Here is a 52,720-nt window from a genome sequence, read left to right on the forward strand (position 1 = left end):
GTAGGTGAAAAATAAAATAAAATTAAAACTAAATTAAATCACGACGTTTCGGACGCCACGCAAGTGTCTGTCAACGGGCGGGAAAGCGTGGCCTGCTGCTGATGCAGACCAAAGAGTGAGGGGCTCGGGGTTCTTCGTGTTGCTGGCGATGAAGATCCGCATCGGGTTGAAGAAGCCTCTAGTCACGCGGTCAACACCCAAGTGTAGCTTGTGTTGTGTCGCTGAAGAGTGTTGCTCCCAAGACAACGTCTGCGACCGAGTTGGACTCGACACACTTGGACCCGCCGCCGGGTTCATAGAGCAGCGTAGCGCTAACCGCTACACCACCGCTACCCATCGCGCTGTGGGGGTCACCTTGGTCTCGATGTTGCGTCCTCTCAGTGCCGAGCGGACGAAGCGCAGCACGCAGTCCACCAGCCCCTCGCCCTTCCACGTGCTCAGTCCGTCCGGATCTGCCGAGCTCAACTCCCTGCAATGTCACCGCCGTGACGTGAACCCCCGACGTTCCCCGTCGCGTCCACCGCGTGACGTCGCGTCAACCGCGGCGTTCCCCGTCGCGTCCACCACGAAATCACCGCCCCTTACCGTAGGCACGTCAAGGCGTTGCAGAACGCCGCGGAAGGCGAGGCGGACGAGCCGGGTGGGGAGGTTGAGGCGGGCGAGTCTCCAAAGTTGCTCCTCCAGCCGCTCTCTGGCACCAGCACGTGCTCCACCAGCGCCGGGAGGCAAAGCTCCACCAGCGCAGCCCTCAGAGACTCGTGGCACGACAGGTTCCACAGCGTGCCTGGGGTAGGGGTGGCGAGGGTGGGTGGTGAGCGTGGGTGGTGAGTGTGGGTGGTGAGTGTGGGTGGTGAGTGTGGGTGGTGAGTGTGGGTGGTGAGTGTGGATGGTGAGCGTGGGTGGTGAGCGTGGGTGGTGAGTGTGGGTGGTGAGTGTGGGTGGCGAGGGTGGGTGGTGAACGTGGATGGTGAGCGTGGGTGGTGAGCGTGGGTGGTGAGCGTGGGTGGTGAGCGGGGGTGGTGAGTGTGGGTGGTGGTGCAGTGTGGGTGGTGAGTGTGGGTGGTGAGTGTGTGTTAGCGAGGGTGGGTGGTGAGCGTGTGGTGGTGAGTGGTGGGTGGCGAGGGTGGGTGGCGAGTGTGGGTGGTGGCGTGGTTGGTGAGCGTGGGGTGGTGAGCGTGGGTGGTGAGTGTGGGTGGCGAGGGGTGGGTGGTGAGCGTGGGTGGTGAGCGTGGATGGTGAGCGTGGGTGGTGAGCGTGGGTGGTGAGCGGGGGTGGTGAGCGTGGGATGGTGAGTGTGGTGGTGAGTGTGGGATGGTGAGCGTGGGTGGGTGAGCGTGGGTGGTGAGCGTGGGTGGTGAGCGGGGTGGTGAGCGTGGGTGGTGAGCGTGGGTGGTGAGCGTGGGTGGTGAGCGTGGGTGGTGAGCGTGGGGTGGTGAGCGTGGGTGGTGAGCGTGGGTGGTGAGCGTGGTGGTGAGCGTGGGTGGTGAGCGTGGGTGGTGAGCGTGGGTGGGTGGGGAGTGTGGGTGGTGGAGTGGTGGGGGTGAGTGGGTGGTGAGTGGGGTGGTTGAGTGTGGGTGGTGAGTGTGTGTGGGTGTTGAGTGTGGGTGTGAGTGTGGGTGGTGGTGATGTGGTGGTGAGTGATGGGTGTGGTGATGGGTGGTGAGTGTGGATGGTGATGGTGGGTGGTGGTGAGTGTGAGATGGTGGTGAGTGTGGGTGGTGAGTGTGGGTTGGTGGTGAGTGTGGGTGGTGAGTGTGGGTGGGTTGCTACTGGTGATCTTCTCCAGGGCTTGAGGGTTGTGAGTGGCGTCCCAGCAGGCTGGCTAAGGCCGCGAGGCTTCCATTGTTGCTAAATGCCAATGCACCAGCATGGCTGGGCTGAGGACTTGCAACATCTCGCATGCAGACCGCAAGCACCTGTAGGGGCACGGGAGGTGAGGAGATGCACAAACACCGCCATTCGCCAGACCATGTGCACCTTGATGGCCACGTGAAGTGTCAAACGCCCACTGGCAGGAGGTCAAGGGGCAAACCCAGGTGCCACGGGTCAACTGAGATGACCGAGATGACTGGCTGATGCACCACCTGTGCCCCCTACTGTGCCAACTTGCTGTGCTTAGCCACCCGGCGCTCCGCTCGTTGTTGTGAGCGTCGCTCCTCCGCCCTCCGTTGTTGTTGGAGGGCGACTGCCTCACAGACAAAAATCCCCCGTGTAGCCTTAACAGACTGTAGGAGCAAGTGCTGTGAGCGAGTAGCACCTGTAAAGGCCGGCACGGCACACGAGGGGGTCGGTGGCCAACATCACGCCCTTTGTCGCCCTAGCAGCGATGTTTACACATTTGAGGCTGAGTCGACCTACACACACACAGACACATATCCTTGTCCCCCCGTGCGCCCCACTCGTGGTCTCACATGGTCGTCCTCCTCACACTCAACGAGCAGCGTGAATATTGAGCGCAGCTTCCCAGCCGCCCACACCACCGCCACCGCCAACTTGTCAGGTTGCTGGCAATCACCGCCACCAACGGCAACACCACAACCACCAACACCACCGCCAACACCACAACCACACCGCCAACACCAGCACCGCCACTGCCGCCACCACCGCCACCACCGCCAACAACACCACCACCGCCAACAACACCACCACCACCACCGCCACCACCCGCCACGCCAACACCACAACCACCACCGCCAACACCACCGCCGCCACCGCCACCATCACCACCACCACACCGCCACCTCCCCCACCCTCCCCCACCGAGAAGCCTCCTCTCTCTCGCTGCCGCCCCCCTCCGGCGGTGTTGGCAGTGGCGGCGGTGCTGGTAAAGAAGCAGCCTCTGAGAGCGCCAATGAAGCCGGACCACCAGCGGCGCGGCAGGGAGCCAAGCGGTGGTGCGGCGGCAGCAGGGGCAGCAGGGGCAGCAGAGACAGCAGCAGGGGCAGCAGCAGCAGGGGCAGCAGCAGCAGGGGCAGCAGCAGCAGGGGCAGCAGCAGCAGGAGCAGGGGCAGGGCGTGGAGCGTCAGACAGGAGGGCCGTGGTGGCCATGGTGGTGACAAAGTCCTTCGGCCTGGGAGGGGGAGAGTGGGGGAGAGGTGAGCGTGTGTGTGTAGACATTACACACAGACACACACACATTACAACAACAGCAACCGCCATTCGCCACTAAGTGGCGGTGATGTCAAACACGACACTTGTGCCAGGCCACGTGCACCTTGAGGCCACGTGAAGTGTCGAACGCCCGCTGGCAGGAGGTCACGGAGCAGACCCAGGTGCCACGGGTCGACTGACAGAGATGACTGGCTGATGCACCACCTGTGCCCCCAACTGTGCCAACTTGTTGTGCTTTAGCCACCCGGCGCTCCGCTCGTTGTTGTGAGCGTCGCTCCTCCGCCCTCCGTTGTTGTTGGAGGGCGACTGCCTCCAACTGCCCAGTAGCGTCCTTCACGAGCCTCCTCCACTGAGGCCGATCTTGACACCGCTGGTACCAGTCATCGGCAAGTCCACTCAGCTCCACGTCCTCCTGTACCACATCACTCCATCTCTTCTCCAGCCCGTGCCACGCCCGTTTAGCCCCCTCGATCCGGCCGAACAAAAGCTGTTTAGGCATGCGGTGGCTGGGCATGCGGGCTACATGACCCAGCCAACGCAGCCTTGCCTGCCGGAGGAGCTCACTGATGGGACTTTGCCCAGATCTTTCAAGGATTTGTGAGCTCCTCACACAATCCAGCCTGCCGGTTAAACCCAACAACCACCACAACAACCACCACACAAACAACAACCACAACCACCACCACACAAACAACCATCACTACAACAACCACCACCACACAAACAACAACCACCACAACAACAACAACCACCACCACACAAACAACCATCACCACAACAACAACCACCACACAAACAACAACCACCACCACACAAACAACAACCACCACAACCACCACCACACAAACAACAACCACCACAACAACCACCACACAAACAACCACCACAACAACCACCACCACAACCACCACCACAACCACCACAACAACCACAATAACCACCACCACAACAACCACCACAACCACAACAACCACCACCACAACCACCACCACAACCACCACAACAACCACCACAACCACCACTACAACCACAACCACCACCACCACAACCACCACAACAACCACCACAACAACCTCCAACCTGGGTGCCGCCATCTTGAACTTGGCGATGGTCTCCGGGTTATGACGTCACCGGGAATCGTTTGTTCGATTCTCATCGATTCTAATCGTTGGTTCGATTCTCATCGATTCTAATCGTTGGTTTGCGCGTCTCTCTCTGCTAATCGATTCCCATCGATTATAATAATCGTTTTGTGTGTCTCCCTCTCTCTGATGATCGATTATCATCGATTAAATTATCCGTTACGTTGGCTCCGTGTGGCTATGAGATGTTGACCACCTCCCCTGGTCTACAGGAGGTCGTGGGATCGATTTGAGGCTGAGTCGACCTAGGGGAGGCCCAGAGCCAGTTCAGATAATCGTCACCGGTGTTGGCCGTGAGCGGGAATCGAACCCGGGTCGCTAGGGTCGTAGTGCAGCGTAGCGCTAACCACTACACCACCGCTCCCCACAATAAAGACACACACACACACAGACACGCGCGCACACACACAGACACACACACACGCACACACACACGCGCACACACAGACACACACACACAGAGACACACAGACACACACAGACACACACAGACACGCGCGCACAGACACACACACACGCACACACGCGCACACACAGACACACACACACAGAGACACACAGACACACACACACACAGAGACACACACAGACACACACACGTACACACACACGCGCACACACGTACACAGACACACGCGCACACACAGACACACACACACAGACACACGCGCACACACACACAGACACACAGAGACACACACAGACACACACGTACACACACGCGCACACACACACACAGACACACACACAGACACACACACAGACACACGCGCACACACAGACACACACACACACAGACACACACACACACACAGACACACACACGTACACACATGCACACACACACACATGCACGCACACACACACAGACACACACACACGTACACACACGCACACACATGCACGCACACACAGATACACACCTACACACACACACGCACACAACAACAACTGCCATTCGTCGACTGAGAAGAACACGCACGGACACGCACGGACACGCACGCACACGCACGCACGGACACGCACGCACACGCGTGGACACGCACGCACACGCACGCACACGCGTGGACACGCATAGGATTCGGGGGGGGGGGGTGCGTCAGGCGAACGTATGCATGTTGGGGGGGGGGGTGTAAAAAGTCCACGTGCGTACAGGGACAGGGGAGGGGTCAAGTTTTGACAGATTTGTGCGTACCTCGTACTTGTTGGGGTCGCTGGCCCCCGAGATCCCTCCCTCTGTACCGCTAACGGCCGGGTTAACCTCATTACTCGCCCCCTCGCTGCTAGGCGAACCGCTGCTGGGTTCTCCACCCATGGGGTGAGAGCCGTCGCTCGAGGATTCCCCTCCCCCGCGGATCCGCGTAATAGGCATGGTTAATTACGTACGCGCACACCCACACACAGTTCTGCGTGGCACTCACTCAACACTGACCACTCACGTTATGATCGCGCACCTGTATTATACACGTAGTGAACGTGCGCGCACACACGCATACAGCTCCACACGCGATACCCACTCTTGCGCCGCTCTGCACAGCGCTCGCCGCCCGCTGGCCGCTCACGTTATGATCGCGCACCTGGGGTACGCCGATTACGCACGCCACGAGCTTACGCATACACAGTACCATACGCGTTCACACTTATAACACGAGATCACACGAGGCCACGATCAGCTATTAATGATTTATTGTCTGCTACCTGGGACTGGTTGTTGAGTCAGTATGAATCGACGAGGCTGCCTACTCTACCATCCCAGGACCTATTCCCTATTTATCGTTCACGAAATACTTTTACCTCCTTACTCACGGTTTGAGGCACTCGACGTTCCGTGGATTTTCCTCGCTGCTTGCCTCGACACGTCGCACGGACGTCCGGAGGGCAGAGCTGGGGGCCGTCTTGGACGCTGGCTTCTCGGAGTAAGAGAGAGCTCTACCTCGCTACGCTCCCTTTTATCCTAATTCCCGGACTCAGGCCCCTACCCCCTTCCCACGTACCGTGCGCCTTCGATATGCTAATCGGATGTTCCGCGAGTTAATTCCTTTCTCACGCATGCCTTTGTTATTGCAGATTATGCGGCGGCGTCCATTACAAAGGTGCGCCGTGGGAATTTGTGCACGGCTGCCCGTGTGACCCCGCTCTCCAGGTTATTTATACTAACAGCCTTATCCTTTAACTCCCCTAACAATGGTGCCTGCGTACCCGAGCGTAATTATGCCGTCCCTCCGCTGCCTGTGCGGGGGTGCCTGATTATGCAGTTCAGATGCGCTGCGTGTTTTCTAATGATGCTCCTCCATCACAATGCTTATTCCCTCTGCCTGCCCCGTCGATACTCGCGTGTGTGGGGGGAAATGCGCCTCAACCGCGGTGGCCGAATGCCCCACGCCGCGACCACACCATATTAAGGCCGATCGCAGCGCCGCGGCGCAACGTAGCACAAGGGAGGTCATCCAATTCCCTGATCGCCGGAAACCGTGAGAGTTAATCCCGATAAGGGTTTCTCGGATAAAAACCGGTCAGCCAGGTGACCTCCCCTCGGAGCTCTATGGGGGGGGGGGGGAAATGCGTGCGGGTGTGTTCGTGTGAGGTGAGGTGAGGGGGACGCGGGGTTGGCTCTGTTGCTTGGTGGTGGCGAGGTCGGGGATTTGGGCGCCTGCCGAACGGCTTCGTGGCGGCGGCATCACACAGCCAGCTATGGCTGCAGGGTTTTGGTAGTACATGTTGCTTATGTCGTTTATTGTGAAAATTCCGTCACAGCTCCTATGATTGCTTTTTCATTGCTTTCACGGCTTTATTTTGGTGATTTCGAAATGTTTTCCTTTCTAGGCTCTAAGGAAAGCTGTCTCGGGTGTGGACCAATCAACTTCAAGGACAGTGCACATTATCAGAGTTATGTCTTTTGTTTGCATTATGACTGCAGGTATTGTGGTCTATGCAAACATGACTCCTTGTTAAAAGGTGTCAGTTTTGTTGCCAGATAGAAGGGTAAAAAACAATTATCGTTGTTATTGTTGTTGTGTGATCACAACCGAGGAGTGATGTTCTTCAGCACCACCGGGGGATGTTTGGCTAATGCCGATTACAATCGGTGCCCCCGGTTTGGCTTTTTTTTTTTACGAAAGAGCTCTCTGTTACTGGACGCAGTTTTTTTTATTTGTTTTCAACTGACGTGTGCCGCTGGACGGGAGGTGACTGGGCGGAGCTCGATTCTCATCGTCGTTGGCATCGGGGAGAATGTGAATTGTCCCCCGCGTGCCTGGGGGTGCTACTGTTTTGGTTTGACGCTGTTGGTTTTTTCGGCGAACCGATGTCACCCGGGTTGTCAACAAATAGACGCACAAATGTGGCCGTCGCCTGGCGAAGCTGGTGGCTGTGATGACTGGAGGAATGTCGCGGACTGCAAATGGCGAATGTTGTGGCTTGACCCATAGACTCACACAGAGATTCATAGACTCACGTATAGACCCATAGACTCACACAGAGACCCATAGACTCACGTATAGACTCATAGACTCACGTATAGACCCATAGACTCACATAGAGACTCAGACTCACATAGAGACCCATAGACTCACATAGAGACCCATAGACTCACGTATAGACCCATAGACTCACATAGAGACCCATAGACTCACATAGAGACTCAGACTCACATAGAGACCCATAGACTCACATAGAGACCCATAGACTCACGTAGAGACCCATAGACTCACATAGAGACTCAGACTCACGTAGAGACTCAGACTCACATAGAGACCCATAGACTCACACAGAGACCCATAGACTCACGTAGAGACCCATAGACTCACGTAGAGACCCATAGACTCACATAGAGACTCAGACTCACGTAGAGACTCAGACTCACATAGAGACCCATAGACTCACATAGAGACTCAGACTCACGTAGAGACCCATAGACTCACGTAGAGACCCATAGACTCACGTAGAGACCCATAGACTCACATAGAGACCCATATACTCACGTAGAGACCCATAGACTCACATAGAGACTCAGACTCACATAGAGAACCATAGACTCACATAGAGACCCATAGACTCACATAGAGACTCACAGACTCACGTAGAGACCCATAGACTTACACAGACACCCATAGACTCACATAGAGACTCATAGACTGAGGTGGTGGTGTGAGGTGGTGGTGGTGGTGAGGGTGGTGAAGATGGTGGTGGTGAGGGTGGTGAGGGTGGTGGTGAGGGTGGTGAGGGTGGTGGTGAGGGTGGTGGTGAGGGTGGTGGTGAGGGTGGTGGTGGTGAGGGTGTTGAGGGTGGTGGTGGTGAGGGTGGTGGTGGTGGTGAGGGTGGTGGTGGTGGTGAGGGTGGTGGTGGTGGTGAGGGTGGTGGTGAGGGTGGTGGTGGTGGTGGTGGTGAGGGTGGTGGTGGTGAGGGTGGTGAGGGTGGTGGTCAGGGTGGTGGTGGTGGTGAGGGTGGTGGTGAGGGTGGTGGTGAGTGATGGTGGTGAGGGTGGTGGTGAGTGATGGTGGTGAGTGATGGTGGTGGTGGTGAGGGTGGTGAGGGTGGCGGTGAGGGTGGTGGTGGTGGTGAGGGTGGTGAGGGTGGTGGTGGTGAGAGTGGTGAAGGTGGTGGTGGTGGTGAGGGTGGTGGTGGTGGTGAGGGTGGTGGTGGTGGTGAGGGTGGTGGTGAGTGATGGTGGTGGTGGTGAGGGTGGTGGTGGTGGTGAGAGTGGTGAAGGTGGTGGTGGTGGTGATTGATGGTGGTGAGGCCACCTCCATCATTACCATCACCACCACCTCCACTATTACCACCACCACTATAACTTTCACCATCGCCACCACCACCACCTCCAACATCACCACCACCACCATCACCTCCACCATCACCACCACCCCCACCACCCCCATCATCACCACCACCGCTTAAACCTCATTTCACAGGCCACCAGGTTTGCCGCGACTGAAGGAAAAAAAATATCAAACAAACATCAACATCATCAACAAATAAATAAATAAACACGTCTCGGAGGCCAACAGGCAACGGACGACAAGAAATGAACAATATTCATGTTTAATAACCATCCTATCGCTTCATCGGCAACGATAGCGCGCCACCAAAGACGCAGATCCACACCCACCCGTGTAGCCTCTAGCAGGCTGTGGGGGCAAGTGCTGTTAGTAGCAGCAGCAGCTATGAACACACAGAGACAAAGATCCCCCGTGTAGCCTCTCACAGGCTGTAGGGGCAAGTGCTGTGAGTAGGGGGTTGTTGTGGTTGTTGTGGTGGTTGTGGTTCTGGTGGTGGTTGTGGTGGTTTTTGTGGTGGTGGTTGTGGTGGTGGTTGTAGTGGTGGTTGTTGTGGTGGTTGTTGTGGTTGTGGTGGTTGTAGTGGTGGTTGTTGTGGTAGTTGTTGTGGTGGTTGTTGTGGTGGTTGTTGTGGTGGTTGTTGTGGTGGTTGTAGTGGTAGTTGTAGTGGTTGTGGTGGTTATGGCGGTTGTTGTGGTGGTTGTGGTTGTTGTGGTGGTTGTTGTGGTCAGGGTCGGGATCGAACCCACGACCTCCTGTAGACCAGGCGAGGTGGTCAACATCTCATAGCCACCGTGATGATGATGAGAGAGAGATCGAACCCACGACCTCCTGTAGACCAGGCGAGGTAGTCAACATCTCATAGCCACCGTGATGATGATGAGAGAGAGATCGAACCCACGACCTCCTGTAGACCAGGCGAGGTAGTCAACATCTCATAGCCACCGTGATGATGATGAGAGAGATCGAACCCACGACCTCCTGTAGACTAGGCGAGGTAGTCAACATCTCATAGCCACCGTGATGATGATGAGAGAGAGATCGAACCCACGACCTCCTGTAGACCAGGCGAGGTGGTCAACATCTCATAGCCACCGTGATGATGATGATGAGAGAGATCGAACCCACGACCTCCTGTAGAATAGGCGAGGTAGTCAACATCTCATAGCCACCGTGATGATGATGAGAGAGATCGAACCCACGACCTCCTGTAGACCAGGCGAGGTAGTCAACATCTCATAGCCACCGTGATTATGAGAGAGAGATCGAACCCACGACCTCCTGTAGACCAGGCGAGGTGGTCAACATCTCATAGCCACCGTGGTGATGATGAGAGAGAGATCGAACCCACGACCTCCTGTATACCAGGCGAGGTGGTCAACATCTCATAGCCACCGTGATGATGAGAGAGAGATCGAACCCACGGCCTCCTGTAGACCAGGCGAGGTAGTCAACATCTCATAGCCACCGTGATGATGATGAGAGAGAGATCGAACCCACGACCTCCTGTAGACCAGGCGAGGTAGTCAACATCTCATAGCCACCGTGATGATGATGAGAGAGAGATCGAACCCACGACCTCCTGTAGACCAGGCGAGGTGGTCAACATCTCATAGCCACCGTGATGATGATGAGAGAGAGATCGAACCCACGACCTCCTGTAGACCAGGCGAGGTGGTCAACATCTCATAGCCACCGTGATGATGATGAGAAAGAGATCGAACCCACGACCTCCTGTATACCAGGCGAGGTAGTCAACGTCTCATAGCCACCGTGATGATGATGAGAGAGATCGAACCCACGACGTCCTGTAGACCAGGCGAGGTGGTCAACATCTCATAGCCACCGTGATGATGAGAGAGATCGAACCCACGACCTCCTGTAGACCAGGCGAGGTAGTCAACATCTCATAGCCACCGTGATGATGATGAGAGAGATCGAACCCACGACCTCCTGTAGACCAGGCGAGGTAGTCAACGTCTCATAGCCACCGTGATGATGATGAGAGAGAGATCGAACCCACGACCTCCTGTAGACCAGGCGAGGGAGTCAACATCTCATAGCCACCGTGATGATGATGAGAGAGATCGAACCCACGACGTCCTGTAGACCAGGCGAGGTGGTCAACGTCTCATAGCCACCGTGATGATGATGAGAGAGAGATCGAACCCACGACGTCCTGTAGATCAGGCGAGGTAGTCAACATCTCATAGCCACTGTGATGATGAGAGAGAGATCGAACCCACGACCTCCTGTAGACCAGGCGAGGTGGTCAACATCTCATAGCCACCGTGATGATGATGAGAGAGAGATCGAACCCACGACCTCCTGTAGACCAGGCGAGGTAGTCAACATCTCATAGCCACCGTGATGATGGGAGAGAGATCGAACCCACGACCTCCTGTAGACCAGGCGAGGTGGTCAACGTCTCATAGCCACCGTGATGATGATGAGAGAGAGATCGAACCCACGACCTCCTGTAGACCAGGCGAGGTGGTCAACATCTCATAGCCACCGTGATGATGAGAGAGAGAGATCGAACCCACGGCCTCCTGTAGACCAGGCGAGGTGGTCAACATCTCATAGACACCGTGATGATGAGAGAGAGATCGAACCCACGGCCTCCTGTAGACCAGGCGAGGTAGTCAACATCTCATAGCCACCGTGGTGATGATGAGAGAGAGATCGAACCCACGACCTCCTGTAGACCAGGCGAGGTGGTCAACATCTCATAGCCACCGTGATGATGATGATGAGAGATCGAACCCACGACCTCCTGTAGACCAGGCGAGGTGGTCAACATCTCATAGCCACCGTGATGATGATGAGAGAGATCGAACCCACAACCTCCTGTAGACCAGGCGAGGTAGTCAACATCTCATAGCCACCGTGATGATGATGAGAGAGAGATCGAACCCACGACCTCCTGTAGACCAGGCGAGGTGGTCAACATCTCATAGCCACCGTGATGATGATGATGAGAGATCGAACCCATGACCTCCTGTAGACCAGGCGAGGTGGTCAACATCTCATAGCCACCGTGATGATGATGAGAGAGATCGAACCCACGACCTCCTGTAGACCAGGCGAGGTAGTCAACATCTCATAGCCACCGTGATGATGAGAGATCGAACCCACGACCTCCTGTAGACCAGGCGAGGTGGTCAACATCTCATAGCCACCGTGATGATGATGAGAGAGATCTAACCCACGACCTCCTGTAGACCAGGCGAGGTAGTCAACATCTCATAGCCACCGTGATGATGATGAGAGAGAGATCGAACCCATGATCTCCTGTAGACCAGGCGAGGTGGTCAACATCTCATAGCCACTGTGATGATGATGAGAGAGAGATCGAACCCACGACCTCCTGTAGACCAGGCGAGGTAGTCAACATCTCATAGCCACTGTGATGATGATGAGAGAGAGAGATCGAACCCACGACCCCCTGTAGACCAGGCGAGGTGGTCAACATCTCATAGCCACCGTGATGATGATGAGAGAGAGATCGAACCCACGACCTCCTGTAGACCAGGCGAGGTAGTCAACATCTCATAGCAACTTGTCACGTTGGGTTAATTACACTGAGATGGAATTACATGACATCATGAGATATCTACAACGACACAAACTCTTTAGAATGTTACCAGGTTAACTTTCAAACACTGCGCAAAATTCATGCAGAACTGCTGTGATCCGCTGTGACACGGGGGAACACCAATAGAGCTGCTGATCTTATTATCTGTGGGGCCATCTGCGAATCTTTACCTTCCAGCTAAAAGGAGCAAAATGACAGATAACCTCGCCAACAAGAGGATGAGAATACCGCGTGACTCTTCTTATCCGCGAGATATCTAAACATGATTTCCCAATTTCATTTTATACTTTTCAGAAAAACAATATATACAACACCGCGTCACCTGATGTTCAGATTTGGCCACAGCTGTTCACAAACCGCATAGCCAAAATCTTAAATGCCGTTTGTTTTGTCAATATAAATGGGAGCCGGCTGTTATGGTATAATAACGACGTGCGCCCGCTAAACTCAGGCCCTCCGATCCACCGATGGAGTGAGGAAATTTAACGAAAAAATGAAAACAGAAACTCACGCAAATTAAGAAGTTAGCTAAAGAAACATAAAAATGTGGGTTTCTTTAAATCAAAATCTCCCCCGATTCGTGCATTTATACGTTGGCTCAATGCGAAAGCCACGATGCCACAAAAAACGCGTTTTAAGGAGATTGGACTCTCAATCAGAGGTCGCAACCGGGTACCCGATACCCGTACCCTACCCGATACCCGGCTACCCGTACCCGGCCGGGCACGGGTAGCCGTTTGCGACCCTGGTGCGGCCGGGTACGGATACGGTTAAGCCGTGAGTCACTGGTGAGTCACCGTTTGTCACTCATTTTCCAACGTCCTGTCTCTTCTCACAATTCAAGTTCCTAGAATCAACCCACCCGCGCCTGCAACATGGCTTCATCTCAGAGGTCGCAATCGGGTACCCGTACCCTACCCGATACCCGGCCGGGTACGGGTATCGGGTAAGGAATCAAACCCCGTTTGCGACCTCTGCTCTCAGTACTCTGGGGGTTACAAACCCAGCAGAGCCGAATGCCCCGAGCTACGAGGCTGGGTGCCGACGTGCCCCCCACACCGTCGCGTGCGCCGCGTGAGCGGGGTGCCCGCGCTCCGCCGCTCGGATCTTCACAAAGAGCACAGACGGTCGCCGCGACGGTGACACTCGCTCGCGCTAAACCCAAGCCGTGCGGCCGGTGCCGCCGCCGGCGCTCTGCCCGGGGGGCTCCTGGCGGGGCCTCGGCGTCGCCCGCAGCTCCGTCTCAAGTCCCCGCAACTCGTCACGGAGCTGACGCAATTCCCGCGGCGACATCGTCGCTGCTGCTGGAACTGCCGTGGGGGGGTCCGGCTCGCCGGGATCTGCCACCCTGGAAACGAGTCGAATTTCAAGAGGAGTGTTTTCATTAACAACAATAAATATACACTCTCCATGGTAGAGGATGTGTATGGGTTATATTGCGTGTATAATGTATAGTGCAGTGTATAGTGTAGTGTGTAGTGTATAGTGTGTAGTGTATAGTGTGTAGTGTATAGTGTGTAGTGTATAGTGTATAGTGTGTAGTGTATAGTGTGTAGTGTATAGTGTAGTGTATAGTGTGTAGTGTAGTGTATAGTGTAGTGTATAGTGTGTAGTGTATAGTGTGTAGTGTAGTGTATAGTGTGTAGTGTATAGTGTATAGTGTGTAGTGTATAGTGTGTAGTGTAGTGTATAGTGTGTAGTGTATAGTGTAGTGTATAGTGTGTAGTGTAGTGTATAGTGGATAGTGTAGTGTATAGTGTGTAGTGTATAGTGTGTAGTGTATAGTGTGTAGTGTATAGTGTGTAGTGTATAGTGTGTAGTGTAGTGTATAGTGTAGTGTATAGTGTGTAGTGTATAGTGTGTAGTGTATAGTGTCGTGTATAGTGTCGTGTATAGTGTGTAGTGTATAGTGTGTAGTGTATAGTGTAGTGTATAGTGTGTAGTGTATAGTGTGTAGTGTATAGTGTGTAGTGTATAGTGTCGTGTAGTGTATAGTGTCGTGTAGTGTATAGTGTGTAGTGTATAGTGTGTAGTGTATAGTGTGTAGTGTATAGTGTGTAGTGTATAGTGTAGTGTATAGTGTGTAGTGTATAGTGTGTAGTGTATAGTGTGTAGTGTATAGTGTAGTGTGTAGTGTATAGTGTGTAGTGTATAGTGTGTAGTGTATAGTGTAGTGTATAGTGTCGTGTAGTGTATAGTGTGTAGTGTATAGTGTGTAGTGTATAGTGTGTAGTGTATAGTGTGTAGTGTATAGTGTAGTGTATAGTGTGTAGTGTATAGTGTGTAGTGTATAGTGTCTAGTGTATAGTGTGTAGTGTATAGTGTGTAGTGTATAGTGTAGTGTATAGTGTAGTGTATAGTAGTGTATAGTAGTGTAGTGTATAGTGTAGTGTATAGTGTAGTGTATAGTGTAGTGTATAGTGTATAGTGGATAGTGTAGTGTATAGTGTGTAGTGTATAGTGTGTAGTGTATAGTGTGTAGTATAGTGTAGTGTATAGTGTAGTGTATAGTGTAGTGTATAGTGTGTAGTGTAGAGTGTAGTGTATAGTGTGTAGTGTATAGTGTGTAGTGTATAGTGTGTAGTGTATAGTGTGTAGTGTATAGTGTGTAGTGTATAGTGTGTAGTGTATAGTGTAGTGTATAGTGTGTAGTGTATAGTGTGTAGTGTATAGTGGATAATGCGATCTAAACCCAAAAACCTTGATTATGAATAATAATAATAGTCAACGCCGTAATGTGTGAGGAGCGGTGTGAGCGTTCCTCGCGAAACTCACCCGGTGCCGTTCCCGTCAGAGGAGGCCCCCAGCACCGAGTGGTAACCCGGGGGCGCCAGCGACGCTCGACGACTGCCCCGGGCCACCGCCACCTTCACCCTGGAAGCCTCCAGCGTCGTGTGGGCCGCCTGTTTGCCCTCCGCGGACCTACATCACACACACACATCTATATAGATAGCTGTGAACACACACACACACACATCTATATACACAGCTGTGAACACATACACTATACACTACACTATACACACATCTATATACACAGCTGTGAACACATACACTATACACTACACTATACACACATCTATATACACAGCTGTGAACACACACACTATACACTACACTATACACACATCTATATACACAGCTGTGAACACATACACTATACACTACACTATACACACATCTATATACACAGCTGTGAACACACACACACACATATCTATATACACAGCTGTGAACACACACACACACATATCTATATACACAGCTGTGAACACACACACACACACATCTATATACACAGCTGTGAACACACACACTATACACTACACTATACACACACATCTATATAGATAGCTGTGAACACACACACACACATCTATATACATTGCTGTGAACACACACACACACATCTATATACATTGCTGTGAACACATCACACTACACTATACACTACACTATAAACTATACACACACATCTATATACATTGCTGTGAACACATCACACTACACTATAAACTATACACAACATCTATATACATAGCTGTGAACACATCACACTACACTATACACCACACTATAAACTATACACAACATCTATATACATAGCGGTTGGGAAGCTGACGGAACCACTCTCATAGCTGTAAACAAATACACTACACTATACACTACACACTACACTATACACTACACTACCACATACCTGGCAACACTATACACTACACTGCTACACACCTGGCAACACTATACAACAACAACCGCCATTCGCCACTAAGTGGCGGTGACATCACCACGATGCTTGTGCCAGGCCATGTGCACCTTGAGATCACGTGAAGTGTCGAACGCCTGCTGGCAGGAGGTCACGGGGCAGACCCAGCAGGTGCCACGGGTCGACTGACTGAGATGACTGGCTGATGCACCACCTGTGCCCCCTACTGTGCCAACTTGCTGTGCTTTAGCCACCCGGCGCTCCGCTCGTTGTTGTGAGCGTCGCTCCTCCGCCCTCCGTTGTTGTTGGAGGGCGACTGCCTCCAACTGCCCAGTAGCGTCCTTCACGAGCCTCCTCCGCAGAGGCCGATCTTGACACCGCTGGTACCGGTCATCGGCAAGTCCACTCAGCTCCACGTCCTCCTGTACCACATCACTCCATCTCTTCTCTAGCCCATGTCGCGCCCATTTAGTCCCCTCGATCCGGCTGAACAAAAGCTGTTTCGGCATGCGGTGGCTGGGCATGCGGGCTACATGACCAGTGGATGGATCCTAAGCAGGCCAGCCTAAATGTTTCTAACTGGCAAAGATGCTCCATTAGGGGGGTCCACGTTTCGCAAGCGTAGAGAAGGGACGGAATGACCGTGGCCGAGAAGAACTGAAGCTTCGTGCGGAGCGACAGACCAGGTAGCTTCCACACAGCGTTACGAAACTGATGAAAAGATATTGCCACTCGACTGATTCGGAGTGAGACCTCTGCTGTTAAACTGGAGCCGGTCATAAGCACACTGCCCAGGTATGGGTAACTCTCCACTTTCTCCACAACTGCCCCATCACCGATTGGGAGTTGTGTGGGTGGAGTGTCTGATGGTACAAAATACCCAGGCAGGTGCTTAGTTTTGGTGGGGCTGATGGTAAGGACCCACCTCTTAGATGCACACTCCAGTCTCAGCAGCAGCATCTCCAACTCCTCCTCTGAATGAGCAGCTATTACAAAATCATCGGCATACATAACGTGGTTGACCAATAGGGAGCCATCCCTTGATCGCACCCGGGCATCAATCAGCCTCCCATTATATCTGTACCAGATGGAAATTCCCCCGGTACAGCTGCTGAAGGCTTCACGAACCACGTGGTCAAAATATATGTTAAATAATGTGGGAGCCAGAGGACATCCATGTGGCACCCCAAGGTGTACAGGGAATGGCTCTGACTCCCGGCCATGTAGTTTTACCTGGGCCCGCTCACCATCATGAAGGTCCTTAATGATCGTGAGCAGAGGGTCAGGGACTCCGAAAGCACGAAGAAGAACCCAGAGCACAGGCCAACTGATGGTATCATAGGCCTTGACCAGTTCAATAAAGCAGAGATGTAGGTCTTGTTAGAATTCCCTACTCCTCTGCTGTAGCAGACGGACAGAAAATATGGCATCTGTGCAGGACCGCCCTTTCCTGAAACCGCATTGGGGCTCCGCAAGCCTCTCCTCAGCGTGCCTGGCAAGGCGATGTTGAATAATCCTTGCCAGGACCTTTCCAGGCACACTGAGGAGTGAGATGCCCCTGTAGTTGTTACAATCTGTGCGGTCCCCCTTCTTAAAGAGGGGGACCACCAGGGCATCCTTCCGATCCTGCGGAACCCGTCCAGTGGTCCAGACTGTTGTTGTTATGATGTCATATAAGGCAGTCTGTGCACAAACGCCACCCTCCCTCAGCATTTCGGTTGGGAGATCATCTCTGCCCGGTGCCTTTTCTGGTCTCAGACTCCAGATCGCCTTCAGTACTTCCTCAACAGATGGCACCTCAGCCAGTCACTCACAGAGGGTGACTTCTTCCAATATTTGAGGCACCGCAGCATCAGCAGGGTCATCCCCACTTTGTGCCATGATGTTTTCCTGGCTGAGGGATTTCCCCTCCCCCAGGACCTTACATAAATGCTCAGCAAATCTGCAAACCTGTTCCTGGGGGTCGGAGATTGGATCACCGTTTTTTCCCCTAATTATGGTAATCGGTGTGGCGCTGCAGGTTAATTTTTTGATGGAGTTAAATAGTGATTTGTAATCGCGGGCCACTGAGGCAGACTCCATCTCCTCAGCAACCCGCGACCACCACCCATCCTTGCAGCGCCTTATAGCTCTCCGAACCTCCGAGCGAAGGCTGCGGTAAACCTCCTCATTCTCTGACGTGGGATGCTGTAGCCGATGAGAGTGGGCCTGTCGATTTTTCTCAACTATCCTGAACACCTCCTCTGTCAGCCAGGGTCTCTGGGGAGGTCTTGACCGCCTACCCAAAGCAGCCATTGCAGCTGCATGAGTCACAGTCCTAAACCTCGCCCATTTACCCTCGACATCAGAAAGAGTGGGGGACGATGCCAACTTTCATCAGCTAACTGAGACCAGGCCACTTTAGGTTGGAATGGGGTCCTGGGTGTGCACCCAACCACCGGAGTGGAAGAATGGCAGGCGCATCTTACAGATGACTAGTCAGAGGACAGATCAGCTCCACAGTAGGTCCTGGTGTCAAGGACATGGGCTCGCATCCGCTGGTCCGTCACTATGTAGTCCAGCAGATGTTCTTGCTTGGACCCGGCATGCATCCATGATGTTGTGTGGATGCGCCAATGCCGGAAGAGCGTGTTGGTAATTACAAGCCCATGGGCTGCACAAAAATCTAGCAGCCTCCTACCAGTGTTATTGAGCTGATCTGACCCATGCCCTCCAATCACTCCAGACCAGGTGCCAGTATCCTGACCAACTCGGGCATTCAAGTCACCCAACAAGATGACTCTGTCCCGAGTGGCCACTTTAGCCAGCACCTGTGACAGGAGGTCATAGAAGGCATCTGGCTCATCGGCTTTGCCTGCATCCCTCCACGGATGTTCGTCTTCGGTGGGGGCATAAGTAACCACGACCACCACGGTTGATGGGAAAGCGAGCCCAATGTAGCCTAGGGCTTACAGCTTCCCACTCTTCACCGTCCCGCTCCCACGCCCCTTTCATTCTTTTGTTCAGAAGAAGAGCCACACCTTGTTGTTTGGCAGTCTCCTGCCCCGAGTAGAGGACTGTCCACCCCTCATGGTGGCAGGAGCCAGAACCAGTCCCCCAGACCTCCTGAATGCCACAGAGATCCAGGCGGTACCGGTCCAGCTCCCGACAGAGGAGTGGCAGCCTCTCCTCCGCAGTGAGCGTTCGAACATTCCACGTGGCCACACGAAGTGGTTTTTCGTTGTTTCTGGAGGAGCTCCAAGGGTGAAGATTCAATCTCCTGGCTCCGCCAGTTTGGGTTTGGCCAGGAGACGTCATAGACGCCTGTCCCCCCGGGGCCTCCGGCACAAGCTTATTAGTTACATATTTAATTTGTGGTGCGCCCCCCCTCCATCCGCGTAGCCGACCGTGGCCAACCGCTTAGCTGGCGAGGCCCCCCACCTGCTCTGCAGCCAGCACCTCCCGCTCAGCGAGTCGTGGAGGGCGCCCAACCCCAAGTAGCAAATCTCGGACAGTTCCAGCAGGAGGCTGAGACCGGCGACCGTGTACATGACCAAAAGGAAGATGGTCTTCTCCGTGGGGCGCGACACGAAGCAGTCGACACGATTCGGGCAGGGGTCGCGGACGCACTGAAAGCGTGGGGCCACCTCAAAGCCGTAGAGCAGGTATTGCCCCAGCAGGAAGCCAATCTCGGCCAGCGTGCGGGCGAGCAGCTGGAGGGTGTAGGCTACCATCAGGCCGTCAGTCTTAATCCTCCACCGCTCGTTGCCTTGCCGTCGCTTCTCCTTGCCGTCTTCTTCACCCTCCTCCACCTCCCATTCCACCTCCTCTTCCACCTCCTCCTCTTTCTCCGTGCATTCAACCATGCGGTCGGAGCCGCCGGTTCGCTTGGTTCGTTCGTCTCGCTCGTACTCGATCCTACCACGACAGAGAGCGGCGTCAAGGGGACCAAATCGACGGTGCAACCAAATACTAAACATTTTTAAAACAATTTCAAACTGTGAGAAGCCATTCAAATTTCCACCGTAGCCCCCCCCCCCCCCCCCCCCCCCCACTGTGAAAACTCCCTCCGGGGACCTGCGGACCTGGTGATGCGATGTACAGCGAATCCGAGGTACAGGATGGTGGGCGTGGCAACGACGATGATCTGGAACACCCAAAAGCGGACATGGGAGAGCGGTGCGAAGCTGTCATAACAGACGTTCTCGCAGCCGGGCTGCGCCGTGTTGCACGTGAACTGGCCCTGCTCATCGTAGTAGATCGATTCTCCGGCGACCGTCGTGAGAACGATGCGGAAGATGAGGAAGATGGTGATCCACAGCTTGCTCAAGAATGTGGAGTGTCGGTGAACCTCATCCAGCAGCTGCGTCAGGTAGCCCCAGCTCATCGTGATCGCCGGTCAGAAGCAGCGACGCCGCTGCGGGGAAACATTCACCCGAGTTTGTACGGGCACTACTGTACTTATACACATTCAACTTCAGGACTTTTAGAGATAATTAAAAGACCTGTCCCATTTGTCCAGTTGCCCGTTTGGAACGAGTCGTAAGTTCAACCTCCACGCACAATAGATGACAGTGGTGGCATCTACATCTATAGAACGTGAAGAACCAGTGGCATCTACATCTACAGAACGTGAAGAACCAGTGGCATCTACATCTACAGAACGTGAAGAACCAGTGGCATCTACATCTATAGAACGTGAAGAACCAGTGGCATCTACATCTATAGAACGTGAAGAACCAGTGGCATCTACATCTATAGAACGTGAAGAACCAGTGGCATCTACATCTACAGAACGTGAAGAACCAGTGGCATCTACATCTATAGAACGTGAAGAACCAGTGGCATCTACATCTATAGAACGTGAAGAACCAGTGGCATCTACATGTGCAGAACGTGAAGAACCAGTGGCATCTACATCTACAGAACGTGAAGAACCAGTGGCATATACATCTGCAGAACGTGAAGAACCAATGGCATCTACATCTGCAAAACGTGAAGAACCAGTGGCATCTACATCTACAGAACGTGAAGAACCAATGACATCTACATCTACAGAACGTGAAGAACCAGTGGCATCTACATCTACAGAACGTGAAGAACCAGTTGCATCTACATCTACAGAACGTGAAGAACCAGTGGCATCTACATCTACAGAACGTGAAGAACCAATGACATCTACATCTACAGAACGTGAAGAACCAGTGGCATCTACATCTACAGAACGTGAAGAACCAGTTGCATCTACATCTACAGAACGTGAAGAACCAGTGGCATCTACATCTGCAGAACGTGAAGAACCAATGGAATCTACGTCTACATGAGATTATACGACTTTTAAGGCTATTCTCTGTGTGTGGTGTACATGCCGTAGACCACGTTTGGATCGACAGGAGTCAAGTTGGACTTACACACAGAACCTCTGGAACCTAACTCGTTCGTAAGTCGAAGAGTCCCTGTACCAGAGTGAGCTCGCTTTCTCCCTCGCTATAAATGTTCCGCATAAGCCACGACTTGGTGTGTGGCTCTACCAGGGGTGGTGGCAAGCAGGTCGCTTCTGCAAAGAGCTACACAGCAGCCCAGTGAGGGGTTGACACCTTGGTAACGTAAGTTGAGTTCGCTCAGCGTTGTGTCCACACGCTCACAACAACAACAGCCATTCGGCAGTCAACCCAAGGCACCTACCATGGGTTGGCTGACAGATGGCTGGCCGATGCAACAACTGTGCCCCCTACTGTGAATACTCGCTGCACTTTAAACGCCCGGCGCTCCGCTCGTTGTTGTGAGCGTCGCTCCTCTGCCCTCCTTTGTTGCTGGAGGGCGACTGCCTCCAACTGATTCTAGATTTGAAGCTTTCGTGACTGCAAGGATTCATACTCTTAGGTTATTTCGGTAAAGTCACGTAGGTAAAAATATTAATCAAATATTTAAAAAATTGAAATAAAATAATAAATCACGACTTTTAGGAGGCAACACAATATTCCGTCATCAGATGGGACCGTCACAGCTAAATTTACTGTATCAAGTGAGGAAAAATCCAAGAAACAAGCTCTTAAATAAAAGTTAAGAGGGAGGGGGGGGGGCTTATCTGAATGTGGTAGCCAGGGAATGGAACGGTGGGGGGGGGGGGGGGGCTACAATAGAACAATTGGTGCACGTCGACTCGGGGTTGCGGCCGGTGTTGGCTGACAATCCAAATACAAAAAAATTAACCCGTAAAAACAAAGTTTTTCACTATAAATCCTTTATATGCGTGGCATCGGAGCGGCTAGAGTCCTCTCGTCCTCTGGCTTGAGATGGCTGCCACCTATGGGTCAGATGATTGTCTGGCAGCATTAAACAATTTGTAATTAAATATTTTTTAAAAATTCCCTAAACAGTGTAAAATTTTGGATATTTTTTTTCACGAAAATGCATTGTCACGCACAACGAGTCTGTGTGCAAAATGTCAGCTCGGTTGGATCATGGGAAGTGGGTTAAAAACGACCGAAAGATTTGCACGGTCCTAAGCAAGCAAGCGAACTTAATATAAAGGATTTAAAAATTAACCCTTAAAAACAAAGTTTTTCAATATAAATCCTTTATATGTAAGATCACCTCTTGACATGCCCCGTATATTCCCGAGGGCACTAGCGTTGACCCGTTTTACCACTTTCAAGAACCTGGCGGCTTCAATGTAACTGCTCTATAAATAGTCTCCAGTGTACAGCGTGGGGGCAGGGATTTCATGCCATGTGGTTAGTCAACATTTGCGTCATCATGAAACGGGCGGCTAGAGTCCTCTCGTCCTCTGGCTTGAGATGGCTGCCACCTATGGGTCAGATGATTGTCTGCCACCATTAAGCAATTGGTAATTAAATATTAAATTTTTCCCCTAAACAGTGTAAAATTTTGGAAAAAAAATTTCACGAAAATTCATTGTCACGCACAACGAGTCTGTGTGCAAAATGTCAGCTCGATTGGATCACGGGAAGTGGGTTAAAAAACGACCGAAAGATTTGCATGGTCATAAGCAAGCAAGCAAGCACGCAAGCACGCAAGCAAGCAAGCAAGTGAACTTTATATTAAGGATTTAAAAAGGCAGTACTGTTAAACGCGGGGGATGTCTACACTCGGAAAGTAGAATAGTACCTGTCAAATAAGATGGTACAAATATGTGTAGTTAAATATTTTACCGTGATGATGAGTACAAACTGAGTAATCATTGGAAAGATGTTAACCATGTAAAAAACAGTCACTCACCCACCCACTCACTGTCACTCACCAACCAACTCAGCCACTCATCCCCTCACTCACTCACTCACCCACCCACCCACTCACCCACCAACTCACCCACTCACCCACCAACTCACCCACTCATCCACTCAGTCACTCACCCACCCACTCACCCACCAACTCACCCACTCATCCACCAACTCACCCACTCATTCACTCACTCACTCACCCACCCACTCACACACCCACCCACCCACTCACCCACCCACTCACCCACCAACTCACCCACTCATCCACTCACTCACCCACCCACTCACCCACCAACTCACCCACTCATCCACCAACTCACCCACTCATTCACTCACTCACTCACCCACCCACTCACCCACCCACCCACCCACTCACCCACCCTCTCACCCACTCACCCACCAACTCACCCACCCACTCACCCCCATCATCATGCCTTGGCTTCGCGAACGAAGATCTAGGAAGGACATCCACGTCTTCTGCAGGCACGCTGGTGGCTGAAGAGGCCTATGCGGGACAAGCAGGTCCTGCCACAACAGCTGCAAGTATAGGTCTCATCTGGGATGGGTGCTGAGGGATCATGGTTCTTCCTCCTCCTTTTGTCCTCCATACGGGCCCTGCGGGTATCTTCGAAGAAGGAGGTGGCCTGGTGGACTGTGTGCCGCCAGGAGTTGCGATCAGCTGCTTGTGTTGCCCACTGACGGTGATCGATGCAGCAAGCAGTGAGGGACTTCTTCAGGGAGTCTTTGTATCGCTTTCGAGTAATCATTGGAAAGATGTTAACCATGTAAAAAACAGTCACTCACCACCCACTCACTGTCACTCACCAACCAACTCAGCCACTCATCCCCTCACTCACTCACTCACCCACCCACCCACTCACCCACCAACTCACCCACTCACCCACCAACTCACCCACTCATCCACTCAGTCACTCACCCACCCACTCACCCACCAACTCACCCACTCATCCACCAACTCACCCACTCATTCACTCACTCACTCACTCACCCACCCACTCACACACCCACCCACCCACTCACCCACTCACCCACCAACTCACCCACTCATCCACTCACTCACCCACCCACTCACCCACCAACTCACCCACTCATTCACCAACTCACCCACTCATTCACTCACTCACTCACCCACCCACTCACACACCCACCCACCCACCCACTCACCCACCCTCTCACCCACCCACTCACCCACCAACTCACCCACTCATCCACTCACCCACCCACCCACTCACCCACTCACCCACCAACTCACCCACTCATCCACTCACTCACCCACCCACTCACCCACCAACTCACCCACTCATTCACCAACTCACCCACTCATTCACTCACTCACTCACCCACCCACTCACACACCCACCCACCCACCCACTCACCCACCCTCTCACCCACCCACTCACCCACCAACTCACCCACTCATCCACTCACCCACCCACCCACTCACACACCCACCCCACTCACCCACCCTCTCACCCACCCACTCACCCACCAACTCACCCACTCATCCACTCACTCACCCACCCAATCACTCAGTCACTCTCCCATCCACTCAGTCACTCACCCACCCAGTCACTCACCCACCAGTCACTCACCCACGAACTCACCCACCCACATCCCACTCACCCACCCACCCACTCACTCGGCCACTCACCCACCCACTCATTCACCCTACATTGTAGACTGTATCTGTGTGTACAGTCTACATTAAAGACTGTATCTCTATGTAAACAGTTAACATTATAGGCTGTATCTATGTGTACAGTCTACATTATAGACTGTATATGTGTACACAATCTACATTATAAACTGTAGATATGTGAACACAGTCTACATTATAGACTGTTCTGTGCGTACAGTCTACATTATAGGCTGTATCTGTGTGTACAGTCTACATTATATACTGTATCTGTGTACACAGTCTACCTCACAGAAATGCTCAGCAAATCTGCAAACCGTTTTTCCCCCTAATGACGGTGATAGATGGAATTAACAAGATTTGTGATCGCGGGCCACTGAGGCAGACTCCATCTCCTCAGCAACCCGCGACCACCACCCATCCTTGCAGCGCCTCACGGCTCTCCGAACCTCCGAGCAAGGGCTGCGGTAAACCTCCTCATTCTCTGACGTGGGATGCTGTAGGCGATGAGAGTGGGCCTGTCGCTTTTTCTCAACTAACCTGAACACCTCCTCTGTCAGCCAGGGTCTCTGGGGAGGTCTGGACCGCGTACCCAAAGCAGCCATTGCAGCTGCATGAGTCACAGTCCTAAATCTCGCCCATTTACCCTCGACATCAGGACAAAGACGGCAGCGGCAGCGTGGGAGACAGAGCGCAGAGAGAGAGAGGAGGGGGAGGAGGAGGGGGAGGAGGGTGGTGGGGTCAGACCTCTGTAGGAGCGCACGAGGACGTCCCTGACGATCCGTTGTGAGAGGCCGCAGCGAGTGCAGAGACTTGAGCAGCAGCAGCAGCAGCACCTGGCAAAGACGCCGCCTGTGCGCCCCTCCCCCCCTCACCCCTCGCCTCGTCTCCATTCACCTTCAGCCCCCCCCCTGCACCCCCCCCGCCCTCCCCCCTCACTTCCGGCTCATCATCCCCCCCCCTCACTTCCGGCTCATCATCCCCCCCCCCTCACTTCCGGCTCATCATCCCCCCCCTCACTTCCGGCTCATCATCCCCCCCCCCTCACTATCCCGCTCATCATCCCCCCCCCCTCACTTCCGGCTCATCATCCCCCCCCCTCACTTCCGGCTCATCATCCCCCCCCCTCACTTCCGGCTCATCATCCCCCCCCTCACTTCCGGCTCATCATCCCCCCCCCCTCACTTCCGGCTCATCATCCCCCCCCTCACTTCCGGCTCATCATCCCCCCCCCTCACTTCCGGCTCTATCAGCCCCCCCCTCACTTCCGGCTCATCATCCCCCCCCCCCTCACTTCCGGCTCATCATCCCCCCCCTCACTTCCGGGCTCATCATCCCCCCCCCCTCACTTCCCGGCTCATCATCCCCCCCCTCACTTCCGGCTCATCATCCCCCCCCCTCACTTCCGGCTCATCATCCCCCCCCCCCTCACTTCCGGCTCATCATCCCCCCCCCTCACTTCCGGATCATCATCCCCCCCCTCACTTCCGGCTCATCATCCCCCCCCCCCCTCACTTCCGGCTCATCATCCCCCCCCTCACTTCCGGCTCATCACCCCCCCCTCACTTCCGGATCATCATCCCCCCCCCCCTCACTTCCGGCTCATCATCCCCCCCCCCCTCACTTCCGGATCATCATCCACCCCCCCCCTCACTTCCGGCTCATCATCCCCCCCCTCACTTCCGGCTCATCACCCCCCCCCTCCTGTTGGGGGCGGGGGGCTTCCCCCTCGGTCCACAAAGTCAGTCTGTCAATGAACTCCTCCACTTACGAACACCCCGACTTACAACGCGCTTAAATGTAAATTCATGTTATTTATATTGACAACAAGTATAACCCGTAAAAACTAAGTTCTTCACTATAAATCCTTTATATGCGTGGCGGCTAGAGTCCTCTCGTCCTCTGGCTTGAGATGGCTGCCACCTATGGGTCAGATGATTGTCTGCAGTATTAAGCAATTGGTAATTAAATATTGAATTTGTTTTCCCTAAACAGTGTAAAAAACGAACATTAATTGTCTCGCACAACGAGTCTGTGTGCAAAATGTCAGCTCGATTGGATCACGGGAAGTGGGTTAAAAAACGACCGAAAGATTTGCACGGTCCTAAGCAAGCAAGCAAGTGCATTCTTTGGTTCTTTCGGTTAAGTCACGTCTAAAGATAAAATAATAAATTAAAATAAAAGCATATTACGACGTTTCGATTGCAACACAAGCAATCATCATCAGGCAAAAAAAGAAATAGCAACAAAAATCTAACTAGAAAACTGTAGACAGACACACGAGCAGTTTTCTAGTTAGATTTTTGTTGCTATTTCTTTTTTTGCCTGATGATGATTGCTTGTGTTGCAATCGAAACGTCGTAATATGCTTTTATTTTAATTTATTATTTTATCTTTAGACGTGACTTTACCGAAAGAACCAAAGAATAATTCCTGCAGTCACGAAAGCTCCATAATTAAGATTCAAGCAAGTGAACTTAATATAAAGGATTTAAAAACACTCAAACTATTGTCCGTTTATTACACGCTTTTATTATTTAACAAACTCCGTCTGTTGTTGAATCCTCAGAGCAGCCGCGCCGAGGGGCGGGGGGGGGCAGGAGGGGGAGGGGCGATGGGGGAAGGGGGGGGCACGGGGGGGGGAGGGGGGGGCACGGGGAGGGGCGGGGGGGGGCAGGAGGGGGAGGGGCGATGGGGGAAGGGGGGGGGCACGGGGGGGGAGGGGGGGGGCACGGGGAGGGCGGGGGAAGGCAGGAGGGGGAGGGGCGATGGGGGAAGGGGGGGGCACGGGGGGGGGGAGGGGGGGGGGCACGGGGAGGGGCGGGGGGGGCAGGAGGGGGAGGGGCGATGGGGGAAGGGGGGGGGGCACGGGGGGGGAGGGGGGGGGGGCACGGGGGGGGAGGGGGGAAGGCAGGAGGGGGAGGGGCGATGGGGGAAGGGGGGGGGCACGGGGGGGGGCATCTGGGACAGTAACATTTAATTAAAGCGTGGGGGGGGGGGTTTGATTTAAAGTTTTCGTGACTGCAGGGATTCATCTTCTTGGTTCTTTCGGTAAAGTCATCACGTAGAAGGGAAATAATAAAAGAATAAAAATAAAACTTTACATTATAGTAATAAAATAAAAATAGAATAAATAATTAAATAATAATAAAATACTTTTTTATTGTTGTCTTTTTATAATTTTTTTATTTCTCTTCTACGCGACTTCACCGAAAGAGCCAAGAAGATGAAAGCGTGGGGGGGGGGGTTAATATTTCTAAAAAAAAAATTGTTTCACCCGGAAGCTGCACGCCAAGTGAACTTTGCCCCGGGAGGATCAGCAGGAGGAGCACGTGGACACGAGTTCACACCCAGCGCGACCACACACACGCACACCGCCACCTCGACCACGATGTCCACCCCTAGGAGGCTCACGTCCACCTTCTTGTGCCTCTGCCTGGCCACCCTGGTCGGCTTGGCCTCGGTACACGGCCAAGGAACCCCACCGTCACTTGCACCCTTAGAGCAGTCCCAGGGGACAGACGCCCAGACCATCCCCGCGACCAGTCCAGCGATGGCCTCGTCCTCTCCTCCTCCTCCGTCTTCCTCCTTCTCCTCCTTCTCGGCGTCCCCACCGGGACCCAGAGCTGGCGGGAGGCCGCCCCCGTGCCTGGCGCAGAGCGGCGTGGGCCACGTCTTCAAGCGCGTCAACGCGGCCGTGGCGAGCGTCGTCTTCCTCGTGGGGAGCGTCGGCAACGCGGCGCTGCTGCTCGTCGTCTACGGGGACAAGTCGATGATGCGCGACGAGGCCAGCGTCCTCATCGCCAGCCTTGCTCTCGGAGACCTCTTCTACATCGTCGTAGACATGCCCGTCAACGTGTACAAGGTGAGGAGGGGGAGGGGGGAGGACGCGCGCACGTGGTGCGGTATCAATAACAACTCGAGTTCTTAGTCACGTGCTGCTACCACGTGATGATTATGCAATTCGTGACAATATTGTCGGGTGTGAGAGGGGGGGTGACGGCAATAATAATGGCATTGAAGCCACCACGGGTTGCCTTACCCCAAACAAACAAGAATGTGGATCATTGTTTTTAATGAACATTGACACAACTCTCATTGACAGTCCTCTGTCAACCCACTTTGAGAAGGGTGTTGCCTGGATGAGGGCCCTCCCCATGCCGCGTCAGCCACGCGGCCTGCTTGACCACGCCTCGCCGTGCTGGCCAGGGACAGGTTGGGGCAGGACCAGTTCAGATGTCACTTGTCACTGATGTTGACCATCGCTGGGAATTGAACTCAACTCGCCGGTTCAATATTACTGTGCGGTAACCACTGCCGCCACTACTACCACTCCACCACGCACCTCGTGTGTGACTTGATAAGTAGCAAGCTTTAAAGCGTTGAATTATATAGACTGCTTCAACATTTCGTTTGCTTCCATATGGGTGATAAACAGATGGACAGAAAATCAGCAACAATTCCCTCTGATGTATCCAGAAAGCCCCAAGGAGTTTCAAGACTCTGTAGAACGAGCATCCTGCTTGAGGATGTTTGGCCAATCTGTGTAGCTTCTGCACGTGATGGATTCCAGAGACCACTTTGTGGACTGCCCATCTCCAGGGCGCCTCGCAGCCCCAGTGGGTTGGGAGTTTGACGAATCTCTGCGTGATCCACCAATCCCGGCCTCCAGAGCACTGCCTCACAGGCGAACACCAGCGTGTCACCCCCCCCCCCCCCCCCCCAGCTACAGCATGCGACGGATGTACAACCATCGTAGAGGTCGCGTGTTTTATATTTGCGCGATCTAATCCCAAAAACAATCCCCTTATGGATAATATTGGTCGCCAAAGTCTACGTGTGTGTGTGTACCTGTGTGTGTGTGTACCTGTGTACCTGTGTGTGTACCTGTGTGTGTGTGTACCTGTGTATGTGTACCTGTGCGTGTGTGTGTACCTGTGTGTGTAACCTGTGTGTGCCTGTGTGTGTGTGTACCTGTGTGTACCTGTGTGTGTGTGTGTACCTGTGTGTGTACCTGTGTGTGTGTGTGTACCTGTGTGTGTGTGTACCTGTGTGTGTGTGTACCTGTGTGTGTGTGTGTACCTGTGTGTGTGTGTACCTGTGTGTGTGTGTGTACCTGTGTGTGTGTGTGTGTGTACCTGTGTGTGTGTGTGTACCTGTGTGTGTGTGTGTGTACCTGTGTGTGTGTGTACCTGTGTGTGTGTGTGTACCTGTGTGTGTGTGTACCTGTGTGTGTGTGTACCTGTGTGTGTGTACCTGTGTGTGTGTGTGTACCTGTGTGTGTGTACCTGTGTGTGTACCTGTGTGTGTGTGTACCTGTGTGTGTGTACCTGTGTGTGTACCTGTGTGTGTGTACATGTGTGTGTGTACCTGTGTGTGTGTACCTGTGTGTGTGTGTACCTGTGTGTGTGTGTACCTGTGTGTGTGTACCTGTGTGTGTGTACCTGTGTGTGTGTGTGTACCTCTGTGTGTGTGTGTGTGTGTACCTGTGTGTGTGTGTACCTGTGTGTGTGTGTACAACACGCTCGCGTGTCTGCAGCCGATTAGCACGCTCGGCTATGTGTGGCGTGAAAGCGGTTTAACATACGTACGTACACTTGGATACTATATACACGTAACTATATATAGACTGTCATGGTTTTTTTTTCACTTTGTTGTTCTAACGTTCTGACCCCGTGCCCCTACTGGACATCTGTGAAAAAGAGCTTCATAGCTCATCGGATTCCTCCTCCAGTGTCAATACATATTCAGACTTTGTTATACAAAGAGAATATTCGCAAAAAGTTAATTGGCTAATATCCAGTTGTTATTCACTAACTTAGGAATATTCTGGCCAAAGTAAAGTGTAAAAAACTGTTGTTATATAACAAATAGAAATGCATAGATGAAACGACGATGCCTCAATTACAAAAAAGAAATGTTTTACCCAGTGGCGGCTCCTGCAAAATCTCTCAGGGGGGCAAATGTCTGGATGATTGATAAGGATAAGGTCCACCCATGCAATGGATAAATTAACAGCTTAAGCATGTAACGGCAACTTCACTTCTTTAATATTAATGAAAAATAAAGTGACTCTTACAATACATCTTGTTTGTTTCTATACTCACTATTAAAACAAACCACTCAAGTTTATTTATTAAAGATTCCACTAGGTGGCCACAAATTATATTGTTGGATGAAACGTGCTTGCGTATGATGACGTAAGCACGTATGATGACGTTAGCACGTATGATGACGTAAGCACGTATGATGACGTAAGCACGTTAGTGCGAGCCCTCCCGGAAGCCATAGAGAATGCATTGCAGCGCCCGCCGTTCGAAAAAAACATCTTTGAATGTAAGTCTATGGGGCCACTCGGGGCGATTCTCAGCCGGAGTGAAATCGCCCAAAAAGAGGCGGTACTCCACAGAACGTGACATGACGCTGATTGGACTATATCCAGAGGCTGCAGTGACGGCTAGCGTGACTCTGTGGTTGAATGACATTGGTGGTGCGTCGCCCAATCGCCCTAATGAAGAAACCGCCCCTGGTTTACCCCATGATGGTGAAGTCAACAGCGGTGTTGCGATGAGCAGACTCGCCACTGTCATGGGAATGTGGAATTGGCGCGTTGTTTACGTGACAAACCTTACTGGCTGTGTCGGGTGGTGGAGGGTTAGGACACAACATTTCTACTTACGCGACCTAACACAAAAACCTTTGTTGTGATCATTAACTCGATTGACTTTTACCCCCCCCCCCCAAAAAAAAGGCCTCTAAAGTTCTGGAGACTTTTGTTGTTGAAGACGGAAGCTTGTGTTGCCTCCGAAACGTCGTGATTTCATTTATTTTATTTTCTTTTTCACCTACGTGACTTTACCGAAAAACACCAAAGAGCATGGACCCTTGCAGTCACGAAAACTTCAAATCTAGAACTGTTGTTGTTGTTGTTGATTCTAGATTTGAAGCTTTCGGACTGGCTGTGACGGTCCCACCTGATGACGGAGACTTGTGTTGCCTCCGAAACGTCGTGATTTTATTGTTTTATTTTTATTAATTTTTATTTCATTTTTTGCCTACATGGTGACTTTACCGAAAGAACTAAGAGTATAGTTGTTGTTGATGTTTGGGAGGACCCCAATTCATTTCCTCAATTCATTTCCAGAGAAAACCTGCGGGGTGCGTGCGGTGCGTTCTTATCTTCTCAGCTGCACGCCGAGAGCTGGCCATTCGGTGCCACCGTGTGCAAGACGGTGCCCTTCGTGCAGAAGGCCTCTCTGGGCATCAGCGCGCTGAGCCTGTGCGTGCTCAGCGGAGACAGGTGAGGAGAGACCCGGCCGCTCGCTGTTCCCGTTCACGGCTCAAATCTCGGAAGCGCTCAAAGCGCTTGTTGGCGTGAACTTTGTCTGGAGAGGCGTGTTCCTGAAGACATCGTGCTCACCGCGGAGAACTGTCACGACACGATTCCCAACGTCTTGTCTCTTCTCACAATTCAAGTTCCTAGACTCAACCCACCCGCGCCTGCAACATGGCTTCATCCCAGAGGTCGCAATAGCCACACTCCCTCCCGCATGGCCTTGTGGGAGCCTCGGTTACCGATAAAGTAATTTTATTTTAGTTGTTCTTCCAATTCCGTTCCGATGACGTACGTGTGCATGACATACGTGTGCATGACATACGTGTACGGAATCAGAAGAAAAATGTAAATGGGTTAACTACCTCGCCTGGTATACAGGAAGTCGTGGGTTTGATCTCGACCCTGACGCCTGCTGCTGCTGTATATTTCCAGTTTGCATATTCTCCCCGTGGTCGTGTGTATTTTTTCTCCGAGTCCTCTGGTTTTTCCCTCCAAATTAAGACAAAAACATGCGTTTGATTATAAATGCTATTTGGCTGCTGCTCTAAATGTCCCCACGTGATCAGCTACTTCGTTGAGCTGTCGTTTGTGGCCAGGTCGTATACAGCTGAGTGGGCCTTGCCTGGTAACATACAAATAGAATAGGAACAGTCGTAGTACATCTCCAGAGTTTACATTCCTCCTCCTCCCTCCCTCCTCCCTTCTGCTCCTTCTGTTATAAGCAGCAGGCTACAACAGTATTTTAGATAATTAAGTGACGGTGTCATTCCTTGGGTGTCACCCAGAACCTCATTTCTCACTGAATATTGTCCGACTTCCTGGTAGACTGTTGTAGATGGCACCAGCGCCGTCTAGCAGCCACAGACATAGCGATCTGTATGATGGATGTGGTGAGCCGCTGTGCGTACACATTGTTTCAGGTTGCCAAACCGGACGGACGCGGCCGAAACTAATCCCCGCTTCCCAAACATGCGGCACGTGTCAACGTGTTGATCCAGCTCGCTCCTGCGAGCGAGACCCGTCCCGCTCACTCGCGAGTTCTCGCCTCGACAAACCAACCAGCACCAACTTGGCCGCCCCCTCCTCTGCTTCAGGACCCGAAGCGATCGCCCGTTTCCCGCTCACGGCCAACACCGGTGACGATTATTTGAACCGGTCCTGGGCCTTCCCTAGGTAGACTCGGCCTCAAATGAGGACGTGGTGCGGTGTGTAAACATCGCCACCGGCGAGACAACAGCCTGTTACAGGCTACACGGGTGGGGGGGGGGGTCATTGCCTTTATCTTTGGTGGCTGTGCAGGTGTAGTCGGTGTAGTAGGTTTATTAAACGGTTCACTCAGCACAGGCCAATGTATACAACACTCGCAGGGGTATCGTCCCCTTCACCCGTCTAACAGGGAGATCCCACAATCTATGTCACAGCTAGCCTACTCCCAGGTCCTCCACTCGAGAGCTAGGGGAGGCTAGTGATCCAGCTCTGGCCAAGCTGGGATCACGGCACCCTGAGTCACCAGACCGGCCACTTCACCCGTCTAACAGGGAGCTCCCACTGTCTCTAACCCGGCTAGCCTACTCCCAGGTCCTCCACTACAGGGCTAGGGGAGGCTAGCTGATCCAGCTCTGGCCAAGCTGGGATCACGGCACCCTGAGTCCCCAGACCGGCTCTTACAAGAACATCGGCTCTGGGCTCTGGGGGCCACGCCACTGGCTTGCCCTGGTTGCTCCTTAGAAGCACGGCGAGCCAGGGGAGTCCCAGGGCCTATCTAGCCGGTCTTCTCTCTTCTCTGGTTTAAGCTAAACACTGAACCCCGAGCCCACCGGCTCACCGCCTTATATAGCAACTCCCCCCCAAGGGGTGGTGCCGTGGGGGATCACAGCGCCATTACAGCCCCCCAGGGCTAACCGATGCGGACGTGGATGTAAGCATCTTTCCGCGTGCAGGCACAAGCACCCCCGGTGTGTTTGTTCGCCCTCCCGTGACCCCTCTACGCAGGTACCGTGCGGTCGCGCACTGGGACCGCCTCCAGTGCGTGGGCCTCTCCCTGCTCACGGCGCTTAAAGTCCTGGCCATCTGGACGCTGTCGCTGGTGCTGGCGGTGCCCGAGCTCCTGGCCTTCGACACGCTGTCCTGGGAATACCGCAACCGGACGCTCGACACGTGCATGGTCATCCCGCAGACGAGCTTCGTGGAGGTGCGACACGGCGCGTCAAGAACGTGGCAACCACCGGCGTCGCCGTAACCGTGGGGGGGGGGGGGCGGGGGGGTTTCGCAAACTCCGGTCGGCACAAACGGGGATGTGAATCGTCACCGAATGTTTTTTGTCCGGGTTGCTGTACTCGTACCCGGCCGCACCAGGGTCGCAAATGGGTACCCGTACCCGTATCCAGTCGTACCCGTACCCAGCCGGGTATGGGTAGGGTACGGGTATCGGGTACCCGATTGCGACCTCTGGGATGAAGCCACGTTGCAGGCTCGGGTGGGTTGATTCTAGGAACTTGAATTGTGAGAAGAGACAAGACGTTGGGAAATGAGTAACAAACGGTTACTCACCAGTGACTCACGGCCTACCCGTACCCGGCCGCACCAGGGTACGGGTAGTCGGGTATCGGGTACCCGATTGCGACCTCTGACACACAGTCTGTCTTTCAGTCACTCACAGAGACAGGCAGCTAATTAGATACTCCACCAACCCTGTGCTCGGCTATCCCACGAGGAGATTTGTCGCCCCGCCTGACTCTGACGAAACCTCTTGTCTGGGCCCTCGCAGTTTTACGCCAAAGCCAAGGACTGGTGGCTGTTCGGCTTCTACTTCTGCATGCCGCTGGCCTGCGCGGCGGTCTTCTACACGCTCACGACCGTCGAGATGCTTGGGATGAAGAAGCGAAACCTTGGCAGCGCCATCGACGAGCACCTCAAGCAGGTGTCGAACCTCGGGACCTCCCTCCGGTACCGCCGGCCCCATCGGCTGGAGGCCGAACGGCTCCCCGTGGTTGTGCGGTTACGTAACCGATTTGCGGTGGCGGGCAGGAGGGGAGGGAGGGGTCCGTGACGTTCGCTCTCCGACTTTGTCACTGAACGATTCGTGAAACTGCGAGATGTTGATTCGACGGATGTTTGCGTGTGTTTGCGTGTGTGTGTATGTGCGTGTGTGTGTGCGTGTGTGTGTGTGCGTGTGTATGTGCGTGTGTGTGTACGTGTGTGTGTGCGTGTGTGTGTGTGTGTACGTGTCTGTGTGCGTGCGTGTGTGTGTGCGTGTGTGTGTACGTGTGTGTGTGCGTGTGTGTGTGTGCGTACGTGTGTGTGTGCATGTGTGTGTGTGTGTACGTGCGTGTGTGCGTGCGTGTGTGTGTGTGTGTGCGTGTGTGTGTACGTGTGTGTGTGCGTGCGCGTGTGTGCGTGCGTGTGTGTACACACAGCAACGGGAGGCAGGCAAGGCGGTGTTCTGCCTGGCGGTGGTGTTTGCGCTGTGCTGGCTGCCGCTGCATCTCAGCCGCATCCTCAAGAGAACCGTCTACGACGAGATGGACCCCAACCGCTGCGAGCTGCTCAGGTGGGGGGGGCACCCCCGAACCGTCCCCCCCCCCCCCCTCTCTCCCTCTCTACTCGTGCCCTCCTCGTCCCATGGGAGAATGAAGAGTCAATTGTATCGTCTTCGCGTGAATCAGAGGTCGCAAACGGGTTTTGATTCCTTACCCGTACCCATACCCGGCCGCACCAGGGTCGCAAACGGGTACCCGTACCCTACCCGTACCCGTACCCTACCCGTACCCGTACCCTACCCAGACCCTACCCGTACCCAGACCCTACCCGTACCCTACCCGTACCTTACCTGTACCCTACCCGTACCCTACCCGTACCCTACCCGTACCCTACCCGTACCCGGCCGGGTACGGGTAGGGTACGGGTATCGGGTACCCGATTGCGACCTCTGGGATGAAGCCACGTTGCAGGCGCGGGTGGGTTGATTCTAGGAACTTGAATTATGAGAAGAGACAAGTCATTGGGAAATGAGTGACACACGGTGACTCACCAGTGACTCACGGTCTACCCGTACCCGTACCCGGCCGCACCAGGGTCGCAAACGGGTACCCGTACCCGGCCGGGTACGGGTAGCCGGGTATCGGGTAGGGTACGGGTATCGGGTACCTGGTTGCGACCTCTGGCGTGAATATCGCAGCAGCAGCAGCAGTGATAATACCAATCGCAACCACCACGCCCTGCGCGTGGAACTTCTTTGGCACCGTACGTAGCCGAGCGCGCTCACCGCAGGTGCGGGGGAAGGACGACGAACTGAACGCGAAGTGTTCTTTGCGAAGAGGCGTCGTTCTCAATATACTTTGCAAACGACGCCCTTGGCAATAGAATACACTCAGCGAGTGTCAAGAGTGGGGTTTGTTTTAGGAGCGTCCTGCTCTGTCATGTTTCACCAATGCCAATGCCCCCCACCCCCCCCCCCACTCCATCCAGCCCCGCGTTTCCTCCAGGGCGTGTTGTGAACGTCCGACGCACCCGCTACACCCCCCCCCCCCCCCCGGTGGCTTGCTTCTCACACGGCCCCCTTAACGCGAACAACGGCACGTGGCCGGTGAACGAGCGCAGCTGGATCGCGTCACGGATCGTGTCACGGATCGTGTCATGCGAGCGGCGTGGTAAACGAGGGGGGGTGGATGGGACCCCCCACAAAACATCGCAGCTCAACAGCGTGGGGAGGCGGGGGGGGGGCGTCTCGCCGGACCGAGGACACTTTGCACTCATTGGCGTTGTTTGCTGTTGCGACGTTCTGTCGCGCCCCTACGGGACAGCTGCGGGGAGAGAGCTTCGTAGCTCATCGGATTCCTCCTCCAAGTCCAAATCAATATTGAGATTCTGATCCGATTGCGATCAACGCTTCACCGGCGTGTCGTTGTCACGCCGCTCGGAGCGTGGCCGTGTTCGTCGCGGTTGGGCTACGGCTGGGTTCTGTGCGTGGCCCCGATGCAATGTGAAGGTCTCCTGGCTCCTGATTCACAACGGGTGTGTGCTCTGCCGCCATCACCACCACCGCCCCCTGCAGCTTCCTGCTCGTGCTGAATTACATCGGCATGAACCTGGCGACCCTCAACTCGTGCGTCAACCCCGTCGCCCTCTACGTCGTCAGCGCAAAGTTCAGGAACCGCTTCAAGGTGCGTTTGGTGGCGTCGGCCACGTTTCTGTCGTCACGTTTAGATCATGGGGGGGGGTGCTTCTCAATCGCCGGCGCTCGGGAACCACGACAACAACAACAACATCAACAACAACAACAATCACCGCTGGTGCACAGGTCTGACGATCGCGTCGCACGTTCGCGTGACGAATTCCAACTGATACGGGTCTCGTGAATTGATGCGTATCTACTACGTGTTTGTATGCAAGTATGTATGTTTGCATGTGTGTACGTGAGTGGGTGTGTGTTAAGGGGAGCGGTGGTGTAGCGGTTAGTGTTAACCAGAGGTGCGGGGTAAGGACAACAAACTAAGCACAAAAAGCAGTTCTAAAGAAATGAGTTTGTCAACGTGGATAATTTAAAAGTGCGTAGCTCCAGTGGCTTCCTATTATCGGAAGAGCGTTGCAGACGGCCGCAGAAGCGCGTCTGAAAGCGCCGCGCGATGCGGTGATCCCCACCGCCGCCTGTGTTCGATGGCGAGCAGTCAGAAGCCACCGCTGCCGCTGCTGCTGCTGCTGCCGCCGCTGCTGCTGCTGCTGCTGTGAGGATGATGAGCGGAGTTGGCGCGATGGGTTGACGCTCACTTGACGAGATCGGCGAAGGTGTCGCGGTTCATGTGTGGCGAGCGCTTTGCGTGCGGCGAGAGCGAATTTGACGTCGCTCGTCGCAGTGCCGACCCTCCTCGCTCCAACTCTCTCTCCTCCTCCTCTCGTCGTCGCCGCCGTGCACAGTCCTGCCTGTGCTGCTGCTGGGCGACAAGCAGACGGCGCTCCAGCAGAAGGCCGTGGCGGCGCCGGGCAGCCCGCTCGGCCGCAGCAACTCCCGCTCCAGCAACAGGTTCATCGTCACTTGAGCTGAGCTGGCCCCCCCCCCCCCCCGCGGGATGTGGATGGAGGGGAGGTGGGAGAAGAGTTGCCGGGGGGGGGTGGGGGAACGGGGGCCGAAGTGAACTAGACAGCCGTGGCCACGTGGGCCAGGCGACCGGCTTGGCTGGAGGACGGTGAAAGCAAACGACGCGAGCGGCTTAGCGAGGCAATCGCGGTCGGTCGCGTGACGTGCGCTTGCACGGCTTGGTGCGACAGACAGCCAGAGAGAGGGAGCAGAGATGATGGGGTGGAGGTGTTTAAGCACTCGCTCGAGCGGAACGAGCGCGTGCCGCCATCTCGCCTAGCTGGGCTGCTTCTCCACGGCCTGGGGGGTCCCCCCTCGCTCGCTCACCCCCCTCCCTGTCTCCACCCCCCACCCCCCACCCCCCACCCGGGTCTCTCTTGCTTAGACGTCGACGTCGCAGCAACACGGCAGGGGGAGCGCTCGCTCGCCAACTGTTGATGCGACTTCATTTTATTTGTTGGCCTCCTTGATGCTTTCACTTGTCCAACTTTGGCTGTCCCTTGGCACGATCAAGCGCAGCGTACGGACGTTGACAGGATGTCGCTGGCTGGGTTCTGGCCGGCGCCGGTCTCTTTTGCAAAGTAGTCGAAAGAGCCGAAGAACCGGGGTAATGTTGCAGTGGTGGGACTTTACTTCCGTTAGCTACGTACATACAGTTGCAATCATACGTGTGTGTCACGTTTTTGTCATATAGCATCAATGGGCAGAGTTGCTTTCAAGAGGCACACAAAAAATATTGTACGTTCAAATAAACAACGTCTACGCAACATGTCTGTGAATACATGTAAATAGACATTTACTGATGGATGCGCCTGTGTGTGTGTGTTCAAACATGCCGCACACGTACACGTGGAGCAACAGCGGTGTTTTTAAATCCTTTATATTAAGTTCGCGTGCTTGCGTGCTTGCTTGCTTGCTTACGACCGTGCAAACCTTTCGGTCGTTTTTTAACCCACTTCCCGTGATCCAATCGAGCTAACATTTGCACACAGACTCGTTGTGCGTGACAATTAATGTTCGTGAAATTTTTTTTTCCAAAATTTTACACTGTTTAGGGAAAACAAATTAAATATTTAATTACCAATTGCTTAATACTGGCAGACAATCAGCTGACCCATAGGTGGCAGCCATCTCAAGCCAGAGGACGAGAGGACTCTAGCCGCCACGCATATAAAGGATTTATAGTGAAAACGTTTTTTAGGGTTAATTTTTTTAATATCGAGGTGTCGAGAGAGGGCCACACATGTGAAGGCTTACGCAGCGAGAAAGAGCGAAAGCATCGGGGTTAAGAAGAGAAGAGTGACAGAGTTAGAGAGATCGTGCAGGGGAGGAAGGGAAAACGACGTAGAACAAGAGACGGAAGAAGACAGAACAAAAGAGCTCATTCTCATGAGAGCAGATGAACAGATTATCTTAATAAGTATAACCCGTAAAAACAAAGTTTTTCACTCTAAATCCTTTATATGCGTGGCGGCTCGAGTCCTCTCGTCCTCTGGCTTGAGATGGCTGCCACCTATGGGTCAGAGATGATTGTCTGCCACCATTAAGCAATTGGTAATTAAATATTTAAAAGAAATTGCCTAAACAGTGTAAAAATGTAAAAAAAATTTCACGAAAATTGTCACGCACAACGAGTCTGTGTGCAAAATGTCAGCTCTATTGGATCACGGGAAGTGTGTTAAAAAACGACCGAAAGAGTTGCACGGTCGTAAGCAAGCAAGCAAGCGAACTTAATATAAAGGATTTAAAAAAGAGCTTATTCTCATGAGAGCAGATGAACAGATTATCTTAATAAGAAAGCAGTGGTTGTGTGTGTGCTGTGCGTGGTGGTGGTGGTGGGTGGTGGTTCCCCAGCTGTCCGCGTGAAAGCGAGAGAGATGAGGAGGGAGAGGGAGGGAGATGGGGCCACGGGACAGACAGACGGGCAGGTGGGGAAGCTTTCCGAGGGTCGATAAGTCACGTGACCTGACGGCTGGACGGGCTGTCACGTGACCCTCAAGCAAGAAACTCAGGATCAGGCCTGTCCCTAATGTACACTTGCAATTACAAACATCAACACACAACAACAACAACAGTCATTCGCCACTAAGTGGCGGAGACGTCACCACGACGCTTGTGCCAGGCCAAGTGCACCTTGAGGCCACGTGAAGTGTCGAACGCCCGCTGGCAGGAGGTCACGGGGCAGACCCAGCAGGTGCCACGGGTCGACTGACTGAGACGAGTGGCTGATGCACCATCTGTGCCCCCTACTGTGCCAACTTGCTGTGCTTTAGCCACCCGGCGCTCCGCTCGTTGTGAGCGTCGCTCCTCCGCCCTCCGTTGTTGTTGGAGGGCGACTGCCTCCAACTGCCCAGTAGCGTCCTTCACGAGCCTCCTCCACTGAGGCCGATCTTGACACCGCTGGTACCAGTCATCGGCAAGTCCACTCAGCTCCACGTCCTCCTGTACCACATCACTCCATCTCTTCTCTAGCCCATGCCGCGCCCGTCTAGCCCCCTCGATCCGGCCGAACAAAAGCTGTTTAGGCATGCGGTGGCTGGGCATGCGGGCTACATGACCCAGCCAACGCAGCCTTGCCTGCCGGAGGAGCTCACTGATGGGACTTTGCCCAGATCTTTCAAGGACTTGTGAGCTCCTCACACAATCCAGCCTGGTTAAACCCAGGATGGATCGTAGGCAGGCCAGCCTAAATGTTTCCAACCGGCGATGATGCTCCACTAGGGGGGTCCACGTTTCGCAAGCGTAGAGAAGGGAGGGAATGACCGTGGCTGAGAAGACCTGAAGCTTCGTGCGGAGCGACAGACCAGGTAGCTTCCACACAGCGTTACACAACCGATGAAAAGATATTGCCGCTCGACTGATTCGGAGTGAGACCTCTGCTGATAAACTGGAGCCGGTCATAAGCACGCTGCCCAGGTATGGGAAACTCTCCACTCTCTCCACAACTGCCCCATCACCAATTGGGAGTTGTGGGGGTGGAGTGTCCGATGGTACAAAATACCCAGGCAGATGTTTCGTTTTGGTGGGGCTGATGGTAAGGCCCCACCTCTTAGTGGCACGCTCCAGTCTCAGCAGCAGCGTCTCCAACTCCTCTTCTGAATGAGCAGCTATTACCAAATCATCGGCATACATAACATGGTTGACCAATAGGGAGCCATCCCTTGATCGCACCCGGGCGTCGATCAGCCTCCCATTATATCTGTACCAAATGGAAATTCCCCCGGTACAGCTATGGAAGGCTTCACGAACTACGCGGTCAAAATAGATGTTAAATAATGTGGGAGCCAGAGGACATCCCTGTCGCACCCCAAGGTGTACAGGGAAAGGCTCCGACTCCCGGCCACGTAGTTTTACCCGGGCCCGCTCACCATCATGAAGGTCCTTAATGATCGTGAGCAGAGGGTCAGGGACTCCGAAAGCACGAAGAACAACCCAGAGCCCAGTCCTACTGATGGTATCATAGGCCTTGACCAGGTCAATAAAGCAGAGATGTAGGTCTTGTTGGAATTCCCTACACCTCTGCTGTAGCAGACGGACAGAAAATATGGCATCTGTGCAGGACCGCCCTTTCCTGAAACCGCATTGGGGCTCCGCAAGCCTCTCCTCAGCGTGCCTAGCAAGTAATCCTTGCCAGGACCTTACCCGGCACACTGAGGAGTGAGATGCCCCTGTAGTTGTTACAGTCGGTACGGTCCCCCTTCTTAAAGAGGGGGACCACCAGGGCATCCTTCCAGTCCTGCGGAACCCGTCCAGTGGTCCAGACTGTTGTTATGATGTCATATAGGGCAGTCTGTGCACAAACGCCACCCTCCCTCAGCATTTCGCTTGGGAGATCATCTCTGCCCGATGCCTTCCCTGGTCTCAGACTCCGGATCGCCCTCAGTACTTCCTCAACAGCTGGCACCTCAGCCAGCCACTCACAGGGGGTGACCTCTTCCAATATTTGAGGCACCGCAGCCTCAGCAGGGTTATCACCACTTTGTGCCATGATGTTTTCCTGGCTGAGAGAATTTCCCTCCCCCAGGACCTCACAGAAATGCTCAGCAAATCTGCAAACCTGTTCCTGGGGGTCGGAGATTGGATCACCGTTTTTTCCTCTAATGATGGTAATAGGTGTGGCGCTGCAGGTTACTTTTTTGATGGAGTTAAATAGTGATTTGTGATCACGGGCCACTGAGGCAGACTCCATCTCCTCAGCAACCCGCGACCACCACCCATCCTTACAGCGCCTTACGGCTCTCCGAACTTCCGAGCGAAGGCTGCGGTAAACCTCCTCATTCTCTGACGTGGGATGCTATAGGCGATGAGAGTGGGCCTGACGCTTTTTCCCAATTAACCTGAACACCTCCTCTGTCAGCCAGGGTTTCTGGGGAGGTCTGGACCGCGTACCCAAAGCAGCCATTGCAGCTGCATGAGTCACAGTCTTAAACCTCGCCCATTTCCCCTCGACATCAGGTGGAGTGGGGGACGATGCCAACCCCAGCTGCAAGCGATGATGAAATTCTCGCTTGCAACTTTCATCAGCTAACTGAGACCAGGCCACTTTTGGTTGGAATGGGATCCTGGGTGTACACCCACCACCGGAGTGGAAGAAAGGCAGGCGCATCTTACAGATGACTAGTCGATGGTCAGAGGACAGATCAGCTCCACGGTAGGTCCTGGTGTCAAGGACATGGGTTCGCATCCGCTGGTCCGTCACTATGTAGTCCAGCAGATGTTCTTGCTTGGACCCGGCATGTATCCATGATGTTGTGTGGATGCGCCGATGCCGGAAGAGCGTGTTGGTAATTACAAGCCCATGGGCTGCACAAAAATCTAGCAGCCTCCTACCGTTATTATTGAGCTGATCTGGCCCATGCCTTCCAATCACTCCAGACCAGGTACCAGCATCATGACCAACTCGGGCATTGAAGTCACCCAACAAGATGACTCTGTCCCGAGTGGCCACTTTAGCCAGCACCTGTGACAGGAGGTCATAGAAAGAGTCTGACTCATCGGCTTTGCCTGCATCCCTCCACGGATGTTCGTCTTCGGTGGGGGCATAAGTAACCACGACCACCACTCCTCGCCTCTGGTTGATGGGGAGGCGAGCCCAAAGTATCCTGGGGCTTACAGCTTCCCACACCTCACCGCCACGCTCCCACGCCCCCTTCATTCTTTTGTTCAGAAGAGCCACACCCTGTTGTTTGGCAGTCTCCTGCCCCGAGTAGAGGACTGTCCACCCCTCATGGTGGCAGGAGCCATAACCGGTCCACCGGACCTCCTGAATGCCACAGAGATCCAGGCGGTACCGGTCCAGCTCCCGACAGAGGAGTGGCAGCCTCTCCTCCGCAGTGAGCGTTCGAACATTCCACGTGGCCATCCGCAATGGTTTTTGTTGTTTCTGGAGGAGCCCCGAGGGTGAAAATTCAATCTCCTGGCTCCGCCAAATGGGGTTTGGCCAGGAGACGTCATAAAAGCCTGACCCCCCCGGGGCCTCCGGCACAAGCTTATTTGTTACAGGTTTATGTTTAATTCGTGGTTTAGTGGTGGTTAATTGAAGGTGGAGGGTTACCAGCCCCTCACACCCGTCCAGAGCCCCCGTTTAGCCACTGTGGTGGTCACAGACGCCATGAGGGGAGAGGCCAATGGGCATTGGACTTCCCCCCACAGCACTGCCCACGACAGTGTTGCCCGTCCGGCACCGCGAGGAGGTAGGAGGTTGTTTTGCCGGACCTTACACACACACACATGGACACACACCCACGATAGTCTATTTCCCATGTTATCTCAACGTAAATCGATTCCAATAGCTTAATCAACTATAAATCGATTCCCATGTTATCCCAATAGAAATCGACTCTATAAATCCACTACAAGAATCGATTCCTAATGTTATCCCATTAAGAATCGACGCAAGTGGAGTTAATCGAACCGGGGAATCGAATTTCTCTGCACCACGTGACTTGAGAAACTGAAACACGTGGGTCCCAGGTGGGTGTCATGGCGGTGCGAGAACTCTTCTCGAGACTTGGCCTACTCTTCCTCTCCCTCCTCGTCACGTGCACACGCGGTGAGCACAGCCAGAGGTGGTCGATACATCGGGTACCAGGTTGTGGTGGACGTGGGGAGCGGTGGTGCAGTGGTTAGCGCACTGTGTGTGTGTGTGGGGAGTGGTGGCACAGTGGTTAGCGCACTGTGTGTGTGGGGGGGAGCGGTGGTGCAGTGGTTAGCGCACTGTGTGTGTGTGTGTGTGGGGAGTGGTGGTACAGTGGTTAGCGCACTGTGTGTGTGGGGGGAGTGGTGGTACAGTGGTTAGCGCACTGTGTGTGTGGGGTGGGAGGGGTGGTGCAGTGGTTAGCGCACTGTGTGTGTGTGTGGGGAGCGGTGGTGCAGTGGTTAGCGCACTGTGTGTGTGGGGGGAGCGGTGGTGCAGTGGTTAGCGCACTGTGTGTGTGTGTGGGGAGTAGTGGTACAGTGGTTAGCGCAGTGTGTGTGTGGGGAGCGGTGGTGCAGTGGTTAGCGCAGTGTGTGTGTGAGTGGGGAGTGGTGGTGCAGTGGTTAGCGCACTTTGTGTGGGGAGTGGTGGTGCAGTGGTTAGCGCACTGTGTGTGTGAGTGGGGAGTGGTGGTGCAGTGGTTAGCGCACTTTGTGTGGGGAGTGGTGGTGCAGTGGTTAGCGCACTGTGTGTGTGTGGGGAGCGGTGGGGCAGTGGTTAGCACACTGTGTGTGTGGGGGGGGAGCGGTGGTGCAGTGGTTAGCGCACTGTGTGTGTGTGTGGGGAGCGGTGGTGCAGTGGTTAGCGCACTTTGTGTGTGTGTGTGGGGAGCGGTGGTGCAGTGGTTAGTGCACTTTGTGTGTGTGTGGGGAGTGGTGGTGCAGTGGTTAGCGCACTGTGTTTGTGAGTGGGGAGTGGTGGTGCAGTGGTTAGCGCAGTGTGGGGAGCGGTGGTGCAGTGGTTAGCACAGTGTGTGGGGAGCGGTGGTGCAGTGGTTAGCACACTGTGTGTGTGTGTGTGTGGGGAGCGGTGGTGCAGTGGTTAGCGCACTGTGTGTGTGTGTGGGGAGCGGTGGTGCAGTGGTTAGCGCACTGTGTGTGTGTGAGTGGGGAGCGGTGGTGCAGTGGTTAGTGCACTTTGTGTGTGTGTGGGGAGTGGTGGTGCAGTGGTTAGCGCACTGTGTTTGTGAGTGGGGAGTGGTGGTGCAGTGGTTAGCGCAGTGTGGGGAGCGGTGGTGCAGTGGTTAGCACAGTGTGTGGGGAGCGGTGGTGCAGTGGTTAGCACACTGTGTGTGTGTGTGTGTGGGGAGCGGTGGTGCAGTGGTTAGCGCACTGTGTGTGTGTGTGGGGAGCGGTGGTGCAGTGGTTAGCGCACTGTGTGTGTGTGAGTGGGGAGCGGTGGTGCAGTGGTTAGCGCACTGTGTGTGTGTGTGGAGTGGTGGTGCAGTGGTTAGCGCACTGTGTGTGTGTGTGGGGGGGGAGCGGTGGTGCAGTGGTTAGCGCACTGTGGGGGGTGGGAGTGGTGGTGCAGTGGTTAGCGCACTGTGTGTGTGTGAGTGGGGAGCGGTGGTGCAGTGGTTAGCGCACTGTGTGTGTGTGTGGAGTGGTGGTGCAGTGGTTAGCGCACTGTGTGTGTGTGTGGGGAGCGGTGGTGCAGTGGTTAGCGCACTGTGTGTGTGTGGGGAGCGGTGGTGCAGTGGTTAGTGCACTGTGTGTGTGAGTGGTGGTGCAGTGGTTAGCGCACTGTGTGTGTGTTGGGAGCAGTGGTGCAGTGGTTAGTGCTCTGTATGTGTGTGTGTGGGGAGCGGTGGTGCAGTGGTTAGCGCACTGTATGTGTGTGTGTGGGGAGTGGTGGTGCAGTGGTTAGCGCACTGGTGTGTGTGAGTGGTGGTGCAGTGGTTAGCGCACTGTGTGTGTGTGTGTGTTGGGAGCGGTGGTGCAGTGGTTAGCGCACTGTATGTGTGTGTGTGGGGAGCGGTGGTGCAGTGGTTAGCACACTGTATGTGTGTGTGTGGGGAGTGGTGGTGCAGTGGTTAGCGCACTGTGTGTGGGGAGTGGTGGGGCAGTGGTTAGCGCAGTGTGGGAGCGGTGGTGCAGTGGTTAGCGCACACCGAGTGCCGTTTTTCCCATCTCCCCAGCTGCGACTCCCCCTCTGAATGTCCGCGTGGAGTCTCGCGACCTGCTGACGCAACTCCGCTGGGACCACGACGCTGAAGTGGACGTCGCCACCAGCAGCAGCTCAAAGCTCCTGGACGTTACCTACAGGGTGGACAGCAAACTGTGAGATGCTCGCTCACTCATCCACTCGCTCACTCACTCACTCACCCACTCGCTCACCCACTCACCCACTCGCTCACCCATCCACTCACTCATCCACTCGCTCAACCACTCACTCAACCACCCATCCACTCACCCACCCACCCACTCACCCACCCACTCACTCACTCACCCACCCACTCACTCACTCACCCACCCACTCACTCACCCCACCCACCCACTCACCACCCACCCACCCACCCACTCACTCACTCACTCACCCACCCACCCACCCACTCACCCACCCACCCACCCACTCACTCACCCACCCACCCACTCACCCACCCACCCACTCACCCACCCACCCACCCCACTCACTCACCCACCCACCCACTTCACTCACTCACCCACCCACCCACCCACTCACCCACTCACCCACCCACTCCTCACCACCACCTCCTCCTCCCCGTGTCTCTGTCTGTGCAGCTATGCACGAGCCCACTGGCGGACCGTCTGCGCTGCCACCACAGAGACACGGTGCGATGTCTCCTCAGCGCTGCGACATCCTGGCGACCGCTATCAACTTCGCGTCAGATCCACCGTCTATCACCACCACCAACACCACCATCACCACCATCACCACCATCACCACCATCATCACCACACCATCACCACCATCATCGTCACCCTGGGTCGTGGTTGAGGTGTTACCCTTGAAGACAAGTGAGTGGCATTGTCTATGTCTCTGTGTGTGTCTCTGTGTCTGTGTGTGAGTGTCTCACTCTCTGTGTCTCTGTGTGAGTTTCTCTGTGTGAGTGTCTCTGTGTGTGAGTGTCTCTGTGTGTGAGTGTCTCTGTGTGTGTCTCTGTGTCTGTGTGTGAGTGTCTCACTCTCTGTGTCTCTGTGTGAGTTTTCTCTGTGTGAGTTTATCTGTGTGAGTGTCTCTGTGTGTGAGTGTCTCTGTGTGTGAGTGTCTCTGTGTGTGTCTCTGTGTCTGTGTGTGAGTATCTCACTCTCTGTGTCTCTGTGTGAGTTTCTCTGTGTGAGTGTCTCTGTGTGTGAGTGTCTCTGTGTGTGAGGTCTCTGTGTGTGTCTCTGTGTCTGTGTGTGAGTGTCTCACTCTCTGTGTCTCTGTGTGAGTTTCTCTGTGTGAGTGTCTCTGTGTGTGAGTGTCTCTGTGTGTGAGTGTCTCTGTGTGTGTCTCTGTGTCTGTGTGTGAGTGTCTCACTCTCTGTGTCTCTGTGTGAGTTTCTCTGTGTGAGTGTCTCTGTGTGTGAGTGTCTCTGTGTGTGAGTGTCTCTGTGTGTTCTCTGTGTCTGTGTGTGAGTGTCTCACTCTCTGTGTCTCTGTGTGAGTTTATCATGTGTGAGTGTCTCTGTGTGTGAGTGTCTCTGTGTGTGAGTGTCTCTGTGTGTGTCTCTGTGTCTGTGTGTGAGTGTCTCACTCTCGTGTCTCTGTGTGAGTTTCTCTGTGTGAGTGTCTCTGTGGTGTGAGTGTCTCTGTGTGCGTGTGTGTCTCTGTGTGTGTGTCTCTGTGTGGTGTGTCTCTGTGTGTGTGTGTCTGTGTGTGAGTGTCTCTGTGTGTCTCTGTCTGTGTGTGTCTCTGTGTGTCTCTGTGTGTGTGTCTCTGTGTGTGAGTGTCTCTTTGTGTGAGTGTCTCTGTGTGTGTCTGTGTGTGTGTCTGTGTGAGTGTGTCTCTCTGTGTGTGTCTGTGTGTGAGTGTCTCTCTGTGTGTGTCTGTGTGTGAGTGTCTCTTTGTGTGTGTCGTGTGTGTGTCTCTGTGTGTGTCTCTTTGTGTGAGTGTCTTTGTGTGTCTGTGTGTGTGTCTGTGTGAGTGTGTCTCTCTGTGTGTGAGTGTCTCTTTGTGTGAGTGTCTCTGTGTGTGTGTCCCTGTGTGTGTCTGTGTGTGTGTCTCTGTGTGTGTGTATGTGTGTGTTTGTGTGAGTGTCTCTGTGTGTGTCTCTGTGTGTCTCTGTGTGTGAGTGTCTGTGTGTGTGTCTGTGTGTGTGTCTCTGTGTGTGTGTGTCTGTGTGTGAGTGTCTCTGTGTGTGTGTCTGTGTGTGAGTGTCTCTGTGTGTGTGTGTGTCTGTGTGTGTGTCTGTGTGGTGTCTGTGTGTGTGTCTGTGTGTGTGTCTGTGTGTGTGTGTGTCTCAGCCGTGCTGAGTGCTCCGACTGTCACCTTGATGCTCCACAAGGATGCGACGCTGGAGGAGGGTGGTGAGGAGGGTGGTGAGGAGGGTGGTGAGGAGGGTGGTGAGGATGGTGAGGAGGGTGGTGACGAGGGTGGTGACGAGGAGGAGGAGTGTGGTAGTGAGCGTGAGGACTACAAACATGACGACAAAGATGGCTACGAGAATGACGACGACGATGACGGTGATGGCGGCGATGACGGTGATGGCGGTGGCGACGAGGGAGAGCGGTGGGAGCTGTCCGTGCGGGTCTCCATGAGGAGCGAGTGGAAGAGGAGGATGGCGCAGAGTGACGTGCTGTACCATCTACAAGCCGAGGTCTCCACAAGGAGGGGTGTGACTAGCACGGTGAGAGTGGGTGGGTGGGTGTGTGGGTGGGTGGGTGGGTGAGTGGGTGTGGGGTGGGTGGTGAGTGGGTGGGTGGGTGGGTGAGTGGGTGGGTGGGTGGGTGAGTGGGTGGGTGGGTGAGTGGGTGGGTGAGTGGGTGGGTGAGTGGGTGTGTGGGTGAGTGAGTGGGTGTGTGGGTGGGTGTGTGTGAGTGGGTGGGTGGGTGAGTGGGTGGGTGGGTGAGTGGGTGGGTGGGTGAGTGGGTGGGTGAGTGGGTGTGTGGGTGGGTGAGTGGGTGAGTGGGTGTGTGGGTAGGTGAGTGGGTGGGTGGGTGTGTGTGTGTGAGTGGGTGGGTGAGTGGGTGGGTTGGTGGGTGGGTGGGTGAGTGGGTGGGTGGGTGGGTGAGTGGGTGGGTGGGTGGGTGGGTGAGTGGGTGGGTGAGTGGGTGGGTGAGTGGGTGAGGGGTGAGTGGGTGTGTGGGTGGGTGGGTGAGTGGGTGGGTGTGTGGGTGGGTGGGTGGTGAGTGGGTGGGTGGGATGGGTGGGTTGGTGAGTGGGTGGGTGAGTGAGTGGGTGAGTGGGTGGATGAGTGAGTGAGTGGGTGGGTGGGTGGGTGGGTGAGTGGGTGAGTGGGTGGGTTGGTGAGTGGGTGGGTGGGTGGGTGGGTTGGTGAGTGGTGGGTGGGTGGGTGAGTGAGTGGGTAGGTGGGTGTGGGTGGTGGGCGGGTGGGTGGGAGAGTGAGTGGGTGAGTGGGTGGGTGGTGATGCTACTACTACTGATGACGATGCTATTGCTGCTGCTGCTACTGAATGTCCAGAAATGGTTGAGTTCTGTCAGCTTCCACTTCCATGCTGAACTGGATGGATGGGTTTTGCGAGTTGAGATGATTTAGAAACGCGCTCAGTCTATCTTTGCCGTGTGGCCAGACCACCAACGTGTCATCCACGTAACCCGGCACACTGAGACCATCTGCTTGCTCCTGCCAGGAGCGCTTTGTGGGATGTCGCTACCGCCACGCGCTGCCTCAGCCTGCAGGCGCTGCTGAGTACTGCGTCCGCGTGAGAGTCGCGGCTCGCTACCCGCGGTGGAAGACAGGGGAGTGGTCTCCACTGTCGTGTGTCTCCGTCCCTCCACCACACAGCGCCGTGGGTGAGTGGGTGGGTGGGTGAGTGGGTGGGTGGGTGAGTGGGTGAGTGAGTGGGATGGTGAGTGAGTGGGTGGGTGGGTGAGTGAGTGTGGTGAGTTAGTTGGTGGGTGAGAGAGTGGGTGAATGAGTGGGTGAGTGAGTGAGTGGGTTGGTGGGTGAGTGAGTTGGTGGGTGGGTGGGTGAATGAGTGAGTGAGTGGGTGGGTGAGTGGGTGGGTGAGTAGGTGGGTGGGTGGGTGGGTGAGTGAGTGAGTGAGTGGGTGGGTGAGTGGGTGAGTGGGTGGGTGGGTGGGTGAGTGAGTGGGTGAGTGAGTGGGTGGGTGAGCGAGTGATTTGGTAAGTAGTTGAGTGAGTGGGTGGGTTAGTGGGTGGGTGAGTAGTTGACTGAGTGGGTGGTTGAGTGAGTGGGTGCGTGAGTGAGTGGGTGGGTGAGTAGGTGGGTGGGTGAGTGAGTGGGTGGGTGAGTGGGTGGGTGAGTGGGTGGGTGAGCGAGTGATTTGGTAAGTAGTTGAGTGAGTGGGTGGTTTAGTGGGTGGGTGAGTAGTTGACTGAGTGGGTGGTTGAGTGAGTTGGTGCGTGAGTGATTGAGTGGGTGAGTGGGTGGGTGGGTGAGTGAGTGGGTGGGTGAGTGGGTGGGTGGGTGAGTGGGTGGGTGAGCGAGTGATTTGGTAAGTAGTTGAGTGATTGAGTGGGTGAGTGGGTGGGTGAGTGGCGCACCCATTTAGCCCTCTCTATCCGGCTGAACAAAAGCTGTTCAGACATGCGGTGGCTGGGCATGCAGGCTACATGGCCCAGCCAACGCAGCCTTGCCTGCCGGAGGAGCTCACCAATGGGACTTTGCCCAGATCTTTCTGGGATTTGTGAGCTCCTCACACAATCCAGCCTGCAGGTTAAACCCAGGATGGATCGTAGACAGGCCAGCCTAAATGTTTCTAACCGGCGAATATGTTCCATTAGGGGGGTCCACTTTTCGCATGCGTAGAGAAGGGAGGGAATGACCGTGGCCGAGAAGACCTGAAGATTCGTGCGGAGTGACAAACCAGGTAGCTTCCACACAGTATTATGTAACCGATGAAAAGGTAATGCCGCTCGACTGATTCGGAGTGAGACCTCAGCCAGTCATGAGCACACTGCCCAGGTATGGGAAACTCTCCACTCTCTCCACAACTCCTCAATCACCAATTGGGAGTTGTGGGGGTGGAGTGTCCAATGGTACAAAATACCCAGGCAGGTGCTTAGTTTTGGTGGGGCTGATGGTAAGGCCCCACCTCTTAGTGGCACGCTCCAGTCTCAGCAGCAGCGTCTCCAACTCCTCTTCTGAATGAGCAGCTATTACCAAATCATCAGCATACGCAACATGGTTGAGCGATAGGGAGCCATCCCTTGACCGCACCCGGGCATCGATCAGCCTCCCATTGTATCTGTAACAGATGGAAATTCCTCTGGTACAGCTATTGAAGGCTTCACGAACTATGTGGTTAAAATAAATGTTAAATAATGTGGGAGCCAGAGGACATCCCTGTCGCACCCCAAGGTGTACAGGGAAAGGCTCTGACTCCCGGCCACGTAGTTTTATCCGGGCCCGCTCACCATCATGAAGGTCCTTAATGATCGTGAGCAGAGGGTCAGGGACTCCGAAAGCACGAAAAACTGTCCAGAGCCCAGTCCTACTGATGGTATCATAGGCCTTGACCAGGTCAATAAAGCAGAGATGTAGGTCTTGTTGGAATTCCCTACACCTCTGCTGTAGCAGACGGACAGAAAATATGGCATCTGTGCAGGACCGCCCTTTCCTGAAACCGCATTGGGGCTCCGCAAGCCTCTCCTCAGCGTGCCTGGCAAGGCGGTGTTGAACAACAACACACAGACAGGTACACACAGACACACACACAGACACACACAGACAAATATCCCCCGTGTAGCCTTAACAGACTGTTGGGGCAAGTGCTGTTAGCGAGCACCTATGAAGGTCAGAACTTTACACGAGGGGGTGGGTGGCCAGCACCACGCCCGGCCGCCTTTGTCTCCCCAGTGGCGATGTTTATACGCCGCACCAGGTACTCATTTTGAGGCTGAGGCGACCTAGGGGAGGCCCGGGAACGGTTTAGATAATCGTCACGGTGTTGGCCTGAGCGGGAATCGAACCTGGGACGCTGGGTTCATAGCGCAGTGTAGCGCTACCGCTGCACCACCGCTCCTCATCCACA

At 54.3% G+C, this 52,720-nt stretch overlaps 1 protein-coding gene and 1 pseudogene across 1 annotated transcript; one reads left to right on the forward strand and one right to left on the reverse strand.

Annotated features, from left to right (window-relative positions):
- Window positions 1-12,087: 12,087 nt before the first annotated feature.
- On the reverse strand, window positions 12,088-20,698 carry LOC133340030 (gap junction gamma-1 protein-like). The gene is made up of 4 exons (XM_061548115.1): window positions 20,397-20,698; window positions 19,753-20,229; window positions 15,402-15,548; window positions 12,088-13,974 (listed from the first exon to the last, which is right to left on the reverse strand). Exons 1-4 carry the CDS (start codon window positions 20,696-20,698, stop codon window positions 13,782-13,784), a joined length of 1,119 nt encoding a protein of 372 aa, XP_061404099.1. The 3' UTR covers window positions 12,088-13,781.
- A 7,905-nt stretch (window positions 20,699-28,603) lies between these two features.
- LOC133340029 (endothelin receptor type B-like) lies at window positions 28,604-38,674 on the forward strand (annotated as a pseudogene).
- The last annotated feature ends 14,046 nt before the right edge of the window (window positions 38,675-52,720 follow it).

Source organism: Lethenteron reissneri, unplaced genomic scaffold (genome assembly GCF_015708825.2).
Source record: "Lethenteron reissneri isolate LAM-NWPU_2019-01 unplaced genomic scaffold, ASM1570882v1 scaffold_646, whole genome shotgun sequence".
Classification (NCBI taxonomy): Eukaryota; Metazoa; Chordata; class Hyperoartia; order Petromyzontiformes; family Petromyzontidae; genus Lethenteron; species Lethenteron reissneri.

Bases quoted from the DNA above. Each gene is read 5' to 3' on its own strand.
- LOC133340030 (XM_061548115.1), bottom strand. From the start codon at position 20,698: ATGAGCTGGGGCTACCTGACGCAGCTGCTGGATGAGGTTCACCGACAC. The intron at 20,230-20,396 runs GTCCGCAGGTCC...CTGTCGTGGTAG, and splicing joins GCTGTACATCGCATCACCAG to GATCGAGTACGAGCGAGACG. The intron at 15,549-19,752 runs GTGGGGGGCCTC...TGTGTGATGTAG, and splicing joins AGGTGCTGGCTGCAGAGCAG to GTCCGCGGAGGGCAAACAGG.